Source organism: Crinia signifera, chromosome 19 (assembly GCF_055691185.1).
Source record: "Crinia signifera chromosome 19, ASM5569118v1, whole genome shotgun sequence".
NCBI classification, from domain to species: domain Eukaryota; kingdom Metazoa; phylum Chordata; class Amphibia; order Anura; family Myobatrachidae; genus Crinia; species Crinia signifera.
The window spans coordinates 26,867,183-26,939,271 of record NC_139226.1 but is presented as its reverse complement, the minus strand read 5'-3'; the positions used below and the strand labels follow the sequence as shown (position 1 = coordinate 26,939,271).

At 47.2% G+C, this 72,089-nt stretch overlaps 1 protein-coding gene across 1 annotated transcript; it reads right to left on the bottom strand.

Moving 5' to 3' along the window:
- Positions 1 to 13,639: 13,639 nt before the first annotated feature.
- ERF (ETS2 repressor factor) lies at positions 13,640 to 48,670 on the bottom strand. The gene is made up of 4 exons (XM_083162207.1): positions 48,488 to 48,670; positions 17,086 to 17,320; positions 16,134 to 16,240; positions 13,640 to 14,905 (listed from the first exon to the last, which is right to left on the bottom strand). The coding sequence occupies exons 1-4, from the start codon at positions 48,507 to 48,509 to the stop codon at positions 13,752 to 13,754; spliced, it is 1,518 nt and encodes a 505-aa protein (XP_083018333.1). The 5' UTR covers positions 48,510 to 48,670; the 3' UTR covers positions 13,640 to 13,751.
- Positions 48,671 to 72,089: the final 23,419 nt, after the last annotated feature.

The window sequence follows — 72,089 nt, the reverse complement described above, 5'->3', positions numbered from 1 at the left end:
CAGGTGTAAAGTGCTTGAAGAACCAGAAGTGTGTCATGTAGGATGTTCTCCACGTTGAGGGCACACCAAACAGATTCTTGGTCCACCTTGTCAAAGGCACATTTAAAGTCAACAAAAACTAGAACAGCGCTTAATGCAAGGTTGGCACAGCCATTTTCAATTAATAAATTCTACATGTTCCACAAAAGGTAAAAGACAAGGCAGCCATTTTGGGTGATCCACATAAGTTACCCTGTGTGGAATAGGCAACACCTAGAAATTGTACAGTGTGTACCCACCTTGAGACATATATGGGTGACTGAAAGGTGTAATATGCAATGCTAACATATACCCCTTTACACTGCCGAAAAAACCTGGACCATCGGCGCTGTAAATGGGTCACGCTGTGTCCCTTTACACAAGACTTCTAACATGGCTAGGACCTGGGTAGAGGGCGGTGTAAACGGGTATGCCGGGTCATCCGACCCGGCTCCCGTTTACATGAATGGGGGGTTGGACGGGGGGAAGGGGGTGTGGTATCTGTAATACACTGCAGACAGCATCAGCGGACGAGGTGAATGGATGCCTGTGTGCAGCATCCATTCACCTCCCGGACAAGGGCTGGAGGGTGCACGGGGACTGGGGGCAGCCCAGCAGATTACCTTAGTGCTGGGCTTGCCCCCAGCACATTGGTTGGGGTCACGGCGATCGGCGCTTGGAGATGATGTTATCTCCAAGCGGCAGCAGCTCAGGAACCGCCTGCACCGGGAGGGGGGCTCCGGTGTAAAAGGGACAAAACACTGGGTCCAAAAAGCCGGGTGCGATCCGGCATTTTGGTGTAAAAGGGGTATTATTTACTGTGGCGTTTTGTTCTCCTTTCATCTTTATTTTAATACAATAACGCATCAGCTTTAGAAGAACCATTGTTGTTTTTGCCAAGTGTAATCCTATGTGCCGCTGTGTATGTATGCGCCTTGCAGGGTACGATTAAAATGGCTGCTCCTCCTCTTTGACAGGAAGCCGGTGGCAGCTCTGTGACATTCACATACAATGCCCGACTCCTGTCTCGACGGAGTTTCTTGTGGCACCCCAGCATGTTCGGGGAAGGCCACATTCCCTCCCTGTGAGACTGCACCCCATAATGCAATAAACACAAACTTCCTGTCTCTGTCCTTATTGCTAGGCAACCCCATCCTCAGCCCTTTGTTACTACAAAATATAAGCATCATGGTTCCATCCAGCGGTTGCAGCATATTTGAAGAAAAAAAAAACTAGTACCAGCCCATGGGTGGAACTCCGTCAACTTTATTTGTCCACCGCGACCATCCATGAATGCCCAACTTGGACACCGAGGGGGGGGGGGCTAGGGCTCCAGTGCTATGAATATTTAATGAGCGCTCATTAAATATTCACTGCGCTGAATTTAGGATCCAGCTCATTGGCTGGGTCCTAAATACCGTTTCAGACCCTATTTTGATGCCAAAATACCGGGTCTGAAACGGGTAGGACCCTCCATTTTACAAAAAAACCGGTAAAGTGGTTCTGCACCTTTCAGACCGCACAGTTACCGTTTTAAAACGGTTAAAAATCGGCAAAATACTGGTTTTTAAGTGAGGTCTGAAAGGGGCATAAGCTTTAAAAGTGATAAAATGGAGAGTGATACACAGCCAGCCAATCAGCTCCTACCTGCCATGCCACAAACTGTGTTTGAAAAATGTCAGACAGGAGCTGATTGGCTGGCTGTTTATCACTCTCAATTGTATCACTTTTGAAGCTTAGAGAATCTGGCCCTGTGTTTGAAAAATGTCAGACAGGACCTGATTGGCTGGCTGTTTATGCCCGAAGCATGGCGAGCCATGTCTATCATGAGTCAGTCTATGTTATATACCGTAACTGTTTAATCCTCTAGCACAGTGGTTCCCAACCCTGGTCCTCAAGTACCCCCAACAGTGCACGTTTTCCAGCTCACCACACAGAATCAGTGAAATAATGAGCTCCACCTGTGGATCTTTTAAAATGTGCCTGAATAATCTGTGCACCTGCCCGGTGACCTTGAAAACGTGCACGTACTTGAGGACCAGGGTTGGGGACCACTGCTCTAGCATTTGCCAATTAATCTTTCCCCCATCTAACTACAAGAGCCACACACCAATAGAGCCATGTTCATTTAATTGCCAATGTAAGCTCAGATGTGTTGCAATTAAGAATCGCTGTATTTCAAATCTGTGTTTATTAATCCTTTGTGCACCAATGTTGCGACGAGCGATCCTCGAATACCTGCCAAAAATGCCATCATGGCTCATCATTGCGCGGCATGGTGGAGGAATCAAACGGTTTGGAAAAAGGAATAATTTTCATGTCAAGAAAGGAGCAGGGTAATTGTGCCAATAGGCTCTGCCCCCAAAATGGATAATTGCCATGAGTTGGCAACATTTGCCTATGGACAGGACTACAATGAATTGGCATATTATCGCATCATAATGCCCGTGAGGTGCTGTAATTACCTCTGCATCCTGCTCACCTCACTATTGCAGGAGGGCTCGCCCACTTTTCTAGGTTAGTGGGGACTATCCCCCCAAAAAACGGGCATCTCTCACCGATACAGAGAGTGGGCAAGTATGTGATACGCCTTTGACAGCCTCCAGCTGTTGTGAAACTACACCTCCCAGCATGCCTTGCCATAGTTTTAGCATTCCCTTATCGCAAAACTATGGCAAGGCATGATGGGACTTGTAGTTTCACAACAGCTGGAGGGCCATAGTTTGGACATGCCTGTCCTAATACATACAAGTACATAAATTGTATAAAATGTGTGGAAAATAGAAATGCAAGTTTAATACTTATGATTTGGACAACTACTGTCTGCTGGTGATCATCATGTGCACATGATGATGTGTCTGTTTTTATGTGTAGGCCTGGAGCTGCAGCTGCAGCTCCTTCCTCCCCTGTTCATCTGGCACCAACCCCCTCCTGCCCTCTCTCTCTCCCCCCCCCCGTGTTTTTTTCTTTCTTGTGGAGGGCTAGAAGGTAGGAGACAAGTCACTTGATGTTTAGTGTTAAAGGTCACATTATGGATTGCACTGGGACAATAGACTTTATGTGTGTTTTGCTTGAAGCAAAATACCCAAAATATTTTATACATGTCAAAACAGTTTATGTAACAATAATTGAATGGTTAATGAAAGTTAAGGGGCATACACACAGAGCAATTTTGTGCTATTTTCTAAGCAATCTGACTAGATTACTTAGAAAGTAAGCACGGATCTCTCCGTGTGTATGCCCCGAGAGATTATCTCCTGCTAACTAAAGGGGTGTACACACGGAGCAAATTTGTGCTATTTTCTAAGCAATCTGACTAGATTGCTTAGAAAGTAAGCACAGATCTCTCCGTGTGTATGCTCCGAGAGATTAAATATCTCTTGCTAACTTAAGGCCCATACAGACACTACGATGTGTCACATCTTAACTACCATCGTTCATTTTCACCCTTGAAGTGAAAATGAAAGACCTCAGCATTGCAGTGATCGCTGGTGCACAACAGATGCGAAACGATGCAGGTCCTTTTTCTATTGAAAAAACAAACATTGTTAACGACCATAGCCAAATTGACCTGCATGCATTGACGATGGCTATGGTCTTTAACGACCCACGGGTACGCGCATCGTTTGTAGTCGTCCATCATTCACAGCATAAACACTAGACGATGTTGAAAGATTCACCTCCTGAACGACCCTGAACGAAGTCGTTCTGAGTTGTTCAGGAGGTGATTTATAATGGGGTCGTTCATCATCATTAAGGAATCATCGTAGTGTCTGTATGGGCCTTAAGTCAGTGCATGCAGTCCCAATCTAGTTAGATTGCTTAGCAAATGACTGTAAATCTCTGTGTGTACAGAATGAGAGATACTGATCGCAATCTCTCATTCTCAACAACTACCCAGCCTTTTTTTGCTTAAGCAAAATTGCTAAGAAAAATTGTTTAGCACAAATCTCTGCGTGTGTATGTGCTCTGCATGGGAGATCTTGACACCAGCAAAATTGCTTAGCACAGATCTCTACGTGTGTATGCCCCTTAAATCAGTGCATGCAGTCAAAATCTAGTCTGATTGCTTAGCAAGTGACTGCAAATCGCTGTGTGTACGGAATGTGAGATACTGATTGCAATCTCTCATTTTGAACAACTACCCGGCCTTTTTTTTTTTTGCATAAGCAAATCGCTTAACACAAATCTGTGCATGTGTATGTGCTCCCCATGGGAGATCTGGACACTGGGAAATCGCTTACCCTAAATAGCTTATCACACATCTCTACGTGTGTATGCCCTTAGGCCAGTGGTAGCCAACTCTAGCCCTCGAGAGCTACCAACAGTTCACATTTTCCAGACAACCTAGCTGCTGCACAGCTGCACTCATTAATCACTGACACATTTTAAAAGATACACAGATGGAGCTAATTAGCTCACTTGTGATTCTGTGAGGAGACCTGCAAAACATGCACTGTTGGTAGCTCTCGAGGACTAGGGTTGGCTATCCCAGCCTTAGGCTGTGTAAGGGATGGCCATCGATGGCAATTCTGCAACTGGCCATCAATATTGGTAAACTATGCAATGGCTGACCATCGATATTTTTACATATCGATGGTCATCCATTGTGTTTGATTGATTGATTGGCCTGTGCGCCAATCCAAACTCGGGGGCAGAGCTATGCTCAGTGTCAAGGCACTTTGAAAAAAAAAAAGCAAAACATTGTTTTGCTGTTCCATCGATGGAGAGAAACCATCTGGTTCTCCCCAATCGATGGGAAAAGGGTACTCTTTACCTAGAAGGGCGCCAGCGATTGAAATCGCGGTCGTCGTGGGTAAAAATCGCGGTCATCGCGGGTAAATCGGGATGGCCGCGATTTTCCCATAGGGAACAATGTTAAAAAGGCTGATTGACCGCGATCTTACTGTTAAATGCCTCAATGGACCCGATTTGGCCCTAGGAATCAATGTTAAATGGGCCACAGAGCCCAAATAAGCACAATTGACCCTTAAATGTCCCCCCCAATTTTTAACGCCACCCCACGATCCACGCGAACCCGAAGAGTGGCGAGCGCAGCGGTACGCGTCCTCCGACCTTTTCATGCCCTACTATCCACTAGGGCGTGGAGTGAGAATATAATAGTGTGGCGAGCGCAGCGAGCCACCGAGCCCGAAGCGTGGCGAGCGCAGCGAGGGGACGCGGATACCTTCACAGGTAGACGCGTCCCCTCGCGGGCTTCACAGGTGTCGGCGTCGCCACGGACACCTGTGAAGCCCGCGAGGGGACGCGTATAACTGTGAAGGTATCCGCGTCCGCTCGCCACGCTTCGGGCTCGCCACACTATTATATTCTCACTCCACGCCCTAGTGGATAGTAGGGCATGAAAAGGTCGGAGGACGCGTACCGCCGCCGCTCGCCACGCTTCGGGTTCGCGTGGATCGTGGGGTGGCGTTAAAAATTGGGGGGGACATTTAAGGGTTAATGGGCGCTGTGGCCCATTTAACATTGATTCCTATGGGCAAATCGGGTCCATTGAGCCATTTAACAGTAAAATCGGGTCCATCGCGCCTTTTAACATTGATTCCTATGGGAAATCGGGAGCATCGCGTCGCGGGCACATTTATGGCCGGCCGCGACGCGACCGACACGATTTCCATGTTTAACATGGGTTTCAATGGGAAATCGCGGGCATCGCGTCGCGGCCACACATAAATGTACCCGCGATGCCCGCGACGGGCGCCCTTCTAGGTAAAGAGTACCGGGAAAAGTATTCGACATCTGCCATGAACCATCAATGATTTAGAATCATCGATGGTCAATGGCCATCCCTAGGCTGTGCACATACTGAAATATATATGTTATACGGGGATGCAGTCAATTTGCCGGCGGTCGGGATCCCGACCGCCAAAATCCCGAAACTTTCTCCCTCCGTGGGTGTCCACGACACCCATAGAGAGAGAATAAAATAGCGTAGCGAGGCACCAGGCCCGCTGCATGGCAAGCCCGCAAGGGGGGGCGCTCCACGTCCCCCCCATGTCGGGATTTCGGCGGTCGGGATTCCAGTGTCAGGATTCCGACCGCCGACATTACATATCGGATCTCCTATATGCATGTAATGCACTGAAATGTAAAATTGGCTACAAGATTACACAACAATGTAGCACAGCACATTGTGTAATGTGTATTGAACTGTGGTGCTCTTTATTTGTACTGTATTTGTTATTTATTCAATGTTATGCCAAGTTTTGTCTCCCTGTATTGTTCCTTTGTACGGCGCTGCGAAACACTTGTGGCGCCTTATAAATAAAATTATAATAATATAATAACAGCACAACACAGGTTTAAATGTATGTAAAATGCAAGTATTTCCTATGGTGTAATTTATTTTTTCTTTCCACATCAGTTTTCATGCAACATTTCGTGATTTCAGTTTCATCGTCCCTATAGAAAGCAAGTCGGTGGATGCAGTGTGACACAGTAGGAAATATTTTACAAGGAAACGTTGGGTAAATGGCATTCTCATGGATGTTATTTTGACCTTCGCTCCTTTGTTTCCGATCAAGTTCACCTCATCATCAGAACTGTATTCTGTGCTGGCAGTGCCTCTGTGAGCAGAATAGAGTACCCTGCCACACTGCAAACATTGCCCCACATCTCGAGCCAACCAAGCATCTGTGGGATGTGCTGGAGAACCAAGTCTGAGCCATGGAGCCCCACCTAGTCACTTACAGGTCCCAAAGGTTCTACTGCCAACGTCTTGGTACCATAAACCCCAGAACACCCTCAGAGGTCACGCGGGGAACACGCTGCAGCACTTTCTCCCCGAGCGCAGTAGTTCCAAAGTGGCATTTAGAATATCTTGGTTGAAATCCCAGATATGTGCAGCAGTAAAGAAATAGCTGCACAAGCCACACCTGTGGCTAATATTATTACTACGCTCCATTGGAAGCTGTCATGTATGAGAGAGAACACAGGATTGCAACAGCAGGCACTCGTCTGTACTTGTCGGAGTTATCTTCACCTTTTACCTCCATAGAGTTCATCCACAAGTGCTGGAATGCTGCAGGAGACTCAGATCATGCATGCATGCGTGGATGTATACATCATGTGTATCACCTTAAAGGTGTTAAAAGGCCTTTAGAGACATGAACTGACTAACTCAGGGATAGGGCACTTTTGGTCCTCCAGCTGTTGCTGAACTACACATCCCAGCATACACTGCAACATTTTTGCTATTTGGCCATGCTATAACTGTAGCAAAGCATTCTGGGATGTGTAGTTCAACAACAGCTGGAGGGCCGAAGAGGCTCCATCCCTATTGCAACTAATCCCTAGTTGCCTACTGTACCGCCATATTGTCTTATAGGCTACAGGATTAGGGTACAAACTCCAGAACCAGTCACCTCTTCTAATGTTCCTGTTAGATGTCTACTTAACATATAGCTGTATGACTAAGCAGCAGTGGACAGAAGTCCATTAATAAACGCTTACAGGGAGGCAGAAGGTAACATACTATCTATTCAGGACACAGAGAGATGTACTTGGCCCTCAAAAGTAATAAAATGGAGAGTGATAATCCACCAACCAATCAGCTCCTGCCTGTCATTTTTTTCAAACACAGTTTGTAACATGGAAGGTTGGTTGAATCATGAAGGTAGAAGCTGATTGGCTGGTGGTTTATCACTCTCCATTTGATCATCTAGCCCACCACTATAAGGAGCCGTTCAGCTAATTGCTAGCTTATAGCCATGTGGAAAACGGCAAGGAAACGCAATAAGCCTTTCCCCCCACATCTAAAAATCAGGAGTCAGTTACAAAAGCCACGGAATCAATGCGTTTCCTTACACACAAATGCCCGACTTCAGTTTCTCACAGACTTTATCGGCGTGATTTAGTCGGGCATGAGGCATTGCTTATAAGGGTGAATCTGATTGTATTTGCTCTGGTAAGTCCAATTCTAGCTCCTAAAGTAACCAGAGCTGGGTGTTTACAATGCAGCATCTGGCTCCCGTCACAGCCTGGGCCAGCATTTTCACATACCACTTGTAGACGACTACCAGAATTATTTGCAGACGGCGTTTTCTTTTTGGTCACAGAAAACACTTCTCCCTGTTTGGATCAGATAGAACGTCACGTAACCTGCATCGGGACCTGGTTACTTAGAGGACATTAGCGCCTGCAACACACTTCACCCTCTCTGCTTTACACGCACAGGTGGTATAGAATAAATAGGATTCGCTGCACCGGGCATTCTCAATCTCTGTGTAAATAATTGCAGTAGGTAAGATAGGCACTAGGAGAATACCCATCTCTTGGTTCTCTCTGCCCATGTCCAGTTGGAGTTACCAGGAAAACATGCTCACGGTAAATGTACTAAGGCCAAGCACGGCTGTACAGACAGCACAGCTCTACCACTTTGCCTCTATACTGGGACTAGCAGTGAAGTAACAGGCCAGATAACCCAATAGCTCCCTCTAGTGTTGATAGGTAATAAATACAATTACATGCAAGCAGCTTTTTATTGTGGTTATAGCATAATAAACCATAGACAGTGGCTTGTATAGCAATGCTTACAAGCATTACATACTAACGTATAATCGACCTAGCAATCTTATTCCTTAGACACCAGTCCCTATGAGCAGTAAGCGGGAGTAGCATTGTCCAGGTGGGTTGACGTCACAGTCCATTTGGCATTGTGTTTCCCAGTAAGTAACATTTAATAGATATGGCCAACATGACACATGTAAGTCTCATTCAGGAACCTGCATGAAGTGTGACAAGTGTAACCAACCCACCCTGGCCGGAACGCCAATTCAAGAGGTGGCACCTTTCACCCTCTGGCCAAATTACAACTGCCGCAACCATAGGATGCTGAATCAATGGGCGAGAGGTGAATCCTCTAATAAATATGGCAACATGCAAACCTTTCAATAAAAAAAAACACACAAACATTAAAAAACATAGGTCTCCTCCCAAGTCAGGCGATAAGATGTAAAATGTTTGCCAATTATTGATAAATATATAAATTATTAATATGGAACCAAAAGTAGCATCATGTACAATGTATGGAACAATACCTGCTACCCGGCGGCCCTTCAGCTGTTGTGAAACTACACATCCCAGCATGCCTTGCCACAGTTGTAGCATTCCTGAATAGCAAAACTGTGGAAAGGCATGATGGGACTTGTAGTTTCATAACAGCTGGGGAGCCGTCGTTATTACACAGGATTGTTTAGAACCCATCTGAGCAGTAACCCTATATAGCAGGCACTGAACAATAATACTCGCCATACAGGGGGATCAGATGCCACAGACGACCGTTCTGTAAAACACCAGTACACATTGATACGCAGGCTCAGCCCATGAACAGGTTAATGGGGACTGGCAGAGTCCTGCTGCCCCCTACCTCCTTTGTTGTGACAGTAAGTACTTAGTCTTGCCCCCAGGGCCCTGCTGATCGCAGTACATGCTGTAATTGTTGCATAAGCCCCGGGGGCTCATGGGAAAGTCAGCCGTGGGATTTGGAGCAGTCTCTGCGGGGAGAGGGCTGGGTTATGAGAGGTCGGTGTGGATCGAATCCATGCTGCAAATTCACAGTAAAGTGGATTCAGCCAGGGCTGGGCTTTTATGTAACGGAAGGTGACCTCCTCTCAGTGTATGGTGACCCACTTCCAGCCCAGCTCAGACAGTACACTGGAATCCAATCTGCTATATCCTCACCAGTGTCTGCAAAGGAAGCTTACCCTCAAGTAGCTAGAGGCCAGAGCAAAAAGAGCTTTTGTAGAACTAAAACCCCCAGCATGACATAACTCTCCCACAGCTAGTGAGAGGTGATCTGTGCTGCTGTGACTCACATCATGCTTTCAGATGACTTTCCAGAGCACTCAGTGCTGTACTCCTTAACCTTTATGTTCCATTATGGATTTTTACATTACAGATTTCCTTTGGGCTTTGTAAAGAAGAGACAGCAGTCCGTTAAGACAGGGCAGATAATGGCGCACAGCACATGTAAAAAAAAATAAAAAAAACTATATTCAAATGCATCAACTTAGGCGCAGGCTTGCGCAGACGCTCCACCGCAGTTAAGCTGCCCAGTACGTATGTCCGCACCCTGACTACGTTTTCCTATCGGCCAATCAAAAGCTATTTTCATTGCATTAACAAAAAAAAAAATCAGACTGTTGCCATGTTTTAATTTAATATAGGACTTTTTTTTTCCCCCCTTAAAAAAAAAAAAAAAAAAAAAAAATACCCATAAACTACACATTACTGATCTTTACCAATCATACTCTTTTCACATTGCACAAAATTACCAGGTTCATGCCGGTACGACCCGGTAATTCCTGCAATGAGAAAGGGGTTTCCGGTTATAGCTACCCAGTAGCAACACAGCAATTCGAACCAGGTAATGCTGTGTACACACGGGGGAGATATATTGCTCAGCCATATATGGCTGAGCTATATATGGCTGAGCAATATATTGCTCAGTTTCTACTTTACATCAGCGACCAGAGATGGTCGCTGATGAAAAAGAAACTGCCGGGGGTAATCAGCTGGTCGCAGGAGCATGTTCCTGCGACCAGCGATCACCACAGGGGCAAAAACGGGAGCACGCACCCAGCGATATATCGCCGGCGCACACTCCCATTGCGGGCAATATGGTTGCTCGGCGACCATATTTCCCGCGATTTTGCACTAAATCGCCCCCGTGTGTACGCACCTTAAGAAGAAGGGTTCTTACCAGTTCGTTGCCGTGCAGTGTGAACGGGTTAAACGACTCATTTCCCGTTCACGCTATAGAGGCAGCGCCAGCTCTAAGCGCTGCCTCATCCCCCGCTCCGACGTGCCCCCAAATGACAATATTGCCGGTTCGCTGATGCGATCTGGAAAACCCACACATGCAGGGTCGCACCGGAACGGAACAGTTTGATAGTCCCGGTGCGATTCTGCATTTGCTGTCTGAAAGCGGCATAATCTTGCGTTTGTAATAACATGGCATAATTATGTAGTACAAAAACAGCGCAAAGCCGTCGTCATTTATGGGCCAAGTACAAGTTTTCGTGGTACTTTATTAACTCAAGAATAGATTGTTGGGGTATCCAATCCCGGTGCTAACTACGCCGGCAGAAGGAGTGGCACTCGCCGCATCGGTTTCATGTGGCTATAATGAAACTTCAAAAACCACAACTCAAATGAAAATTTCCTAGCGGTACAAACACCCACTCAGACGGCAGTGGGTAAACGCTTAAGGATTCCGTATCGGCCAACAGTGTACTACAAACCTCCCCAGTCAATGTCTCCAATGTAACAATGCCACCTCCATGGTGACTACAGCGAAGTTCTTTCAATGAAAACAAAGTGCAGCTCTCAGACGAAATTTCAACTTTTTTATTCTTTTAAGATATACATTCTTAAGAGTGAACAGACTTCTGCTAAATATATTTACAATCTGTGTGTATACAGGGGAACCATTTTATTTAGATTTTTTTTTATTTTGTTTTCTTTAATATACATATTAAAGGTTAAACCTGGCAAGGCTACCCATCCTGGAGCAAGACCAACCCCACCCTGCTCGTGTGCCCACCCTCACTGCCGATTGGTTAAGAACTGCAACCTTTACCCCCCCCCCCCTCTGCCAGCCATTGGCCAGCTCAATGCCAAGGGGGGGGGTTTGCTATATACCAAGCTGGCAGTGAAAGTGTTAAAAGCCCCACCAAAAAATAAAATGAAAAAAGGCTTATGAAGGGGGCACAAAGTCCTGAGGTTTACCAGAGCTGGTGTAAGAGGCTCTTGGCAGGAATAGAGTTAATCAAGTCTAGAGCACAAATATCATGAAATGTTTCTTACATGTGAAGGGATTCCTGTAAGAGGTTTAATGTATTAATGGCAAACCAACTGAATGAGAGATTATACAGAGATAATTTAACTTTTAAAACCGAACATGAACAATGGACCGCATAGCGTTCTAAAAACGGGGGTCACAAAACAGCTGCAGCCCATAGGATGAGCAAACGTCACATGACTTATAGAAATGGTTTTTCTATTGGAGATACATTGCCTTAAACTGCACATTGCGTGTATTTTCTTTTGTCCGAACTGCATTTCATCCATAAAGTGGACAAGGTTACAGAGTCCTATAAAAACATTGACCTGTACCATTCAGACAGGCTCTATATCATGTACACTCCCAGAAATAGTGGGCAGAGTTACAAAAACTTCTAAAAAAAAAAAAAAAAAATTGCTGTCCATGACAAGTCATCAAATTGTAGCTATAAATTTATCTAGGTCATGGTAGAAAATACCAGCTAGAATTTGATTGGCTGTTCTGGAAAACATTTCCTTTTTTTTTTTGTACATTTACTCCCAGTTTTAGGATCAAAAGGGACATTGGTTAACCCCTTGCTGCCAGAAGCTTCATAACCTCCTCAGAAGGCCTACTTGACCGAAAGAGTTAAATTTACCATATATTGCCCCCACCAACTGATAAACCAACCACAACCCATGGTCAGTGGTGTAGTTTTTAATGTGTCTGCATAGGACGATGGTTTGGGGCAGATGTGTAATTAAGACTATTAGTGACGCAGCCCACATATTTCAATAAGGCACATTTGTGTAGGTCTGATTGTAACTACAAGGCGTACAAACACTACAAAAGCCAGGTTACTACACCTTTAAATGCCAGATTTCCTCACCCCCAAAAGATGGAGGAGAGAAAAGCCAAAACCATAAAAAACATACATTACACGTGGATGCAGCACACCAATCTTGCAGCAAAAGACGCCCTGGGTAGCGGGTTGTAATAGGCCGCATACAATTTATAAAGGCCAACATTCTGCAGAAAAAGTCACGGAAAAGACCGCTATATTAATTATATGTATACATATATTCTTTTTACTTGAAAAGGAGAAGATACAAAAAAACTAAAAATAAAAAAAGGGAACTGAACTAGGAGTCACCACCAAAATTCAGCCTAACGGGAGGGGAACACAAGCAAGAATTTGGGAAATCCAGGATGAAAAAAAAATAAAAATTATATTAATTATTTTTACAGTTCATCATATGAGCCCTGAAACTGGTAAGGCAGCAACAAATGGGAAATCTGTTTTCCGATGAGCAGTTTCACAACGGAACGGGACATTTCAAGGCAGCAAAGGTCCTACGTGAAACTGTTCAATTTAATCAAAAGTAGAAAGGTGCGAAAGCGGATAATCTGGTTAGCACATATGCCCAGGATAAGATGAGGGTTTTTTTGCTCCCCTAAACCTGAGATTGCACCAGTCTTAGGCTGGCAAGGGCAGAGCCTGGGCAAGAAAGTGGGGGGTGGGTGATAAAATGGTTTCCTTTGGACTCTCAGTTGATAAAATGAAAATAATAACTTTGATAGGATTAATGGCTTTTACAAATGTTCCAACTACATGCCAAGAGGGATTGGGGAGGGGGCAATATTTACATATGTACGAAACAGAGGAAGGTTAAAATGGCCGCCTAATAAACGAATCATTTAAAGCAATTTAATTCCGTTAAAGATCAAAGCCTTTCTACAGCAAATCCGGTAATTTCAGTTTTCTTTTTAAAGTCTCCCCAAAGAAATGATAAAATTAAGTAAAACATGGGATTTAGGAATCTAAAAATGATCTCATTTATTTTTTGGGTTGTGGAGGAATAAATTCCGCTGGAACGTGATCCCGCAAAGGGAATAGATCTGCATATTGTGGACTAGGCCGCATTTGTTGGGCCCAGTGAGTCTTCCATTAGGAATCCCTGCTTTCCAGTGAAAGTTCCTCTGTCGCCCTCTGCAGGTCGGTACTCACCCTTCTGCAGGGAGTACCACCGGGATGTGGGGGAAGCTTTGGCTCCTCCTGGTTACTCCGCACCTTTTTGTCAGCCTCTTCTCCTCCTCCTCCCTCTGCCTCTAAGCGTTGGTCCTCGCTCCAGCGGCGCTTGAAGCGCAACTTAAGGGGGATACAGCGGCCACTTTCGCTGCCCAAGTTGCCCGCTTCTTCTTCCCGGCTAGGCAACATGGGCGGTGGAGCTTTTTGCTCTGGTGCTGTGGGTGCTTTAAACACCTCCTCGTCTTCTTCCTCCTCTTCACTTATATCGGTCACCTCCACCATCAGATCCTCCTCATCCTCCTCCTCAGCATCAGATATGGGCTCCACTTTAATTTGCGGAACCCCAGAAGAGGAGGAGGTAGAAGAACTATGGGCCATGGGTCGGTCCCGCTGCTTTTTGCCAAGAGGTGGAGGCTGGAGTTTAAATTTGAAGGGAGGCTCGTCAGGAGGCAAATGAAGAGGCTTTTCCGGACGCTGAGGTTGAGGCACCACAATACTGGGGTAGTGCAGGAATGCCCGCGGGCTGAGGTGGTAATTATATACGCTCTGCGTGTGCGCCTGAAGGTATCGCTTCATGTCTTCAGGGTTGAATGAAAAATGACTACCTCCTGGGTACATGGGGCTCAAGGTGGGTGATGGGGTGTAGTTCATATGAGTGGGAGTCATGGGTAAGGCAGGAGAGAGCTGTGGAGGCAAGAGGCCAGTGTGGGCACCCATGGGCGACCCTGGGAACGGGCTAAGGGGTTCTGGCACCCGGGGACGCGGGTATACTCTAAAAATACCCTCGTGGGAGAGACGTGGGAGTGGTGGCCCCCTGAAGGCTGGGATGTCAGGCCCAGGGCCTCTTCTGTGCTGCTCCTCACCCAGGCTTTCCTCTATTTCAGAGTTAGCGGAAGTTCCATCGCTGCAGTCACTGACTGATCCACGTGCTAGACGTCGCGCCACAGATGAGAAAAGACTTGGTGAACGCAGTTCCTCAGTGGGAGACAAAACATCGGATGGGGTGCAGGGTGGAAAACGGAAGTGGGTACCACCTGACGGGACAGGTGGAGCACTCTGAGGTACAGGCCCCCCTAGTAAAGTGAAAAAAAGAAAAGAAAAAAAAAATTTGGTCAGAGACATAAAAAAAATACAATTCTAAAAATTGTACATTAAGAGCAAAACAATAGCAGCTACCGCCAGAATGCTTGTAAGTCATTACGAAAAATATGGTAATTACAAAACAACTAAACTGGCTATGTTGAAGACATGTATGTAAAGGACTAGCATTTTTATAGGACTGTATTCTAGTCACAAATAGAGGTTATAGAGTTCAGAGAGCAACAACCCAGAAAAACTAACTTCATTCTGCCACTTACAGCGCCCCCTAACGTCAAATCGTTAACAAAAAGCATGTGATATTAATCCTTTTTTATAGTAGGAATCCTTGCACTTGCTGGCCGCACATTGAACAAGACCTTATTGAAAAGTTAATATGTAATGCAGTGGTTCTTGATCTCAGTCCTCGGAGTCCCCCAACAGTGCATGTTTTCCAGGTCTCCTCACACAATCACAAGTGAAGTAATGAGCTCCACCTGTGGCTCTTTTAAAATAGGTCAGTGAATAGTGAGTGCACCTGTAGGGTGACCAGGAAAAACGTGAACTGTTGGGGTGCCCTGAGGTTCTCATAGGTTGAGAACCACTGGTGTAATGGGACCCACACACTGGGCAATTTCAGCCCATTTTCTAAGCAATCTGACTAGATCGCTTAGAAAATGACCCTATATCGCTTCGTGTGTAGGGGCCATAGTGATGCACTTACCTAAAGCTGGCCATCCACTAGTCCGATGGCCACTTTTCACCTGATGCGGATGGATCGGGCCGAGAATTTCAGAGTAAAGTGGCCAAAATCGGATGTGTACCACATCCGATCCAAATGTGCAGTCCCTGTTCCCTGCCTGGGGTGTCGTTGTCGTGTTTCTAGCACAGGTCTGGTTTGCATATCAGTGCTGATCTACAGACCACACTGTGCTAGAAGCGATACAGCAGACAGCAACACCCCAGGCAGGGAAGAGGAACTGCATGGGTTTTCAAAGATGGCAGATGCTAGAATGAACCCTAGAGGAGGTTACACATACGCAGTGGGTAAGCCCATCACTTTGACCAAGATAATGCAATAAAAATAAAAAACCTATTTGCTAAATTTATTGCAAAAATTATTATTCAGAGTGTTTGTGGCACTTTCATAAAAAAAAAAAAATGCCGGTCACGCCACTACAGATTACTCCACATTTACACAATAACACCGTTTACCTGACATACCCATATCGATGAAGGGATAGTTCACCAACACTAGCTTGTTGAAGTTGAACTTGTAGGTGAAGCGTTTGCCTTTGGTTTTGTGAAGAATCCTCTTGTTGTAGTAATACCTGAACGGGAGGATAGAGAATAAGAAATGTAAATGAACTCACGTTCTCTCAAATCCCCCTAAATGGGTTTTACTCAGTAGCACTCACACCTGGCCCTTCACCTGGACTTATTTATGGCACGTTATTGACCCCCTCCCCCCCCCCTCCTCCTACCAGCAGGAAAGCATTAATAACAGTTGTTAAACCATTTCCAAATCCTGGCTTTCTGGGGAGTAACGGATTTAAATTTCCATCCACCAAAAGTTTCCTCAGATTTCCAACCCTGTTATTTTGCTAACCCAGTAATTACCCCTCTGCTAAACAAGGTGTCTTTTCCAAGCACCCAGGTGCATTGCAGGCACCAGAATCGTATAATTAAACTGAGGTTCCGCCTCCTTTGGTGCTCCCACCACAGGTATGAGAAGCAGAGAGGTGGGGACGCCACTTGATTGAGGCCAATCACCAGATAAACTCCTTTTAAAGACAACAGCGTGAATCAGGTGGTAAGAAGGCATCTTACTGGGTATTTTCAGAAGAACAGCCATGTGGAAACAGTATATGGGAACGGATAACTTGCATTCACTAATAAGAACAGTTTGTCATACTTGAGACAGAATATTAATCTTTTGTGAGTTTCCAATTGGCAGCAATGCTTGTGAAGAATCAGAACGGGTGGCGTGCTGACACCTGGCGACCGAGATCGCCATTAAATGATCCCTTGTTCATATAATTATATAATAAAAGGTGCGCATGTAAGGCGGCGATGCTAGGGTAACGTCTTTTACCAAAATGTGCAGAGCGTCACAGATTACAAAAAGGTTTGATCGAGCTCGCAAAAATGGTTTCCGAACAGAACGCAGTCTCACCTGAGTGCCCTGCTCAGCTTGTCATAGTTCATTTGGGGCTTGCACTTCCTCACACCCCACAACCGTGCCACCTCATCTGGGTCCTTGATGACAAACTCTCCGTAGTCCCCCTGCCAGGCGATGACATCGTGATATTCCTCTTTTCTCAACAGCTCTAGAATGAAGTGCCAGAGTTGGATCTGTCTGGAGCCCGGACTGGATTCTGGCTTATAGGCCCAGTCAGGGAAGGCAAACCCTAAAATCAGAAAAGAGAAAAAAAAAAATGATTAATATAAAATTGAAAATTAACCCCCCCCCCCCCAAAAAAAAACAGTGACATCAAGAGGACGCTTAGCAGGTATTGCTCGAACAGACAATCTTATTCACCAACATCTTGGTCAGAGTGGGCATGAAACACTGGCCAGGTGATAACCGCAACGGTAACGGTGGTTATATGAACCTATAGCACCGGCGGTTGCAGATCACATATACGCAGCAATGCCTAAAAATACAATGAATCCTTGAAAATCCGATGGTTTTTTTTTTTTCAATGTACAAAATTCTTTAAAAAAAATATTGCACAAAATAAACGGCAGGCTGTGCGTACAACGCGTACGTTAAACAAGAAGTTTGTCCCCTCCCCAAGAACTCACTACATTATACAACTATCCAAACTACCGCAGTCCCCAAACATTCCGGATATGGGCGGCTGAACCTGCACACGAATTTGATGTTTATTAATGGACATGGCGTGTGGGTGGCAGCAAAGACACAGAGAGAACTTCCCACATAGGACGGGTTGCAGCCAGTCTTGTTACGCGGTGATGTGGAGCGCGGCGTGCCAGCTCCCTCCATCCTAAACACACAGCAAATAGCTCCCAACTGAGGTCACAGCATCCCACACAAAGGCCCTTTTCTTATAAGTGCAGGGAGAGCAGCCGTCTCCTGAACATTCCTTACAGGAGTACGAGGGGTGGGGTCACATTTCATCTTCCCTAAGGGGGACCGAAAAGCACCACTTCCTACTCCTGGTCCCAGGTTACAGAGCACATGTGGATTGGAAGCCTCACAAATAGATAACAATGGGTAAAATATCCTATACGGCAGAGTAACAATCGCAAAGAAAGTACAATAACCGTAAAAAGTTGCTTTTAGGGGGCAATTCAGTTGTATTAGGCGTCCAACAGAACATGCATTGGGTTGACCACTAAGGCCTGTCGACATCTGAAATAATCAGACATGGGTAAGATCAACAGGGTCGGAAGGTCGACAAGCATTGGTGACATGAGTTTAAGTTTTTTGGGCCGACAGGGCATAAAAATGACACCTATCATCCACTAGTGTGCCAATAGCAGAGAGGCACCGTGCCCGAAGCATGGCGTGGGATGCTGTATACTTAGATATGTACCTTTCCACTGGGATCCAAAAAAACATGAAAAATTCATGTCAACCCTTTGACGATCAAACTTCCCATTGTCACCCTAATGCTTGTGTCCACCTTCCCCATGTCTACTTATTTCAGGTGTCGACCTAATGCAGGGTACACACCAGGACGACCCACTCGCGATGCACATTGTGAGCGGGTCGTCAGTGTCTCGTCCAACCCGCTCACGATGACGCCGAGCGCACGACCAGCTCACGATGTGCACCGTGAGCGGTACCGATCTGATGGCGACTCGCACCCGGGTGAATGGTTGTTTCCAGATCCTACCTGCTGCAGGTAGGATCTGAATAACGACCGACCAACCCGCAGGGCCGCGCATCCGATCAGAACAGGACAGAAAAGGGCCCAAACCCCACACAATCTACATCCAATCGGTCAGAATTAGATCTAGATTGTTGGAATCGGGCCCTAGTCGTCCTGGTGTGTACCCAGCATAAGACTTGTAAATGTATGTCTACCTAAATTGGTTTGACACAATGGGGGCAGATGTAGTAAGCCCGGAGAAGAGATAAAGTGAAAGAAGATGAAGCACCAGCCAATGAGCTGTGTTTGAAAATGACAGTTGGGAGTTCATTGGCTGGTGCTTTATCTCCTTTCCGGGCTTCATACATCTGCCCCAATGACCCATAACCGCTGCCAGGATGCAAACATTTAGCATCCCAACAGTCAGCATCCCGGCAATAAGTCCTGGGGGTGGGCGAGATTCTGATTCGCAGGATGTCAAGGTCAGCATCATGTCTGTGCCAGACACCAGCTCTCCAGAGGTGGCAAGCAGAAAGGTTCTAGAAGGACATCTCTTGGGTGCCCAAATGGCATTTTCAGCTTGACGTCCAACAGTTTAGACCGGTTAGCCGCTTCACATATCTACACAGGGGAGTTTGGGTGCTACATGCGCTTAAGCTAATGGGCATCTTGCTACTCACACTCAATCTGAAAACAATTGAATAATTGCCCCCTCAATGTAGAAGCGAGGGTGGAGGGCACAAGTTCAACCGACCCCCCCCCCCCCCCCCCCTTACTTCGTGTACTGTTAAAGATGAAAAAAAAAAAATAAAGTAACCAAGGGATGGGAACGAACAAAAAGCATATATTTGGCCCAGTTGTTCCTACTACAAAGGTACGTGTGTGATCGCACCAAATCACACAACAGAAGTGTCCACGTGTTCCAACAGCCACAAGAATGTAGACCAGCCAATCACTAGAAACCAGTGACATCAGAGGCTTGAGGTACAACTTAACTTCGCGCCTCGATATCTGGTTGAAAGATCACCAGAGTTAAAGTAAACGCATTTAAAAGGACGACGGCGTCTGTATATTTTTCAACATTTTTAGGATAAAGCACAGAGGAAGGTTTTGAATGATGCTTTAAGATGGGGACGGATGACCTACGGCACATGGGATCATGTAAGGTCGACCGATTGATTGTCCATCTATTAATACAAACCCATCAGCATTCCTAAAGAGAATATGGAATAAGGATTCCATTATATGGCTGCGGTTTAACGAAACAACGTGGACATTACACACTTGCAGATCACCAGTCCCGATGGTACCAGTAAGAACTTCAGGGAACTGCTGGGATAAAGAGTCCACTTTAACGGCCTGTCACCTATACACAGGGACTGAACTCATGGAGGCAACAGTTTGTTTCCGTCAGGCTCCAGCACTGATGGGGGCACCTGGCTGCGCCATTAATCCCTGACTGCTGTAACAGAAGCATCACCCTCCCTCCGCGCTACACTGTGTTCACCAGCCGGCTGCTCCTCCACAGTTACAAGCAGAGCCCTGAGTTGAGAACACAGGGGGGGGGGGGGTGCCACTTATTGGGGAGAGCAGCGGTGGGCATTGGCAGCCTTAGAAAATAGTAGGTGACTCACCAAGAGTGTGTGTGTTTGGGAACTGGCTGACCCTGGTGGCTTTGAAGAAGGGGGACAGGGCTCACACTGGGGGTGGAACAGTGAAGCCTAGATTATACAAGGCAAAAAGACAGCTGATGTAAAGAGCCTAGGTCCCTAAAATGTACCTTTGCGCACTTTGCTAAACTTGCCACCAGGTCACTAAGGGGTGTAATCGATTTTAATATACAGGGGATCCAGTGACGTGGAGTAGGGGACAGAGGGCGCCAGAGACATAGCATAGGGTATAGAGAGGGGCCAGAGACATAGCGTAGGGCAAGGGTTGGGAATCTTTTTTATGCCAAGGGCTGTTTGCATGGGGAAAAAAAAATACTTCAGGGGCCATATGTAAAAATTTCTCTTACAATTTGTCCTGCTGCAGCCGTCCGGCGGCTGCCGCTGACTAGGACTGACAGTCTCTGGCTGCTGTTGACTAAGCGGAATCTCGCGAGAACTACCGACCTCTCGCGAGAATTTCCCTGTACTTGACTCCCGGCAAAGCCGCCGGGCGGGTGGGCCAGCCACTCAGAGGGGCCAGAGACCTAGCGTAGGGTATAGAGAGGGGCCAGAGACCTAGCGTAGGGTATAGAGAGGGGCCAGAGACCTAGGGTAGGGTATAGAGAGGGGCCAGAGACCTAGGGTAGGGTATAGAGAGGGGCCAGAGACCTAGGGTAGGGTATAGAGAGGGGCCAGAGACCTAGGGTAGGGTATAGAGAGGGGCCAGAGACCTAGGGTAGGGTATAGAGAGGGGCCAGAGACCTAGCGTAGGGTATAGAGAGGGGCCAGAGACCTAGCGTAGGGTATAGAGAGGGGCCAGAGACCTAGCGTAGGGTATAGAGAGGGGCCAGAGACCTAGCGTAGGGTATAGAGAGGGGCCAGAGACCTAGCGTAGGGTATAGAGAGGGGCCAGAGACCTAGCGTAGGGTATAGAGAGGGGCCAGAGACCTAGCGTAGGGTATAGAGAGGGGCCAGAGACCTAGCATAGGGTATAGAGAGGGGCCAGAGACCTAGCATAGGGTATAGAGAGGGGCCAGAGACCTAGGGTAGGGTATAGAGAGGGGCCAGAGACCTAGGGTAGGGTATAGAGAGGGGCCAGAGACATAGAGTAGGCTATAGAGGGACCAGTGATGTAGCGCAGAGTATAGATGAGGCCAGTTACAAGACGTAGAATATAGAGGAGTCTGCTAAAATCCTAATCATTTTTGAAGGGAGGGGGGCACAATCTTTATCTTGCCTCCAGGTAACTGGGATGAATTTACGCCACTGCATGCACGTGCGCGCACACACACAAACACACACACACACACACACACACACACTTAATAGAGGACACTGTAGAGTTAGTAGCAGTCTCTGAAGGATAATGAAGCATCTAGGGTAGCAGCAGCCTCGGTTCCCTCATCCTTCCTGTTTTTGGCTTTACTGAACGCGATAGATCTATTGACCCGCAGGAAGACGGCACAGAATATAAAAAAACACAAAACCAAAACCCCAGCATCCACCACTTGGCAGATCTCTATCTCGGAGGAAAATAAACAAAATCCTTCCTGACTCCAGTAAATCGCCTTTCACTTCCCTCCCAATCCAATCAATAGCTGCGCACAGAAGTAACGTCTGGAGCGCAGAAGAATCCATCTACAACAAACAAAATAAATAAATAAGTGTGAAAAACTCATTTTGACCGTCAACCTAATGCTTGTATCGACCTTCCGGCCATGTTAAGCTTAGCCATATTGACCCTATGACCCATAACTGAGGTACTCCAAAATTGGCATGAGGTATGCCAAGCTTTTTGCCTCACTAAACCTCGCTCCCAATTGAATCCCCCCCATAGATGCCGGATCCGCAGAACATAAACTCCTTGTTCCCTCACGAGAACATCTGCAGCTGTCTGAGAAATGCATCACAGCTGTGGAGGTGGCACTTTGACAACACAGTCTGAAGAATTAGGAGAGATTTAATGTAGGTGTCCTGGTCTGGGGGACTTTCCTGCTGCACATTTGTTCGCCTCGGCCAAAAACCAAGTGATTTTGGTAAAAAGTCACAATCTTACACCCTGAGTTGGGCTTGTACAAGCAGTTACCATGGAGAATGCAAGTTGCAGACCGATTGTGTGTACACACACACACTGCATTCTGTTTGCAAATGCAGGTGTTTTTTTTTTTGTGCAAACCCCCGAGCAGGAAAAAGTATAACTTTACAGTAATGTAAAAATAGCAGCACCCCTTAATATATAATTTAGCAATAAGAAGTTTTTAATTCACTTCGTTGGGACAATAATCACATATCATTTTGGTTAGAAAAAAAAAAAAAAATTAACCCTGAAATGACCACAGCTATTTTTTAATGCAATCACAATGTTAACATTTTTAAATGAAAAAAAAAAAAAAAAAAAAAAAACACTACTTTTTTTGGTGCACTTCTTCCAGGAGGCTTTTGCAGAAAATTTCGGCTAGACAAGCAGTGTGAATTTGCATTTCTAATTGGATCCTGCATTTGTGTGGCGTGCTGGTTTAAAAACGTAAAGTAGCGCAGCCAAATTACACTCAACTGTAAGGACGTTAGTCGCTCCCTTCCAGCTTCAGTACATAACAGTCTTATGGGGCAGCACGGATGGCGGAACGGTTAGCATTACTGCTTCACAACACTGAGGTCATGGGTTCGATTCCCACCATGTACCTAACTGTGCGGAGTTTGTATTATCCTCCCCGTGCTTGTGGGTTTCCTCCGGGTGCTCCGGCTTCTGCCCACAATCCAAAAATATACTGGTAGGTTATTTGGCTCCCAACAAAATTAACCCTAGAAGGTCTGCGTGTGAGTAGATGTGGTTGGGAATATAGAGTGTAAGCTCCACTGGGGCCGGGACTATGTGTGGAATACTATCTGTGGAATATGTGTGCACTATATAAGAAACGGTTAATAAATAAATCTACTATATAAAATGCATCACCACTGAAAGCAGTGACTGGACCACTTGGACAGACCATTTTAGGGGGATTGGAATTGCTTTTGGATCCCTTGTACCTGACTAATATGTTGGTACTATACAGAGGACCAAAAAGGTATTTGTACCAAACATTTTAGAGCTGTTTTGCAGCTTTGGGCATGAAACGATGGGTGCTCATAACCGTTTGCATAGCTCCCCATCTGAATTTGTAGATCCGACGTTGGTCCATGACATATAGGAAACATCCAGGTCATTCCCACCAGCCACTGTGTGACCACAAGTTCTCTGTGAATAGAGGAAATGCTACCGTGTGGTGAGGATCACTCTGTACCCATAGACCAGGTAAGGAACTATCGGAAGATCTGCAACTCCAGCATAGTGGTCATTAGCAGCATCTTCAGATCTTACGTGCAGCACATAAGATCACAGGATCGACCTCATGTCCCGCGGGATCACACATTGTACCTAAACCCCTTACGATGTTCAGTACCCTTTTACACCAAAAATCCTGAATTTGACCCGGCATTTGGAAGAAGGATCCAAGCCGGTTTGGAGTTCGGATCCAGGATTTACACCGCGGTGCCCACCCGCAGTGTAGACGGAGACGGCGCTTGGAGAGGACATCATCTCCAAGCGCCAGGACCGCGGTGATCCCCACCGGAAACACAGATCGCCGTGCTGAGGGCAGCCCAACACCAAGGTAGGCTGCTCCCAGCCCCCGTGCAACCCCCCCCCCAGCCGTCGTCCAGGAGGTGAATGGATGCTGCACACAGGCATCCGTTCACCTTCTCCGCTGCTGTCTGCAGAGTACAGCAGACAGCAGAGCAGGCTGTCTGTCCCCCCCCCCGTCCAACCTGCGCATGCTGATGACCCGGTGTACCCATTTACACCGCCCTCTACCCAGGTCCTAGCCGTGTTCACCCCGTCTCGTATAAAAGGGACACGGCGTGTCCCTTTTACACGGTCTCTGACCCACCAAAGACCGGGGGTTTTGCGGTGGTGTAAAAGGGGTATAAATGTTGAGTATTTTTAATAACATTAAAACGCCTCCAGCATGATTTTTAATGCTGTGTACACACGGGGCGATAATCGCTGGGAATTTGGTCGCAGGCGACCATATTGCCAGTGATGGAAGTGTGCCCGGGCGATAAATCGCCGGGTGCGCGCTCCCGTTTTCTGCCCCATAGTAATCACTGGTCGCAGGAGCTTGCTCCTGCGACCAGCTAATTACCTCTGCGGCACCGCCGGCAGAGGTTCCCTTTCATCAGCGACCATCTCTGGTCGCTGATGAAAAGGAAACACTGAGCAATATATCTCCACCGTGTGTACGGGGCTTAACACCTTGTAAAAAGTTTAAGAATTATTTATTTTTTTAAGTTTGAAAACAAAAGTTTGAAGCAACCTTGTAGTTCCCATCTGCAAGTTTAGAAACCACTTCCCCATCAATACAAAACCTTATTACAAAGTTTGACAAACTTCACCATTACAGTTCAAATTTTCAGGAAATCCATTGTCTAGCCCAGATGCTAAAATCAAAATGAATGGATGTAACCAAGTCACCGGTGCTCAAGAACGAATAGGGCGGCATTCAATCCTGGACACTATTCCGCCTGCCCATCCCATATTCAATGCTGCCATTTCAGACAGCATTGAAGACCAATTACGACAAAACAGATCCGACTATAGACCAAGTCGGATCTGTTTGGTCGGAAAAAGCCACGGATTTTTGAATTCACTGCCTTTTTTTTTTTTACAATCCGCAACCATTTTTCCGTCGAAACATACACTTTCCGACACTGGACAGACGGAACATTAAGTTCCGACTGTCGCGGTGTTCCGACAATCGGAATACCAGATTGAACACCACCATAGTCTTAAAACCGGGTTTGTAATGGTGGAGTTTGGAAACCTCAGTCTTTGCATTACATGCCCCCATCATTTAAACCATTTTTCTGCCTTTTAAAAAAAAAAAAATATATATAAGGCAAGATCTCCAGTTACATCGCCACAGCATATGATTATACAGCAGGGCTTTATATGCACAGATCACGTGTGCGCAGTCACACAACACAGCACGAGGTGTGCATTGATAGAACACACAAAGAGGCCTTTTCTTCTGAAACAGAACTTTTACTTGACGGCGTCTGACGAAGTTCAGCTGATGTATGCAGAAACAGACAGCACTAAGTAACAGTATCACTTGGGCAAAAGCTGCGCTACGTGTAATAAAATGTTACAGATGGAGGGGGGTAAAAGCAACAACAGCTGAAGGAGACGGACTGGAAAATTACATCCGTGACTGGAAATCCTAAAGTCCACTTGGACAAATGCAGACGAGAGGAACCACGCTCCAGTACTGCCCAGATTAAACATCAAACGGACCCTTCATTGCCCTCAGTATGAATGAAAAAAGCAAAGAAATGCATAGTCAGCTCCTGGGCTCAGGAGAGGTGACCGGACAATCTAGATAATTAACAAAAAATGTACCAGAATCATCAACCAGGGGTGGCCAGACAGGCAGAATAAGATACCAAAAACGTCGAAAGCATGTACTTAGCAATGGCAGGTTCCACCTGACTGCTCGGCCCATATGGTAATACGGACGTGGGATAACTGGAGCTGGTTTAAGGTTCCCGCAACGCAAAGTCGAGATTAGCCGATGGGCTGCAATGCTGCATTACGGGAGCGCACTCACCATTTACAACCGGTTTGTAGCACTACTTACAACAAGGAACGTGAAAAAACTCATTTTTGTTCTGCAGAAAACTGCCACATAAAATGCACCAAGTTTTACGAGCAGAACAGAACACGTTTTTTGGGAACGACGACACAATCTAACATGCCACGCTACACTAGCTGATATGGCATCATATAAAGATATCTTCTGACGCATAGTACGACCAACCAAGAGATACTAGTGGGCATTAGGTGTACACACTGTACAATCTGGCTCAGTAAATGTTCTAAAAGGAAAAAATGCCGCCAATAGCAAAATCAGATGCTAGTCACCACTTCTCTAAGACACTGCAGAAAAGGATAGCTAGGAGTTATGGTTGCTACAGGCAACGCCTCTTTTTAGACGCTTACAGATATCTACTCTCTTTGGTGGCAGAGAACCACTTCCTGCAATCCAGAAAACACTAGAGATGAAGGAGCTTACATGTGGCTACCCATCACAAGCAGGACACCCCATATTCGTCACACATCTAAAAAAAGGTGCCCACACACTATAACGATTTTTTTGCCGATTTCCGATATATCAGTCCGATGTGCGCTCCCGTGGATCTTTTGCTAAATCTTCTGATCTTACGTGCTGCATGAAAGATCAGAAGATTTATAGGAACGCACATGGGATCTTAAGAAAAATCGTTACTTTTTTACTTAGAAGGGCGCCCACGATTTTGATCGTGGGCATCGTTAGTAAAAAATCGCGGGCATCACATGCACTAAAAAAAATCGGGTGTGATGCGACCGACGCGATGCCCGCAATTTCCCATAGGGAACAATGTTAAATGTCTCAATTGACCCGATTTTCCTGTTCAATGCCTCAATTGACCCGATTTTTCCATAGGAAACAATGTTAAATGGCCCACAGAGGCCAAATAGGCACCCTGAAGTGTGAAATGGCCCCCACAATTGTTAACGCCACCCCACGATCAACGTCAACCCGAAGCGTGGCGAGCGGCGGCGGTACGCGTCCTACGACCTTTTCATACCTCCACTATCCACGTCGGCGTGGAGTTGAGAATAGAAAGTGTGGCGAGCGCAGCGAGTCACCGAGCCCGAAGCGTGGCGAGCCCCGCGAGGGGACGCGGACAGCTGTGAAGCCCGCGAGGGGACGCGTATACCTGTGAAGGTATCCGCGTGCGCTCGCCACACTTTCTATTCTCAACTCCACGCCGACGTGGCTAGTGGGGGTATGAAAAGGTCGTAGGACGCGTACCGCTGCGCTCGCCACGCTTCGGGTTGACGTTGATCGTGGGGTGGCGTTAACAATTGGGGTGGCCATTTCACACTTCAGGGTGCCTATTTGGCCTCTGTGGCCCATTTAACATTGTTTCCTATGGAAAAATCGGGTCAATTAAGGCATTGAACAGGAAAATCGGGTCAATTGAGACATTTAACATTGTTCCCTATGGGAAATCGCGGGCATCGCGTCGGTCGCATCGCGATGGGCGCCCTTCTAGGTAAAGAGTACCGAAAAATCTTCGGTAAAGATGTGCGCTTGCCTGAAATCTTTTGGCCAGGACGGACAAAAGATTTGAAGGCTAATTTATGCGCGCATCTTATGATCGCAGATCTTTCTAGTGTGTGGGCACCTTTATACAACCAAGAAAGTGAGTGAGTGTCCAAAAGAGCAAAAAAGTTGCATTAATTAAGTATTAAACACAAAGCTACGTCATAAGTCACCCGGCGCGCACATCCATGCGTCAGCCATTATAGATTTATATATACAGAGCACCTGTTTATATACACTGTGCGAACATTAGTGCGTCCGTCATATATACACAGAACAGGAAAGAGAGCACTAATTGAAGCACTTGACATGGAGAAGTGACTAAAATATGATCTCATATACAGCGAGGTCAGGGTAAATATGTAGAGACTGTGTCTACGCCAGTACAGCACTTGATCCGTTGGTCATGTGACCACATAGGAAAGACTTCTGTGGATGCATCCGCACTCCCAATATGCAGACACTAATCCTGCCTATGCATAATGTGGGGAGGTTGTCAGGTCATGCTGGAACTTGTAGTTCTGTAAGACGGAAGAGGCAAATACAACATACAATTATTAGAATTGGGCGACCAGGTTTTGTCGGCCAATATAAACAAGCATTTCCATGCACTAGCACAACGTCTGGCAACTAGCTTATTCATTCCCTGGAATACGTCACATATTCCACACATGGACTTCGTATAGCTTTGTGACACATTCAAGGTGCAGGCAAGATTTAGCCAATGGCCCCCCAGCTGTTGTGAAACTACAAGTCCCATCATGCCTTGCCACAGTTTTGCTACGAGGGAATGATAAAACTGTGGCAAGGCATACTGGGACTTGTAGTTTCACAACAGCTGGAGGTCCGCAGGTTGGACATGCCTGGCCTAGAACTTCCAGAGAGGCCCAGCTGTAGAGCAGCATACAGGCAACTCTGGTCATGTTATTTTATTATAAAATCGGGTAACTAGCATTGATCAAATCGGTGCCAACCACTAGATGACAGTTTTGTGAGGAGTTTTTTTTTTTCCATCTTTACTTCAAATTGTAGAAATCTTTATGAAGCGCTCCAAAGTGATACACAAAAAAAAAAAAAAAAGCACACACACACACACATATATATATGCTTGTATAAAAAGTTATCCCAAGCATTAAAAAAAAAAACGACATGTATCGATGTCACATTAGTGACCCATGTACAGCGCTGTCCGATCACGCCTATGCACTCAGTGACAGACTACTCACAACATGCCCAAACAGGATAACATCTATTGTTATCCAAAGCGTAGATCTGGTCTGTGAGAATACAGGTTTATCATAAGCAGGACATTTTAGAGGTCAGTACATGTCTGCGGTCGGTATTAAAATTAATTTGTCCACAGGATACACCCCCACCCCTCCCACCGATTTTAACCGTTAAGCATCTCCTGTCATTTCCTGAGACGCTTCCCATCTGTAAATATCATAGAGGTGGGGGTGGAGGAGCAGTTTCTGTGGTTCTGCCATTTCCCCAAACCCCAAACAAATCAGGAGGCATCAATAATTTAACGTCCCTGTAATGGACGCCAGGGAACAAGACAGGAGAGAAGCCAAGGACGCAAGGAAAGGCATTAAAAGGGTGAGGTCATTCACTGGCAAGGAGGGGGTGAGAGGCAGCTCTCCCTGTCACACCTCAAACCAGAAGGACAACCAGCCACACAAATGACATACAAAAACGTGGGAGAGAGAGAGAGAAGAAAGGGATACTAATGAGTATAAAATATGTGCATGTAATCGGTATTCGTTCTGACGACATTGCTTGTATTGCATCACATTGGTGTTCCTTTGGAGAGGAATTCAATTGCTGGTGATGCACGACCTGGAATTGGATTACAGTAGCCCGTACAGCACAAGGTTTGTTACGTACCTCTACGGAGTACCAGGCGATGTAGATGGCAAAGTTGTGTCCATCTCCTAGAACTGAAACCACCCTCCCCCCCCCCCCATTTACGTGGGAACAACTTGCAACTGTGATGTATACATATTAGAGGTCACAGTCTCCCTAACATGTATAAAAAGCCCTGTGCCCTTAATGGGGACCTGCCGAATGATTGGCAATATTATAAATCACTTTTCTGGGGTATTGTGTTCCCCTTATGGCCAGAAAAGTCATCGCCGCAATCCCATCAATTAGGACCAAATCGCATGTATACTGACCTGGAGCACTGATTGAGAACACTCGGCACTCCAGCTGTTGTTGAACTACACATTCCCAGCATGCCCTGCAACAGTTTTAGGATGGCCAAATAGCAAAGGTTCTCCAGTCACTAGTACCCTAATGTATGGGGATGCAGTTAGAATCTTGGCGGTCAAAATCCCGACACCGGAACCCCGAGACTTTCTCCCTCCGTGGCTATCCACGGCACCCATAGAGAGGGAGAATAAATTAGTGTGCCGAGTGCAGCGAGGCACCGGTCCCGCTGTGTGGCGAGGGGGGGGGGGGGGGGCGGCGATCCACGCGCCCCCCCCCTTGTCGGGATTTCGTACCAATCCCAATGTATGGACACTTTTAGTCCTAGCTTTGAGAAGAAAACATTATAAATCACATGTTTGCACCACTAGAGGGACCTATTCAAATTATTAATAAAATAAAAAATAAACCAAGCACACAAACCAACAAAACTGCTTTCCACCTCAATCTCCCAATGCTATTCAGGTGTGACAGGACAACGAAATAGGTACCTAAGAACAGAAGGGTTAAGAACATTGTGGGAAACCACCGCCCCCCCCCCCCCCATTTTTTTTTTATAATAATGGGGTTAGAAGGCCCGGTCTACTGCACAAAAGACGGCAGCGGTACAGGGCACATTAGGCAACATTTACAAGGCGGGACCAGACACCTCTGTCTCGTTACTCCAGTGCCACCTCCAGCAACTAAATGGTGCAAAATAAATGTAAATGGGAGGCGGCAGTCATCAGAACGGGGAGGAAAGAGAAACGAGTGCCGGTCTCCAAGCAACGGGAAATACAGAGAAAGAGAGTGAAAGCCAAAGCTAAAAATAAACTACTTCAAGAATAAGGAGCAGCAAAATACATCCAGATCTATAACTGAACAAATATACAGCACAGAACCACAAATTAACCCCTCGTAGCCCAGCTCCAGAAGACGGTAGCCTCATCTGCCCGCCTCATCTATCAGGCCGATCAGGTGGGAAGCAGTCAGTTTGCCAACAGTCAAAACACCAACCGCCACTGACGGACAGACAAAAAAGGTCGACAAGTTTTTCACGATTTTTTTTCTTGGAGACAGACCTGTTGATACTTTACCATCCCAGTGGATGTGGTGAGGGAATATGCTTGTGTGTCGAGTGCAGCGAGGGGACGCGGTACGCTTAAACGGTGTCTATGTCGACAAAAAAAACACCCCAGCCTTTTTGAACTGTCAACATTTTAAATACACCCCTTTGTGTTCTCATTTGAGGCAAGATTTACTAAGCTTGAAAAGTGATAGTGTAGAGCAGTGTTTTTCAACCAGTGTGCCGTGGCACACTAGTGTGCCTTGAGCTGTTCTCAAGTGTGCCCCCAGATCTAGAGATGCCCAAACCCATTTACAGCCACCACCAGTTCAAATGTTATTTACTGGTCTCTTCTTTTCATCTAAAGGGCCAATGTATTTTATTTTTGTTACCTGTGGGGATCAGTGTGATTGTTTTTAATGTGGGGGCCAATAGGTTTGTTTTTTCCTGTGGTGGCCAATGTGTTTTGGCCTGTGGGGATCTTAGGGTGTGCCTTGGCAATTTTAAATTCCTATTTAGTGTGCCGCAAGGTAAAAAGGTTGAAAATCACTGGTGTAGAGTGATAAACAGCCAGCCAATCAGCTCCTTCCGGTCATTTTTTCAAACACAGCCTGTGACACGGCAGGTAGGAGCTGATTGGCTGGCTGTTTATCACTCTCGATTTTATCACTTTTCAAGCTTAGTACATCTGGCCCTTACGCCAGTCATTAGGCACTCGCCAAAGTTGGTTGAAAACTATCCCAACCAGCCACCCCCCCCTGGCCCGCACAATGGTACAGGCGGTTCGTCCTATACCTAGCGTTGCTAGGATGCAGCGCTGCGTACCCATGCATGGCGGTGCTATTCAATGTAGTAAAACACTTCTCACACGATCGCGGTCTATAATATAATAGGGGAGCATCAGCAGAAACCAATGTCATGCTTTATTGAACACCCCTTTAGTCAGAAGCAAAGTTTTCCTTACACCTCGTATCTGTGTGTATAACGATTCCAGTCCCCTGCGACGTCCGTTCTAGGCACGAGACACACAGATTCAGCTCTCTGTACATTGTTCTCTGCTCTCGGCTTTTTCCATTCGGACTTGATAAATTGTAAACGCTTCAGCGGAACGCTCTCCCATCTTTTCCATTTTTATAGCATGTTCAACAGAATCCCTTTATGTTTATTAGGAGACTTTTCGGCTCGGCGGTGCCTCTGAACCCAGAAGGGTTAAGCTGCCGGGCGCCCTCTCGCATGTTTGGCTTGGTGCCCAGGTGAAAACTCTTAGTGTCTGACCTTTTCATCTCTTTCCTCTTTAGGTTTCCTGTACGCGCCGGGCCGGACAGGTGCCAAGACCTTGCTACGCCCCCATCCACTGCAGGACTTTATCCCTGACTGCCCTGTGGGCCAAAGTTCTGTTCCAGGCTCCACGTTATGTGCAGATTTTCTTCAAAAAAGCCAAAAACTAAAACAGCAGGGATTCTCCTTTACATTAACACTTCACTCTAATAAAAGCTGCTGAGTTTTAGGCCGGAATGGGGTTACTACTGTTTTGTCCAGCCCCCTCCCTCCCTTTTTACCATCCACAAACATCAGCATCTCATGGTGCCAATGCCGAGGTGAGAGTATACCATTTTACAGACTTCTTAACTGTTTGTGCACAGAATTAGACCTGCCCTGCGGGGTGTTGGCCCCGGGACTGGTCGCCCAAAACAAGTCAACAGCGCTCAGTCACTTTAGACAAGCGAACAACTGAACCGTCCCCTCACTCACACAGAACATCTAGAACTTTGAGGAAATCAGTCTACACATAGGTCGGCAATCTGAGTCTAGTGACTGGAGAGAGCACACAGCTAACGGGGAATACGGAGATGGTTAAGGAGGAAAAGGGAGGAGGCCAGGGTCACAAGGATACAATGGCACCATTGATAGAAGGGCTGGCTTGGACCACTCCACTGGGGCATTTAACTCCTGGACACCAGTACGCCTTCCCAGCAATTCTCCAAGTCTTTACACCGACACAGATTATACAGGAATAACGGAGGGACAAAGCAACAGTTCGCTGATGTCAGCCACATGTGCGGTGTCCCCTCTCGCACTTCTGATAAGCGACTGTGTTAATTGTAGGGCTGTGCCCCAGATGGTATAGATTGGGTTAAGTGCATGTGTGGGCCACGTGTTTTGTATCTGCCATTCCTGTGCGTGGCAGGCATCCAGAAATGAGCCCCCACATCTCTTGGTGAATCACTGCAATCCACAGCTCACGTCGTGCCCCCCCCACACCAACCAACCCCCCATATCCCACAATCAACCCGTCGCTCCCCCCCCCCCCTTAGTCTGACTCAGGCACAGAGTCCAGCCTGTTCTCTCTAATTATAGGGGAAAAGTTACCATCGTCTGACATCACAGTCTGAATGCATCCTAAGAGCCGACTTCAATGGGGGCTCTGTGTGCGAGGTGAAGCAGCAGCAGCACGGCACCCACGAGTGAGGGCTGGGCATGCTGCTACACAATGAACTAATTACTAACTGTGCAGGAATGGAAATAGAGGGGGAGGGGGCATCGCTACGCTGACCACACCTTATACCCTTCTCTGCCTCCAGGGATAAAGGCACATCAAACAGAACAACAAGTAACTGTAACAGATACTGGCAGTGCCAGGATGCTCAGGGGGGTGGCATGTTACACTCAATTGCTGGCAGTCACTGCCAAGCATCACATGAGCACTGACACACATTAGATAAGAGCCCAGACGCAGCGCTGCACAAACAAAAACAGGCCCAAAATGCCCCACAGCTGCTCGGAGGTAGTCTTCTGTGCAACGGGAAACGCTGTCCCCACTTTACTGGAAGTCACAGCCACAAATAAGGGTTCTAGGAAGGTATCTGCGCTGAATTACAGAAGAGTGGCGCTTTCTGCAAACTTAGATTTAGCCTTCAGGGCGCACGCGTACCAGGCTACAATTGATGCCACGGAAAATCATCGGGGCAGATGCTTTAAGCATGGTGAAGTGATAAAGTGGAAGGGGATAACTCCTCAGCCAATCCTGTCCATTTTCAAACAGAGCCTGTAACATGACAGTTAGCGCAACAACCAGGGCTATTTTTCAGCAGGCTCCAGCAGGAACTGAGGCCCTTATTCTAGTTCACTCTTTCTGACAAAATATTTCTTAGATGGACAAAACCATGTGCACTGCAGGTGAGGCAGGTGTTACTTGTGCGGTGATAATTAGATTTGGGTGGGGTTTTACACCTGCCTCACCTGCAGTGCACATGGTTTTGTCCATCTAAAGCAGCCCATACACGGTCCGTTTGGGACTTAAAATGCACAAATCGTGTCGGATCGCATCCCTAGTGCATGCAGTGTGCATGCACTGCGATCCGATACGATGTGTACCTAGTACAAAAAGTATGTGCAGCACATACTTTTTGTACCGTACTATGTGATGCGCGGGAGCGCGCATCGCATAGTACAGAACGGAGCCGTACACAACGGAGCGTGTATGGGCTCCTTAAGAAATATTTGGTCAGAAAGAGTGAACTAGAATAAGGGCCTCAGTTCCTGCTGGAGCCTGCTGAAAAATAGCCCTGGCAACAACCAATCAGCTTCCACTATCGCTTCTCCACGTTTAATGCACCTTCCCCATTACTCAATTTACTATGAACCAGTGGCATCGCCCAGACACAAACGGGGCGATTTAAATGTTTTTGGGCATAAATTTTTACGCATCTAAACGCCCAAACAGTCACAATGTGTTTGGGCGGCATGCATATCTCACACACAAACAAGTCACACCCAAACAGACCGGGTTTAGCTGTGTAGAGTCCAGCTCCTGGTGCCTAAAGTCCCATTTGGATGTCAGAAGAGTTAACTTGGAGCACATTTCTTCTCACACCTCAGGTGACTGAGGAGAAAGGTCACCACCCTGCGACTATAGGGTGTCTAAATGGACCTACAACTGAATTGCTTTATTTTGCTCCTCTAGTGCAGGCATGGCCAAACTACGTCCCTCCAGTTGTTCTGAAACTACATGTCCCATCATGCCTTGCCACAGTTTTCCTATTCGAAAATGCTAAAACTATGGCAAGGCATGCTGGGATGTGTAGATTCACAACAGCTGGATGGCCATAGTTTAGCCATGCCTGCCCTAGGGAAAAAACAAACAATTGAATTACCCCAATGTGTCTCAGTTATGAGGACAAAAAAGGCGCCCACACACTAGAATGATTTTTTTTTGCCGATTCCAATAAATCTTCCGATGCTTACCAATAATCAGCCGGTATCGGTCCAATGCGCTCCCCCGTGGATTTTTCGCTAAATCTTCTGATCTTACATGCTGCATGAAAGATCAGAAGATTTAGCAAAATATCCATAGGAACGCACATAGGATCTTAAGAGAAATCTTTGGTAAAGATGTGTGCTTGCCTGAAATCTTTATGCACACATCTTAAGATCACAGATCTTTCTAGTGTGTGGGCACTTAGCCTCATAAGTGCACTTCACACTGGGCCAACAGTGTTGGACATCAAGTTGACCTTTGTGGCTTTCATTGAGTAGTTAATATTGGTGCAAATGACAGGGTTTGTCACCTCTACTTGTTTACTTTCTGTTGTGCTCCATTCAGCTGTCATGGATATAATTATACACATCATTCTTGGGTGTATGGTTGTGTTCTGACATATGCACGCCTTGGGGTGCTCTGTGATCGATTTTATAAAATGATCCCTGTTTTGATGAAATATAGGTTGAAGGTACAGAAGACGAGGAAAAAAAAAAAAAGTTAAGGTCCATACACACTGGCCGATTATGCCCAGCGATGATCACGTTCATCGCTGGGGGAAGGGGGGGGCACTCAGTGCATACACAAAATATATCCAAGTTGTGACCTACCCATGGCACTGTTAGGTTTATACATCACTTGCAATTATCCCTTTTATACATCCCAGATCTATTTGCTACTACTCAGAATACTTTTGGAAAGTTAATTCCTTGTACATCTCTCCGTGACCGTTCTCCATAAGGCTGACTCTGGCTGCAAGCATAGCACAGTGATTACACGCCTGTAGAGGAGGAGATATTGGTTTTCCGCACCTCAAGGTCATAGCAAAAACCCTAAATTGGTGTAGCCCCCGGAGGAGAAGTGCAGACACACACAAACCACACTGCGCCACTGATACCTGGCACTGCCCTATAATCACCCACCACAAGGACAGGGGGATAGAGTTACCAATCAATACACAAAGTCTTTCTGAAAACGCGAAACCAAATGCGAGCACTATGACCTCACCAACCAGCGAGGAGGAGGAGATGGGGGGGGGGGGGGGGGGGGCGCGCGCGGCTGTGCGTCTGGAGGTAACAAGGCAGAGGAGAGGCGTTCAGGCTGGTTTCTCATCTAAGCACCCTCCTAAGAATCTAGACTTTCCTAATGCAAGAAATATTTCAGCAATAAAATCTCTCACATAAACAAGAGCATTACGGAAAAAAACAAATATGTCTGTAAGGACAAGTAGCGTGTGACCAAGCAAAATATTTTACCGGGAAGATTAAGCCAGACATTATTAGAAGGCATCAGAGCCATCTCTCAGACAGGTCTGGACAGTTAAAGTTACATGTCAGACGTGGCGGGTGGATAGGATCCCAAATCTCCCAGCTTCCCACCGAAGGATTAGGCATACATGTAACTACAGAGTCGTCATCCCCTGAAAAATGCCACCAATTCCTTGGGTGTGGGCCAAGCATGCCTTCAATGAACACAGATGTCCTGGCAATGGTCAAAGAACGCAAATTTGGAAACTTCAAAAGTATTCAGAAAAAAAATAAAAATTGTCAGATACCAAAAATAGCCCAAACATACAAAAAATATACTGGGTCCAGGCTCAGTCACTGAACACTTATTTCAAGCCAATGTTAGGCCGGACCTGCGCTGCTCGTCAGAACAGGCCCATAACCAGGACCAACACTGCTCAACTGCCCGGGTTGGATTCAGTTTGTGGTGACTAAAACCCAGGCACTGGTCATGGTTAACTGCATCTCTCGCCTTCAACACCAGGCGTAATGTGGACAATTGAATAGCTACGTGAACTCATCACTGGAAATTGCGTGCAATTGAATTACTCCAAAAGGTTGCGATGTACTAAGCCTTAAAGACAAAGTGGAAAGAGATGAACGTACCGGCCAATCAGATCCTAAGTGCCATGTGACAGACTGCTATAAAAATTGTTTACCGCTAATTGGTTGGTCATTTTTTATGGTTACTAAACACTAAATGCAACATAATATGCATCCATCAACGGGGCACAATACATCCCATTTGAATGCGATATGTACCGCCACTTGCCATAAGCATGGCTGCATTCATTAACAATGTATACATGAAGATTTAGATCAGGCATGTCCATACAATGCGATGGTATACTACTTTTTATTGTACAACCACCCTGATGGGTCCTTACAATGTTAAATGCCCACCCCCCCCCACACACACACTATCAACGCCAACCCGAAGCGTGGAGAGCCCGCGAGGGGCATCGGTACGCGTTCTCTGACCTTTTCATACCCCCACTATGCACGTCAGAGTGGAGCTGACTTTAGATAGTGTGGCGAGCGCAGTGAGCCCCACGGAATACACGTAAAGTAATACGCGTCCGCTCGCCACACTATCTAGAATCAACTCCATGCCAACGTGGATAGTGGGGGTATGAAAAGGTCTGAGGACGCGTACCGCTGCGCTCGCCACGCTTCGGGTTGGCGTTGATAGTGGGGGTGGCGTGGGGGTGCATTTAACATTGTAAGCACCCATTAGGGTGCTTATACAATTAAAAATCGTATTGCATCGCATGCGGCTATATGGCATGCGATGGCATAAGATGGAAATCTTGGGCGCCGTGCTAGGAAACAAGTACCGGTTTCCCTATTCCCTAATTGCAAAAATGGCAAGGCATGATGGGACTTGCAGTTTCACAACAGCTGTAGGGGCCGAGGATGGACATGCCCGAATTAGATGAAGTAACCTACTGGTGCTTGATACATATGGAAATGCGATCCCCACCTCCTAAAATGGCAGTTTCCGACCGCCCATTGTCACAAAACATGCGTGTGCGTGTGTACATGGCATACGCTTTTATAAACTGTTAGCTTCCCTTTAAAAAAAACTTTATAATGTCCCAATTTCTGGCAAACTTATTCGCAGAACAAGGGCAGCGCTCGGCTGACGGTCAAATCGTGTCCACTTTATTTTCCCAGCAAGTGTTACTTCTGGTCTGTGGTCGGATCCCTGAAATGAATGGGATCATGGAGAACAGCCCAGACAGAAAAACAGACTACATTACACCTCATGTCTAGGGAGAGAGAGAGGGGGGTGAGTTTGGAGGGGGCAGGGTGCATTGGGGCACACAGAAACTTTTCAGAAGTTAAATCCTACAGCGCAGTAGACTCCCAGAAAGTACATCAGCACCAGACCAGCGGAAAACACTTCTAACATATGATGTAACAAGCCTGAACGTGCGTGTTTGTGTGACACGCGTTGGATCCTTGGTCATTAGCCTTCAGATTGGCCTGTTTACAACCATGCCTTTACTAATTACCGGGCAGATGGGAGAGGCGTGCATGTTAGGATATGTGTTTAAAGGTTGTCATTCCTTGAAAACAGATGTCAACCACCTGCAAGTACGCCGACGGAAACAGCAGCCGCCACCGACTCACGACAGGGTTTAAATATACATGTCGCAAATACTTGTGGCATTAAAAAGATGGGTGATTAACTGACTTCAAAAACACACCCGGATAACATTAACCGACCATCGCAATTTTAAACTGAACAAAAATAAATCCCAAGCCACTAAAACGGCAACAAAACAACAACAAAAAAAAGTGTTCAATAATGCATCTTCAACACAGAAGACTTCCAGACATTCTCCACCCTTGTTCTGGACCCTAAACATATGCTGCTTTGTCAAGGACCACGTCACCTTAAAAGCTCCTCCACCAACCTCCACCCCCCCCCCCCCCCCAATCCTGGCCGTCTGCCCCAAAACCCACCCCAGGGTGTGACAATCCTTAAACAAAGCTCAGCTTGTCATCCCTAGTTAACTTTTTTTTTAGGGAGGCAGGAGCTGGCTGCCGGAGGCTTGTGTGTGGGTGTAATACCTGTAATGGGACATTAACCCTCCCTCTGCCGGCAAGGTAAGCTCATCGGCTTACGGGTTTCGCCCAGTGCGGCGTCATTTCGGGACAAAAACAACGTTAACAGCCAACAATCTCAACAGCACATCTATTTCAGTCAGGGATTCCCAGAAGGCTGCTCCTCCACTCCAGGGGGAAAACCCAAGGCAAGTGTGTGCAGGAGCTGTGGTTACAACAGGGCTGGCACACAACGGGTTAAGGTGCGTAGGCCTGACTGCTTGCATGCAAACTTGATCAAGAAAATGTTTGAGGAACATGTAAACATACCTGACTGAACCCGAGTGGGCAGAGATATGAAGTGATTAGGGAGCAGCATGGCAAGCACAGACAAGCATGGGCATTCGCGTATCGGCAGGAACAGACGGCGCAACAAAACACACAAAATAAATTATAAAGAAAAAGGTATAGAAGCCTCTTTTCTATGAAACTGTGTTTCATGCTTGTGCAAGAAGAAGAAAAACATTGATAATACAGATTCTGGCTACGAACGGTACAAGTCTAAGCCGAAGAGCTTGCAATCAGAGACAGGATTAGGCTTCTCTGGAGAGATTGCTAGCGGTGGATGGTCCACAGCACCAAAATAATTCCCTGCTCTTACGACGGGTTCCAGTGGGAGTGGTAGGATGTGAAGTCGCCCCCATTTATCTCATGCTAAGGAGGCGTGATGCGAAGTCGCCCCATTTACCTCATGCTGGGAAGGCGTATTAAGAACAGCATGCAACACTATAAACAGGAAAACAAATCAGCAGAGTAATAATCCTCCCAGGAGTACACCATCATATACTGCAGAGGCTCCGTTCCCATACGGAAAGAGCTGTTTTCCACACTGCCGCGGCAAGAACGGTGTGCCGCCCTGTAAACTGCATTTTAGAAGCACACGTCAAGTTTGAGGTGGAAGATAAAATGTACCGTGTACACATTGTGAGGCAGCCATTTTATTGTAAACTGAAACAATAATCCAATAATTTCTACCAAAACACAACAGCAACAAGGCCTAGATACAGGTCAATCATGACAACACAGCCTATCTGTTTGGCTGTCAAAATGGCTGCCTCACCAGATAAACTTCTCGGGACCAAAGATGACCAGTAAAGGCCTCAGCCATTGAAGTTCTCCCTAAAAAGTTCATCTTTTGTCATCACTGTTAAACTGTCTCCTACAAAACTATAATAGAACAGAGGCAACTATCCTGTTGAACTACAGAAAACTCACCTGGAAACTTTCTCGCCCTTAACGGACAAAAGGTGTCCATTTAAAATCAACGGGTTTTAGATATTTCAAACTCAGTGTATGAAAACTGGTGCTCCAGACAATGAGTTTTAAATAGCTAAAACTCACTTAGAAATGGGCCACTGAGAAAATGCCATGGGCCTGGATTACTTAATACCAGCTGAAGCACAATATCCACCATTCGAAATACTTCCTATTCAAGTACCGGTAATTTACGATTTTAGGGAACACCTACATGATAAAGAAAGGAGGAAGCACGTGAACAACAAGGCATATCGATTATGACCCAAAGAAAACAGATCCAGCTATCAGATTAGAACAAAATAATCAGATGCAGATGTGAATCACAAAAAAAAAAAAAAAAAAAAAAAAAAGGAGAAGGATTGGGATCCACATTGGTTCAAATTGTAAATTGACTAGGTGCGGTATCAACATATTTTAAACTGAACCATGGCAGAGACAGCCATTTTGAACACAAACAACAAAGATGCAAAGGTACTTGTTTAATAGCACGGCGCCCATCGATGGTATGCGATGTTATAAAATTTTAAATCGCATACCATCGAATTGTATGCCATATACAATGGTATATGCTTTAAAATTGTATAAGCACCCTAATGGGTGTTTTCAATGTTAAATGTGCCCCCTATAAGATAAATAATTGGATAAGCACCGTAATGGGTGCTTACAATGTAAAAAGCACCCCCACGCCACCCGTGCCAATGCCAACCCGAAGCGTGGCGAGTGCAGCAAGCCAGCGAGGGGTGGCGTGACGTGTCCTACGACCTTTTCATACCCCCACTATCCACGTCGGCGTGGAGTTGATTTTATATAGTGTGGGGAGCGCAGCGAGCCAGAAGTGTGGCGAGCGCACGCGGAATACATGTAAAGTAATACGCGTGCGCTCGCCACACTATATAAAATCAACTCCCCGCCGACCTGGATAGTGGGGCTATGAAAAGGTCGGAGGATGCGTACCGCTGCGCTCGCCACGCTTCGGGTTGGCATTGATAGTGGGGGTGCATTGAACATTGTAAGCATCTATTTAACCATCTGGATTTACTTAAAAACGTGGACTGCTTGGGAGTCTCGAGGACTCTTTTTGGAACCAATGCTTTAACATTTTGTCCGTTTATAAGGATGTAGGCTGAGCGGGCAGGGAGTGAACCGGCCCTGACACATTTCTTTAACACCAACAATTATAGACAAGGCCTGTTATATTCCATGTGGGGTAAAAACACTCCGAGCCTGCTGCCTGAATTTGATTTAATTACCATTGTATAAATAGGATTTCAGCAACCGTAATTAGCTACATGTTCCACGAGGCAACACAAGAATTTCCAACTATAAACTTGGACTAGCCAAGACTGAGAACGCAGCACAAATCAGAGGAGCCTGACTGGTGGGTTCCGGGAACCAGTTTTCGGGACCCTGTCAGCAACACATTGTTCTAAACCGCCTCTTCTGGTGTTCCAAAACAATAGTACACTGACAAGGGGTCAAGGGACAATGGCACGCTGACAAGGGGGTCACAGGACAATGGCACACTGCTGGTAAATAAAAAGTTAATCACTACAGTACAACACACTGACCAACATCCATTAACATGTTTCCCACTGAAATTTGCATTGACGGAATTATATAGGTCAATGTTTCGGGCAAAAGGTCAGGCGGTTGCCAGTACAGCACGATTGTTTTATGAAGTTTAATAGGTGATAAAGAGTCAGCAACACAAAGATGTCGATTGTTCTGATACAGGTAAATAAAAGTTCAGAGTCTTAGGAATAAATCTCATTCACCCTAAAGGAATGTTTACCAATTCCATGAAAGCTAGTTATGTCCCGAACAAGGCCTTCTCTCCTCATGTACTTTTCTTAGAATATATCTCTGCCACCCTAGATTCATGGTTTCAGTGTCCTGTTGCAACTGTATTTACCATGTACTTGTCCTAAATTGCCTTGTAATTCATTATTTAATTGTTTTTGGCTCATTTATGTATTGTTAGGTGCAGCAGAACCCTTGCAGCGTTAAATAAATAAAATGATAATCATGCAACAACCCGAAATTTTAAATAACTAAGAAAAAAAAAGAAAAAATTCTCACTGGATCGTCACAATCATATCTTGCCTAGGGGGCAGACTCAAAAGTGATAAAATGGAGAGAGTGATAAACAGCCAGCCAATCCGCTCCTGCCTGCCATGTCAGACTGTGTTTGAAAAATGGCAGGCAGGAGATTATTGGCTGGCTGTTTCACTCTCCATTTTATCACTTTTTGAATCTTAGTGCATCTGGCCCTAGATTTGATGGGACAAAATTGTTGATCTACAACTGTGCATGGCTCTGAGAATCTGAGAAGCATTTTTACAGTCAGACCGCTGTGCATTCAATCATATATATATATTTTTTAAAACGGTACTTGTGTATTTGCAGGGCGTCCAATTTACATAGGTACGTAGCAAAAATCACATCACATGTAATTTTGCTGTGCAATGCAATGTGATTCTCCTTAGTTAATTTTTAGTGCACCCCTGCCCGCGGATCGAATTGCATAGCATCGCATGCCATTTGCCGTGCGATTTTTCATTGTATAAGCACCCATGCACACGCCACTATTACCCGAAGCGTGACGAGGGGACGCAGTTATGCGTCCTCCCGACCTTTTCATACCCCCAATATCCACGTCGAGTTGATTTTATATTGTGTGGCGAGCGCAGCGAGTCCCGCTAGGGGATGTGGTATATATGTAAAGTTATCCGCATCCGCTCGCCACACTTTATAAAATCAACTCCACGCCGACGTGGATAGTGGGGGTATGGAAAGGTCGGGATGACGCGTTTGCTCGCCACACTTCGGGGTGATGTGGATAGTGGGGGTGTGCTAAATCCCATTGCATCACAGAGACATGTACACTGGGGGTGTTGTGCTAAATCGCATCACACGCAAAATCGCATACGATTTTACGTGTGATGCGATGGGCGGTCAGGGTGCAGTGATTAAATTAACTAGGGAGATCACTTCGCAAAAATGTGCCATGTGATACGATTTCACCATGAAGTAAGTAATTCTTCCTCACATTTCCCCTGAATCGTCCTCCCTCTAGTGTCAGTGCATGTCCTCGTGTTCTGCTGCTCCTCTTCCTGTGAAGAATGTCTCCCACCTGTACCTTGTTAAAACCCTTGATATATTTGAAAGTTTCTATCATGTCCCCCCTTTCCCGTCTCTGCTCTAAAGTATACATATTAAGATCTTTTAGTCTTTCCTGGTACGTTTTGTGATGTAGGCCATGCACCATTTTAGTTGCCCTTCTTTGTACAGTCTCTAATGTATTTATATCCTTCTGGAGATGTGGTCTCCAGAACTGAACACAGGCATGTCCAAACTGTGGCCCTCCAGCTGTTGTGAAACTACACATCCCAGCATGCCTTGCCATAGTTTTACCATTCCCTAATAGCAAAACTGTAGCAAGGCATGATGGGACTTGTAGTTTCACAACAGCTGGAGGGCCATAGTTTGGACATGCCTGCTCTAGATGAAGTCGTACCAATGACCTATACAGTGACAATATTACTTCTTTCTTTCTACTGCTGATACCTCTCCCTATGCAACCAAGCATCTGACTTGCCTTCTTCATTACTTTGTTGCATTGCCTACCTGACTTTAAGTCACCTGAAATAGTGACACCTAGATCTTTAGCCTTTGGATTTTTGAGACCCAAGTGCACGATTTGGCATTAAACTGTAGTTGCCATGCTCTTGACCATTCCTCTAATCTACCTAGATCACCCATCATTTGTTTCACCCCTCCTGGTGTGTCTACTCTGTTGCATAACTTTGTGTCATCTGCAAAAAGGCACATTTTACCCTCAATTCCATTTGCAATATCACCAATAAAGATATTAAAAAGCACCGGTCCAAGTACAGATCCCTGGGGTACCCCACTTGTAACCTTTCCCTCCGGTGACTGTACTCCGTTTACTACAACTCTGCTTTCTGTCCTGCAAACCATCTTAGAATACAATCTAAAGCTTTCAAGTTTATTGAACAGTCTACAATGTGGGACAGTGTCAAAAGCCTTACTAAAGTCTAAATAAGCTGCGAACCCCCCCCCCCCCCCCCCCCCCCCGATTGATTGAACTGTGCACAACATAACAGAATAGGAAGAAATAATACTTCATCACAGAATATATGACAACACTACATACTGCGGAGGATGAAGCTGGAGGTGTGCATACATTACACCATCCATATCACAAGCATTCAATAGCCAGTTAGCACCATCTAATAACCAGCATGAACCATACAACAGACAGATTGGAATACAAGAACATACTGTAGGCATTGGCAGCCAATGGATTTAAGTTGCATTGGCTACTTGCAAAAGGGTTAACAAAAGGAATGACTACACTGTAGAACTGAATATAAAAAGCTGATGACTCGCTTATTTACCAAGATGGGGTTCTATTTTAGATGGAATGTTGCTATTGGCAACCAGATACTATTACCCTCTAGATCAGTGGTTCTTTCCTGGTCCTCAGGACCCCCCCACACAAAAAAATGTGACAGTTGGTGATAGAGGGCAGCCGCTGGTGGCCTGGAAAACGTGCAGTGTGGACCGAGGTTGAGAACTACTGAGCTAGATGAATCTGCATGGTTTCCCATAGCAACATCCCATCTGAAACAGAACTCCCATCTCATGTAATTTAACCCCAAAGAGGTCTCCTAAGCCAAATTTAAGTCCCTTATAGAACGGCTCCACATCAAGTTGTGCATTGGAAAGAGTGTTTGGGATTTACGGAATTGTACCCAGTGACAACGAACACTTCCGTGTACATGTAGAAAACATGCTGCAGAGAATAACACGTCCTTCGTGCCCCTCTCCTAGTGATGATCCAACACGTGGACTTCAGCATCCTCCGAGCAGGATTCTACGCTCCCACACAAGATCACCCACTCCACATCACAGCCTGAGCTGTGGGGGCACACAATATGGATCCCACGCGGCTCTCCTCCACACAGAGCGTGACTGCTACCGCATGCCCGTGCCACAAACTCCAAACACAACTGTCACCGGGGCAGATTTAACCCTTACCTCAACAACGCCACGCTCAGCACTAAACCTCACTAGATGCCCCTATAACTTTCCTGTATTTCATCTAGAAGAAGTGAGGCATCCTTGAGCCAATATTAGACGATCTGTACTGCGCACAGCACTTCTCAGTGGCTTATCTTGCCCAGAGACGGCCTCAGTCCACACATCACACAGACAGGCAAAGTCACGCAACTGATAAGCCACAACCAGGACTTCCAAGACAATCATCAACTTCCACTTTCTGACCGAAAGGGATTTCTGCAAAACTTATTCTGAAGCGATTTCAAAGTCCACGGGCTGCGGAAACGCCATCAGCCGGCTATTAATACTGTATTGTACATTTTCTAACTGTGCTTTCAATTTACTGGAACTGGTGCTTTGTAGTGCTTGGGACCAAATAGGGGCCTTGGATTTACGTTTTGGAGATCTCTTCTGTAGAAATGCAAATCCCTGTTTACACTCCAATCCATACAATTGTCCCACATGTTCAAAGGATAGTGTTCCTCAATACTAATATGTCCCATCATGGAATGGATAAAAGGACACCCAAGAGTAGAAAATAATCACCAGCCGCTGACATTTAATGGTTTCACTTTTGTACACGTCCTGCACTTATATGCGGTAGAGTAGACTTCAGTGTACAAATACTACAGGTTGGGTATCTAAGGGCTAGTTAATAGTGTTATCACAAGCACACCTTTTATGTTTATACACAGGGTGGAGGATAGAAATGCTAGTTATAAAAAAAAAAAAAAAAAAAAAAATTACAATTTTAAAAGCCCTCTTCACCTTCCGTACAATCTGCATATCTAAAGCACACAAACAGGCCCTGAATCCATACACGGCCTTTTGTCTCTTGCAGTCTGACAGGCACCACACCACACATCACCCCCCCCCCCCCCCCATCCCCTTTAACATTGTCTCTTATATTCCACAACAACTCTTGAACCCAGACTGTCCGAACAAGGAAGGAAAGTGCTGATTAGAACAAGAAAAAAAAAAAATCAAAACAGAAGTTAGCAGTGTTCCTGCTCGCAGCATTAGTGCTGCTATCTCTTTAAATGCACCAATCCCCCCTCCCTCTTCCCCATCCCAAACCACACCACCCTTTCTCTAATCCCTTGAGCCAAAAGCTAAAAGGCTGGAATTCAATCTCTGTTTCAAAAAACCAACATTACATCACTCCCGATTCCAGGACAGCATTAAAGACACAGACTGCAAGAACAGCACACTCACATTTATACAGTGGAAAGTTTACAAGGAATTTCCATCTGTCTGGGCCTGTGAGTTAACACAAGGTCTTAACTCTTTCAGCACCAGGGAAGAGAGCAAAAAATTTTTGAGAAACAGTTACAAAATTATAAAGTTTTATTTGCAAAAAAATAAAAGTTTTGAATAAAAAAAAAAAAAAATACAAATTAATACCAGTTATTTATATAGCGCATATATCTTCTGCAGTAATTTACAAAGAATATATGAACATTCACATCAGTTCCTGCACCAGTGGAGCTTACAATCTATATTCCCTACCACATGTACACGCACACACATTCATTCTAAGGTTAATCTTATTGGGAGCCAATTAACCTACCAGTATATTTTTGGAATGTGGGAGGAAACCGGAGTACCCGGAGGAAACCCACGCAAGCACGGGGAGACTATACAAACGCCACACAGTTAGAGCCATGGTTGGAATCTAACCCATGACCTCAGTGCTGTGAGGAAGGAATGCTAGCCATTACACCGTCCATGCTATATAAAATACATACAGCAATTGTTTTTGTGTAGGACATGGTATGCACAACACGAAGAACACAATATTAATGCTACTCAGGAGACCAAAGTGTTAAAAATGATTTTAGACTAGTTTTAAAGAGTCTGGGAGTTCTGTTATTGTATTAATAATATGGCCTTGGCTCTGGTTTAAACAGACCTACAAATCAAAAAGATGTGAACTGTTTGGTAGCCTCAATTAGGGACAAGTCTTAACAGAAGCAGAATAGAGTTTAGGAAGAGGAGTGGGGAGGGTGAAGAAGAGGAGGGGGGAAGCTTCAAATTCCAAAAGACAGACAATCAGACTACCCAGGGAGGTGGGGTGGGTTTAAGGTGGCGCCAAATAAAAGGGAGAAGGGGGGGTGGAAGATACAAAACAATATTACAAAGAAAAGGAGGGAGACTGGACACCAGAATGACAGCTTGTGCCCCAAGGAGGTAGGCACCTGGATAGTTTGTTTAGATGGAAGCTAAAAGTGACATGGAGACCAGTCATAGTGAATGGATGAGCAATGGGAATGGAAAAATTAATAGTGGGCTAAAATAATAAATGCAAAAGTAAAAGGGTAATGAGCAATCATATGTAATAACGCTCATAGATGTATATCACACACACACACGGGTATCACTCCAGGCATAATGTCCTATTTTCAAAAAGTTCCAGATGAGCAGACAACCAATGTCTTCCAGCACACAAGGAGCCCTGTACTTGCCAGAGGGGCCAATTAAGGTGACCAGAAGCCACCCCACCACCCAGACAGCACATGGGCCTTCAGTACACTAGAAAGCATCTGAATGACCACAGCAGGGACACACACACACAATCACATCCAAACAACAACAACACAAATGACATCCCCCCCCCCCCCCCCCAAGCTCCCTGGCACAGGGGGTGACCCCAGCAGGCAGCATGGAAAGTAGAAGGGGTGACCCATTATTCCCCAGCTCCCGGCCAGAAGTAGAGCACAAGTAACCTCTTCCCTCCCGGAGCGGCCGGGGCCACCTTAACAAACACGTTCTGAGTCGGAAACAAAAAAAAAGTTAAAGTTCCATTTGGAACGTGGAACTCGGAGACAATATACCCGCCCAGGAGAGGAGGGGGGGGCTACAAACCGGCACAAAGTTCCGGGGTTCAGGATCACCCTGGTTCTATAACCAGGACACCCCCAAAATAGGGATAATAGGGTCACCAGTTTCAATTGACTACACCCCTTCCCCGGGCACGGACACCACCACCCCGGGGTAATTCATGCAGCACACAGAGGGGGTGCAGCGAGCGCCGGCACAGTAAGTTTGCACCCCGCGGACGGGACACGCTGCCGCACAATCACGGCCACACACAGAAGCAGCAACAAGTGCAGGCGCCATGTGGCCGGAGTTGCAGGACTCTTACCTGGCTCGGCCGGGGTCTTCATGGCTGTGTCCCGCTGGCGGCTGCTGCAGCTGCTGTGCTCTCCGCTCGGTGCCTGGCTCCGGTGTGAGGATCGTCTCCACCTCCCGCTCGGGGCCCCGGGCTCTCCTCCTCCCTCTCCTCCCCCTGCTCACATTACACCCGCGGGACGCCCACGCCGCGGGGAGCCGCCCCCTCATGACGTCACCCAGCACACGGAGTCGCCATGGAGACTCCCCCCCACGCGCGACGCGGCGACGACGTCACGGGAGATATCCGGGGACAGCGTGGTCTTCTCTGCTCTGCTGTGTGTGTGTGACTGTGACTGATACAGGACTGGTAGTGTAATGTGAGGGTAATAGTGAGGAGAGGGGCAGAATGGTGTGTGTGTGAGGGTAATAGTGAGGAGAGGGGCAGTATGGTGTGTGAGGGGGAATAATGAGGAGAGGGGGGCAGTATAGTGGGGGGGTAATAGTGAGGAGAGGGGCAGTATGATGTGTGTGGGGTAATAGTGAGGAGAGGGGCAGTATGGTGTATGTGTGAGGGTAATAGTGAGGAGAGGGGCAGTATGGTGTGTGAGGGTAATAGTGAGGAGAGGGGCAGTATGATGTATGTGTGAGGGTAATAGTGAGGAGAGGGGCAGTATGGTGTGTGTGTGTGTGTGTGTGTGTGTGTGTGTGTGTGTGTGTGTGTGTGTGTGGGGGTTATAGTGAGGAGAGGGGCAGTATGGTGTATGTGTGAGGGTAATAGTGAGGAGAGGGGCAGTATGGTGTGTGTGTGAGGGTAATAGTGAGGAGAGGGGCAGAATTGTGTTTGTGGGGTAATAGTGAGGAGAGGGGCAATATGGTGTGTGAGGGGGAATAATGAGGAGAGGAGGGGCAGTATGGTGTGTGTGGGGTAATAGCGAGGAGAGGGGCAGTATGATGTGTGAGGGTAATAGTGAGAAGAGGGGCAGTATGATGTGTGAGGGTAATAGTGAGGAGAGGGGCAGTATGGTGTATGTGTGAGGGTAATAGTGAGGAGAGGGGCAGTATGGTGTGTGTGTGTGTGTGTGGGGGGGTTATAGTGAGGAGAGGGGCAGTATGGTGTATGTGTGAGGGTAATAGTGAGGAGAGGGGCAGTATGGTGTGTGTGTGAGGGTAATAGTGAGGAGAGGGGCAGAATTGTGTTTGTGGGGTAATAGTGAGGAGAGGGGCAATATGGTGTGTGAGGGGGAATAATGAGGAGAGGAGGGGCAGTATGGTGTGTGTGGGGTAATAGCGAGGAGAGGGGCAGTATGATGTGTGAAGGGTAATAGTGAGGAGAAGGGGGCAGTAATGGTGTGTGAGAGGTAATAGCGAGGAGAGGTGCAGTATGATGTGTGAAGGGTAATAGTGAGGAGAAGGGGGCAGTAATGATGTGTGAGAGGTAATAGTGAGGAGAGGGGCAGTATGGTGTGTACATTGGTAATAGTGAGGAGAGAGGCAGTATGGTGTTTGTGTGTGTGGGGTGGGGGGGGTAATAGTTAGGAGAGGGGTAAATAGTGAGGAGAGGGGGGCAGTAATGGTGTGTGAGAGGTAATAGTGAGGAGAGGGGCTGTATGGTGTGAGGGGTAATAGTGAGGAGAGGGGCAGTATGGTGTGAGGGGTAATAGTGAGGAGAGGGGCAGTGTGGTGTGTGAGGGTTAAAAGTGAGGAGAGGGGCAGTATGGTGTGTATGTGGGGTAATAGTGAGGAGAGGGGCAGTATGGTGTGTATGTGGGGTAATAGTGAGGAGAGAGGCAGTATGGTGTGTATGTGGGGTAATAGTGAGGAGAGAGGCAGTATGGTGTGTGGGGTAATAGTGAGGAGAGGGGCAGTATGGTGTGTGGGGGGTAATAGTGAGGAGAGGGGCAGTATGGTGTGTGAGGGTTAAAAGTGAGGAGAGGGGCAGTATGGTGTGTACATTGGTAATAGTGAGGAGAGGGGCAGTATGGTGTGTATGTGGGGTAATAGTGAGGAGAGAGGCAATATGGTGTGTGTGTGGGGTAAAAGTGAGGAGAGGGGCAGTATGGTGTGTGAGAGGTAATTGTGAGGAGAGGGGCAGTATGGTGTGTGTGTGTGTGTGTGTGGGGGGGGTAATAGTGAGGAGAGGGGCAATACGGTGTGTGTGGGGTAATAGTGAGGAGAGGGGGGCAGTAATGGTGTGTGAGAGGTAATAGTGAGGAGAGGGACTGTATGGTGTGAGGGGTAATAGTGAGGAGAGGGGCAGTGTGGATTGGTAATAGTGAGGAGAGGGGCAGTATGGTGTGTGTGGGGTAATATTGAGGAGAGGGGCAGTATGGTGTGTGTGAGAGGTAATAGTGAGGAGAGGGGCAGTATGGTGTGTGTGTGGGGGGGGGTAATAGTGAGGAGAGCGGCAATATGGTGTGTCTGGGGTAATAGTGAGGGGGGCAGTAATGGTGTGTGAGAGGTAATAGTGAGGAGAGGGGCTGTATGGTGTGTGTGAGGTAATAGTGAGGAGAGGGGCAGTATGGTGTGTGTGGGGTAATAGTGAGGAGAGGGGGGCAGTAATGGTGTGTGAGAGGAAATAGTGAGGAGAGGGGCTGTATGGTGTGAGGGGTAATAGTGAGGAGAGGCGCAGTATGGTGTGTGTGGGGTAATAGGAGAAGGGGCAGTATGGTGTGTGGGGTAATAGTAAGGAGAGGAGCAGTACTGTGTGTGTGGTAATATTGAGAAGAGGGGGGGCAGTATGGTGTGTGTGGGTTAATAGTAAGGAGAGGGGCAGTACGGTGTGTGTGTGTGGGTTAATAGTAAGGAGAGAGGCAGTACGGTGTGTGTGTGAGGGGTAATAGTGAGGAGGGGGCAATATGGTGTGGCACATACTTTTTGTACTAGATCTCATCGCAAAACCGAGATGCGATATTGTATATTATAATTGTAACGTGTATGGGCACCTTATGTTCCCACATTTGATAATACATGTCAGAGCACAAACCAAGCATGAAGTCAATGGAAATGTCTGTAGACCTTCGACTGGATTGTCCCGAGGCACAAATCTTTAAGGCATGGCTTCGTGGGACAGCGGACTATGCACACCTTAATGCCCATTACACATTATACCACAAACCGTAATGCCCATTACACAATATGGCACACATTGTAATGCCTGTTACACAATATGCCACACACCACAGTGGCGGAACTCCCGGAGGCAATGGAGTCATCTGCCGCCGGGCGCCAGGCTTAAGGCCCCCATACACTAGCCAATTTTGGTCAGATTTCGGCCAGATCAGTCGGATCTGGCCGAAATCGGACCAAAATCGGCTAGTTTTGATGTCCCCTCAGATCCGATGCGCGGTCCCGTGCGCATCGGATTTGCGTCGGGTGGTCGGACATGCTGCACGTCCGACCACCCGACTTGGGACCTAGTGGGGCGGCGCGGCGGTGGAGGGAGCAGGGGGGGCTGGGGACGCTGCGGGGGACACAGGCGGCATAGAGCCGGGCAGGGGGAGCCGGGAGCTGTCAGTACTGAATAAAAAAAAAAAAAGCCCATACAATGAATGGGCGGCCTGTGATTGGCTGAGCGCTCTCTCAGCCAGTCAGCAATTGGCTGAGAGAGCGCTCAGCCAATCACAGGCTGCCCATTCATTGTATAGGCTTTTTTTTCTAGCACTGACAGCTCCCAGCTCCCTCTGCCCGGCTCTATGCCGCCTGTGTCCCCCGCAGCGTCCCCAGCCCCCCCTCTGCTCCCACCAGCAGCCCTGCTCTGTAGCCCCCCCCCCCCCCCCCCCTGCTCCCCGGGTTTTTTACATGTGATAAATCGAGACGATTTATCACATGTAAAAAATGGCACATCAAGTGCCAATCTAATCAAGCTCCCCCGGGGAGCAGCCGGGGAAGCTCAGGGGGAAGTCGGGGGGCGACTTGTCCTAAGGACAAGTCGCCCTAGTGTATGGGGGCCTTTACAGGGGGGCACTGGCTCCATTGCCTCCGTTGTTCCGCTTAGTGCCGCTGCCGCACTTATCTTACTCATAGCGGTGTGGCTGTTATGTAGCAGTGCGGGTCTGCGGGCGGGCAGGCGCTCCCGTATTCTTATTAGTAGTCGTGCGCCGTGCAGGCGTGCGGTCGCCCCCCCCCCCCCCCCCTCGCCTGTGTTTGGGTTTCTCCCCCCCCTCCCCCGTAGCCATGTGCGCAGCCCGCCCGTGTCGCTGCTCCTCTGTCACCTAGCGATGAAGAGCCAGGAGTCGGGCGGCAGACAGTACACTCCACACAGCCAGTGTGCGAGTGTGACTGTCGGTCACTGAAGCAGGCAGGCGGCAGGGAGATGCGGCAGCGTTTGAGTTTAGTCTATGAATCTCTCTCTCTCTCTCTTTTTTTCTATGAAGGGGGGGGGGGGCACTTTTATCTTGCCTCCGGGCGAATTGAAAGAACTTACGCCACTGACACACCATAATCTCCATTACATATTATGCTACATAAGTGTTGCTTACCTACATGCTCATTGCTAGGGTTTTCTTGCGCTTTGTTAGGGGTTACATGCACAGTGCCAGAGGGAAGTTACTGTGTGCCCTGCACTGTGCAATAAAGGAGACAGCCGAGCAGGGCGGTGGGAAACCTGGCTGTCTCAGAGCAGGTCTATCCGTCCATGGCGTGGCTATTTCAGTGATGCGCCGGCTCGCAACATGTGCATCTGTGGCTCCTGATTGGCTGCCGGGTCCCAAGCTCCGAACGAGTCGCGAGCAGGCGCATCATTTTAAATAGCGACGGATGGATGGACCTGCTCTGAGATAGCCAGGTTTCCCACCGCTCTGTCCGGCAAAGTGAGTGGACGGAACCCAGTTCCACACCGTTCCGGCTCACCTTAACCCCTGGTGGAAAGTGGTGCCAATAATATATACATTGCTGACTTGTGCCAGCAACATATATATTACTGGCTAATAAATTATCATCGGTACCAATAATATATACATTGCTGGCCTGTGCCAGCAATGTATACTTTAGCATGGGTCCTCAAACTGCGGCCCTCCAGATGTTGTGAAACTACAAATCCCAGCATGCCTTGCCACAGTTTTAACACTTCCTTATAGCAAAACCATGGCAAGGCATGCTGGGATTTGTAGTTTCACAACATCTGGAGGGCCGCAGTTTGAGGACCCATTTACTGGCTTAAATATAAAACATTGGTGGTTAGTGTATCTATGGTCCGTGTTGAGCAGGTGGGGAGGGGTGGAGCGAACAGGCCATACACACAAAGCGATGATGCGGGAGCACACATCGTTGCTAGTTGGCCGTCGGCGGGGCATACACCCTAGCCGACTTTCAGACAATCGCCTAGTGTGTATGGGCATTAAGTGTGCGTTTGAACATGGGCAGATTAGATGGTCCAAGTGGTTCTTATCTCCCTTAAGTACTATGGGCCAAATGTAATCGGATCTGATAATCAAAAAGTGAGAGATTTTGGGAGAGTTTTCAGTTTTTTTTTTTTTAAAGCAGCAATCATTTACATGGCAAAATCAACCTGGTTTTGCAGTGTAAATGATTGCCGCTTTAAAAAAAAAAAACGGGAAAACTCTCCCAAAATCTCTCACTTTTTGATTCTCTCACCGTATTACATTTGACCCTATGATTTTATTTACGTGGAGGTACAGCAGATAAGGGCCACTCTGCATGGCTGTTGCTTACTATGCTCACGGTGGTAATCCGCAAACTCCACAAATCCCCTCCCCTGTTCGAATGTAAGCTCTAACGAGCAGGGCCCTCTTCCCTCTTGTGTTTTGCTTATCTTACTTAAACCATCTTTAATGGCGCCAAATTCTGTGGTTTTCTGCCACGCTGATACTTATTCCAGTGTCCCCTGCTGATGCAGCCATGTTTATGTACCCTGGACTTGTTCTGTATTGTATTCAGCTGTAAGTCACTGTTTTGCGCATTTGTTTATGTACTCTGTAATTTGGCGCTGCGGATCCCTTGTGGCACCATATAAATAAAGCTTAATAATCAGACATTTTATGCACGCGGGAAGAAGCTCACGTGGGGCCTAGTGAAGATCCTCTGTACACGCTGTGTAATATGTCAGCACTATATAAATGGCGAGGAGTAATATTTAGTATTTCTCTTTGCTTTGCCAGAACGCTTCATTCCTGTTTTGCGTTGGAAGACGCTTTAGGGAATCATTAGAGACAGGGGGCATCGGTGCATTGGCCGGACTGTGTGGCCAGTGTGTGGGGTCAGAGGTCATGCACCAGGATATGACCAGGCTCCAAAAACATTATCCAACAATAATACCACATTCCTGCACATTCCCTTCATGAGCAGAGGTGGGGGCAGGGGGGTTATGCTAGGAAGGAATACTATACCAACAACTTAGTACCCATCAGCACATTATTATCCCGTCAGGGGCACAGGAGTATATGTTAACTATAATCTTCAACCTGGAGGTCTGTAGACGTGGGGCCTGCTGTGCAGTTACAAGCTTCCTAGCGTATGCAATCGCCAGTGAGGGACACATAAGAAAGTTAGTGCAAATATACAGGCTTTTATTGCATTCCAGCGTCTTACATACATGTATATTGACAAATGGACCCTTAAGGAAGACCGCCACAAAGTAGAAGAATTCTCTGAAAGGAAGAAGGGGTGTTTAATGTGAAAAGAAAAAAATACATCTAGAGAATATTAAGTTTATATCAGCAATTGTAGTTCAGTCTGGGTTACAGTCCTTGGCGGCACGGCGTTCGATTTTTTTTCATGTGTCAGCTTTTGTCACCATTGACATAATGCTTGTTGATAGTTTGACTGTCTACCTAGACATTGTGAGTCGTTCTGATCACACCATCAAAGATTTCTGACGCCAAAGGTAAGTATACTTACCGTCCCTGTGCCACCCCATTCCCTAGCCTTCCCTGCAGCTTAACCATCGCCACTAGCACCTATCTCCTGTACCCCGCAGCCTAAACCTAACCCCCGCCCCACAAATTAAGACCCCCTTCTAAGTGCCTAACCCTAACTTTCCCCTGCGCCAATATCCTCATTGATGCCTGGATTCCGGTGCTGGCGTTAGTTAGATCATCTGCAATCATAGAAGTGTTTTCTTTACTACACTGTTGCGTGTCCATACGGTTACATACAATCATTGTTAATCACCAGTGTGCTTCACCTTACTAGATGGCGGTCTAATGTTGCATTCTGGGAGATTACCACAGACACATGCAAGTGAGAGTGGTCAGCGTAATTCATTATTCATAAAGCAGCTATATATTAGTCAGCGCCGTAATGGCATGTGTTCTGCTGTTGAGACCTAATTGTAAACAATGTATTGTTACTACGTATAGAGGAATTTGCCTAATAGGTTGCAGTCTAATAAAACAGCTGATGTGCGAGACATCAGGGTCATTGAAAGTTATTTATTCTTTTGCCCAGATAAATAAGTAATTTTGGGTGCAAATTACTGAATTAAAAATGACCTTTGCTCCCAGCCAGTACTAGATTTTTATTCCATCCAACCAACTAGTTGGATGAAAGTTGGTCTAGTGTATGGTCAACACAAGTCCCTCTTCCAATAATTTCAACTGTTCTTGGAAGAATTTCCATAAAATTTTGGAATGTTTCTTTGGGAAGTTGTGTAGAGCATTTATGAGGTTAGGCACTGATGTTGGAGGAGAAGGCCTGGGGCTCGCAATCTCCATTTTAGTTCATGCCAAAGGTGCTTGATGGGGTTGAGGTCAGGGCTCTAAGTGTTCACTCTAGGATTTTTTAATGGGAAGGGTGCTGACCACCAGGGCACTTTTTTCAATCGGAAGGGCACATTTTATTTTAGAAATTGACATTAGAAACAAAAACATACATAAAAAATTGCACACTGCACTAGGATAACACCCATTAAACATTGTCATACTCTGCTGTGCCCATTACATATTCTGTCGTAATGACAATTACACATTATGGCACACACTGTAATGCCTCTTACACATTATACCACACAGCATAATTCCCATTACACATGATGGCATAACCCATTACACATAATGGCACACACCAAAAGTCCTCAGAGACCTTTCAGAGCGTGGGTGGCAGCATAAGGGCGCACAGTGCCACACACAAAGAGGGCAGGGTGCATTTTGAGGTTTTACAAATGGGCAGGGTGCGACACCCTGCAAAAGAAGCTTAGAGGGAACACAACCTCTGCGGGCCAGTCAAGTTCTTCCACCATGTCAAACCATGTCTTTATAGTCCTTGCTCTGTGCATTGGGGCACGGTCATGTTGGAATACAAAAGGGCCTTCCCTAAACTGTTGCCAGGAATTTGGAAGCATACCGTTCAGAATGTCTTGGTATGCAAAAGCAAACAAAATTGCCCTTCATTGGAGATATGGGACCAAGCTAAAACCCTCAAAACCGCCCCATACTATTATCCTTCCTCAACCAAACTTCACAGTTGTCGTCATGCAGTCAGGCAGATAATGTTCTCCTGGCATCTGCTAAACCCAAACTCGCCCATCGGACTGCCAAACAGAGATTGTGATTCGTCACTCCACAGAACACGTTTCCACTGCTCCATGGTCCTGTATCGGTGTGCTTTATGCCCCTCCATCTGATGCTTGGCATTGGACATGGTGACGCAACGCTTGCCTGCAGCTGCTCACCATTATGGTCCCGCTGCCCAGTTTTTGTGCTTGCATTAATGCCAGTGCTCCTTAGCAGTCATTGACCCCGCTCTGTAATTTTATGTGGTCTTCTGCTTCGTGGCTGAGTTGCTGCTGTTCCTACATGCTTCCAGTTTTGAGCCATCTCATTGCAAAGGTGGCATCCTGTCACAGTACCATGTGAAGGGGGCATCCTATCACAGTACCACGTGAAGGTGGCATCCTATCACAGTACCATGTGAAGGTGGCATCCTATCACAGTACCACCTGAAGGTGGCATCCTATCACAGTACCATGTGAAGGTGGCATCCTATCACAGTACCACGTGAAGGTGGCATCCTATCACAGTACCACGTGAAGGTGGCATCCTATCACAGTACCACGTGAAGGTGGCATCCTATCACAGTACCACGTGAAGGTGGCATCCTATCACAGTACCACGTGAAGGTGGCATCCTGTCACAGTACCACGTGAAGGTGGCATCCTGTCACAGTCCCACGTGAAGGTGGCATCCTATCACAGTACCACGTGAAGGTGGCATTCTATCACAGTACCACGTGAAGGTGGCATCCTATCACAGTACCACGTGAAGGTGGCATCCTATCACAGTACCATGCCTGAAGTCACTGAGTTCTTCAGTACAACCCATTTTGTATCTCAAATGATTAAAAATGGAGTCTGCATGGCCAGGGCCTTGATTTTATACACATGTGGCAACGGATCGGATTTAAACCCCCCAACTTCAATAATTAACAGGTGTGGCCAGATACTTTTTTCCATATATTTTATATCTATTTTAATCTGCGTGTGCTTCAGATCCAGATGACTTCAGTTATTATATTATTACAAAAAATGTTTTCCTGTAGGAGGAAAAACATGTCAAATGGGATGCATTATATTTATATGCATACAATTTATTATTATTATTATTATTATTATTATTATTATTAAGGGAACTGGAAGCTCATAATGACCAGGGCCAAAACCGGTTCTTCCAAGGCACTCCTGAGTGATATAGTTAAACCTAGGGATGGCAAAAGTGCAACTGACCATCCATGGTCCATAACTATGCAATGGAAGACCATCAATGTTTTTACATATCGATGGTCATCCATTTTCTCTGACTGATTGGCCTGTAGGCCAATCAAAATATGGGGGCGGGGCTGCACGGGTGTCCTGGGCGGAGCTATGCTCTGTGTATCAGGAAAAAGGAAAATGAAACCTTGGCATCAATGGTGGGAAACCATCTGGTTCTCCCCTATCGATGTCGAAAATATTCGACACCGCCCATCAACCATTTCTGTGAGAAATGTGCAAAATATGACTGTTTTGGCGCAATATTTAATTAAGCTTCAGTTAATTGACTTCAGATAATTTGCCGCCAATAACTAAAGTGATTCATATTGCTCGACTACGGCCCAGGCATTTTTAGCGGATATTTTGCACATCTCTTACAGCAAGTTGGCACTGAAAAATCTAGTGTGTATGCTCAATATCGTTAATACACCCTCACCACCCACCCATCATCTGTGCAGCATGGTCAGTGTTGACTATGGGGGGGGGGGGGGTATTCAATCTCTATTTCAATGTGGCTTTTCCGCTGATAAGTCAATTTGCATCCCTGGAAAATTGTCAAAAGTGCCTGGGGATCCCGACTACGTGTGTAGGGCCTTCTAGTACATAGAATCTTGAATCTTGCTAATACAAGGTAATCTCTATTTACAGCTTAATGCAAATCGGCAGTTTTGGTGTCTTGGCTATCTGAGGACCACTCATTCTTTGAATTCCTGTCAATCATTTGCTTAAAACAGTTTTCAACAAACCACTCCATTTCTCATCTCTGTTATTGAACTATGTTTCTGCAGAATGACTTGAATCTGTAGGCTACAACCGGATCCATCTGACCGCAAGGCAAATTGTGTTACTTCCATTCTACAGCATTTTTTTTCTTTCTTTTTCTTTAAGAGGAGCATATTCTGGAGAGCCCCTGGCTACAACATGATGATATTGTCACATTTACCGCAAACCCAAGAGCTTTACATCCCTCGGCAGTAGAATGCAGTGCAGGCCGAGGGCCTGTTATTGAATATACTAGCCCAACCAGTTAGAGGTGTCTGGGTAGATCAGCTTGTGGAAGCAAAGGCTAACCTAGCTGTGTTCACACGTCACCCATGACTTGTTGTCACCAGATGTTGTAAGCGTGCAATTTTAGCATATATGTTGGAGTTTGTAATATCTCATTGTTCAACAAATTGCCAGGTCCCCTCTCGGGGAGATGCGTCCTGTATCTCTGCGATGTTAGCAGCATGTAGCTTGCGAGCAGGGCCCTCGTACCTTTGAATGTCTGTAAATACCCAGTTTGTTGTATCACTGTCTCCTTTGTAAAGTGCAATGGAATATGCTGCGCTATTTAAGAAGCTGTTGATAAATAAATAAATGTAGGGCTTAACTATGTCTTGCAGTATAATGTCCTGCTTTAAGCAGATTGATAACGCGGGTTGAGTTAGGTGATATGGTATGGAGTATGACTGCGCTGCTCATAAAATTATGGTCAATTACGTTCTACCTACAACTCTCTTATGTTCTATCTCCACCTGCAGCGCCACCTCATAACCTCAGTAGTGGCGCACCTCCAACTGGTGTAACTGTTCTTTGGTCTCTTGGTTGAAACTGTAGATCCAGCATCCATTGCCACTGATGATCTCATAGACCGAAGTTGAGCGGCAGCCAGTAAGCCTGGCCATGAATGATGTGGAACCAAGTCACCCAAGACTTCTCATGTTCGCGAGTCAGCTGATGGGGCACTCAGCATGCAGAAACCTTGCTCAGGCAAAACTATTTGTGGAGCATCAAGCGGAAGGATAATTATTGCCTCCTATAATTGGGACACGATAGACTCAAATATGGTCCGTGTGATGGCAGACACAGGTTGACTTCTCATCTTCGAGGGACCATCTCCTTTGGTGAAATTCTGTAAACCACTCAATGGTTCAGGACATTGCTTTGTCCCCCAAAGCAGCTCACAATTGGTCAAAACTCTCTTGTTGTTGCAGACCACTCTTGTAGATGCAGAAGACCATAGTTGTCCAGTGGCCTCTGTTGAGCTCCATAATGAGATTGTGAAGAACATGCTGACTTCTTCAGTGTGCCATGCTGCTTATATAGAGTTCTGTACCCTGACCTTTTACAAGAACTTGAGTCCGAGATTACAGTAGATTGTGTCTACTCTAACTACGCGCTGCACATCTGGAATCGTATTGCACACCCTTCGTAATGACAGATCTCCACTTTCCACAGACAAACAATCACAGCGAGGAGAAGGCACAGAAGAACCTGATCCGTCATGTGGGCTATAGTTTTGGTTTTCACAATATCCCAAAGTTCTCACCCAACCTGCTTCTTCATAAGCAATATGGTTGCATACCTCCCAACTTCTGTCCGTATGAAGCGTCCGAAAAGGGGGCGGGGCGTATGCAAATGAGGGTGCGGCTTATGCTAATTAGCCGCGATCTCATTTTCATACGAGAATAGACGCTGTGCGCATGCGCACAGCGTCTATTCTACTAGATTGGGGGGTCTCCCAACTGCCACCCCCCGCAGCGGGACAATGCCTGCCGCGGGTGGGACAGCGGGACAGGACCCGAAAATCGGGACTGTCCCTCTAAAATCGTGACAGTTGGGAGGTATGTGGTTGTTCTATGTACCTGGGTAGCAAAAGAAAACAAAAAGAAGGTATTATGAGGTCAGTGGTATTAGGGGCAATGCCTGAGGGCGTTAAGGTCATGTGACGTACAGGCTTCATCCCGCTTGTGTTTGCATGGGAACTCCCAGGGTGAAATGTAATAGAGTGAGAGAATCACAAAGTGAGAGATTTGGTAAGAAATCTCCACTGTTTTTAAAGCGCCAATCATTTACGCTGCAAAACCACTTTGATTTTACAGTGCAAATGATTGCCGCTTTAAAAAAAAAAACTGAACATTTCTTACCAAAGCTCTCACTTCAAGTTTCTCTCACCCTATTGCATTTCACCCCCAGTGTTTTCCTGGGCGAACCCACCATTTTTTGGACACACCCAGGAAACGCTAGGGGTTCCCATGTGACAGCCCTCTGCCGCCCCCCCCCCCCCCTACGAATGCCCCATTGAGTGTGATAGTTTAGCTGATACTCCATTTAGTTTTATTCCCAATTCAGATGATGATGTCATCGCGCTCCCCCAATCATTCATCACTAGAATTCCACCATATTTGGAAAAAAAAACAGTGCGCCCTTGTACTTCCAATGTACAACAGGGAAGTGTATCTGGAGTCAGGCAAAGATGTGAAGTGCTGGGAAAGGAACATACCAGTGAGGACAGATGAGACAAGCCCAGAAGAGTCCGTCCAAGGGGGGGAAATTGTCTTGGAATGAGGTAGGAATTATCGGTTTGGGATTTCTTTGTGCATTATTCATTATTAATAGGGAGAAAACATTGCGTGCTCTGCTGTTTGGTCATTGGACATCATCTATACATGCGCTGCATCCAGCTTGCTGTCCTGCTTCATACCTGAAGTTCCCCAGTGCAGCCGGAACCTTTCGGAAGTCCACCAAGTTGAATGTTGTTGCATAAAAGAAATGTGAGTGCTGCATTATTCCGGGAACAGAGCCAGGGCATAGCATCCCCAGCAGAGGAATGTGTCTCCAATTATCTCCCTAATAACTCTTGAAAGGGGATATAGAGGCCATTCTCTCACAGTGATTGCTGTTACTGGAACGTTGTGTGTGGCAGCAGCTGGGGGAATCTGCAGAGAAACAGATGTGTGTGATCCCACTGCAGTCTCAGCATCCAGGACACACAGCAAGCCGAGCGCACATCGCAATGTTCCACTTCTATGTCCCATAACGTGCTATCATTTTCCCGCAGTCAACGTGTACGTAGGAACAGTGGTAGAACAGCCAAGTAGGAGATCTGAGGACTATTTAGATTGAAGTTACTGGGAAGGAATGAGTGAAAACCAGAACTGGATCCCAGAACGCCAGACAGGCTCTAGTTATCAAACTGTAGTGTCTGGTCCAGGGAGAGTCCATTCTGGTGGGGGTGCCTGTGAGAACTGTCACCAGGGATACGGGGAGGGAGAGATCTGACTCTATGTATGGTCCAGCGCTGTAGTAAAAACCAGAAGGGTCCGGGCCATACGTGGAGGCTGTAATCTCTCCATTATCTCTAAGGTGCACCCCCAGAATGGACACTGCAAGCTCTGGAATGGCACAGTTTGATGACTGGAGCCTGTCCTGTCCGGCGTTCCGGGTCTGGTCCGGTTGTCCAAACTGTGGCCCTCCAGCTGTTTCTGAGTACCCAGAACCCCCTCCCAGGAATCTAAGGGACCTAGGCTGAAAGCTGAGGGTCCCCTCTTTCCAGGGGTACAAGAATTTCAAAAATCGGCCCTTGGGAACCGGAGATATCTGACTTCAAATCAGTGGTCCCCATCCAAGCCTGTTAATTGCTTGTCCCAGTCAGATATTTCAGGTTCTCTCTGAGTTTTTCTGAGGGTATAATCCAAAGGCTGGGACTCTCCCCCTTTGATGGACACTAGTAGCTTGTCTCTACTGTTCCCAGAACCAGAGATATCAGCCTTCCAGCAGCTGGTTACTGCTCCAGCTCCACACACCTGGTATGTAGTTTTATATCCTCGTTGGCAGATTGCTCTGCCTCCTGAATTCTGATCACCTAGTCCCCAATAACATTTGGTATAATTCCATTAAAACCTAAGAAATCTATTTCTGGAAACTGGAGATATCTGCAGACAAGCAAGCTATCCTCCCACCAGAAAATTATGACTAATAAGCCCACTCCACTATACACCCCTCCTCTGCATATTAAACATCCTCTACCACCCTGGAAGTTATGTATCAGGGCCCCTTCATTCAGCCCAATGCCCCCTTCTCCCACCCCATCTCCCTCCATCTGTGCAGTAAAGGGGTAATTAGTGGAAATTACTGATCCAGGCCCTACATGCTGAGCAGCTGATAGAATACCCCCTACCACCCGCGGGACATCAAAGCTTCCCCCAGCCCTACCACTGGAGGATCGTTAGGGGCCATAATACATTGCTATGCCACACGGCTGTTGATGCCCCTGTATGTATATATATATGTATATATGTATATATATATATATATTTTATTATTATTTATATACATTTGGTCTATCTATAATACTTTAACTGACCCGGCATATACTGGGTCCATCTCCGTGCTTTGCTCCGCCCAGCATGCCTTGTCATAGCATTTCTTATAGCAAAATTGTGGCAAGGCATGATGGGATTTGTAGTATCACAACAACTGGGGGGCCACAGTAACGGGACTGTAGCAGCAACATCTGGCACCGGCGGCAGGGCTTACACGGACAAATTAGTGGTGATCTCGCATCGAGCTTTAGGTACAAATGGTTCTGATTTGATGGACACATTACATCGGACACATGTGGTGTGAATGTAACGTGGATGTGTATCTCCAGGAGAACCCCAAACTGGCCTCAGACAGAACAGGACTTGGTGGGGAGGTGCTGGCTCCCGTTCCGTGTTTGTGCAGACATTACATCACACAGCAGTATGTGTCCTACAGCTGCATTACATTGCACTGGAAAACCACTGTACACCGAGCCTCCAGCGGCAGCACAGACCTGAGCCCGTGTCTGTTTATTTGTATAATCGCCACCAGGTGACTTCTGAATCATGGAGCTTATGAGCGCAAGAAGTTTAAACAATGTTGGTTTTGTGTGTGAGAGAACGCATTGGCGATTACCAGCTGCGCAGCTGCTTGGAAGCGACCGATGGGGGTTGTAGTGGTTATACTATTGCAGAGTAACTGTATCATGTCCATTTGCCCTGGACGATCGCTGTAGGCTTTCCTGATGTTCATGCACTTGAGCGATTATCCCTGGTCTGTGCATGTGCCACAAGCGGCTGTTTTTATTACAGTGTATGTATAAGACACCAATTGTGCTCTGATTGGTGGACGGCTCCATTCATTGATCAATCAGCATGCTGACTGGCATTCACTGACTGGCTGCAGGCTAAGAAGCAGGCAGGGAATGTTGCACTCTTAGGGCGGGAGGTATTAATATACATCGCCGCCCTTCGCCTGCCAGCAGCCGCGATGCTACTGCATATGTACTAACATATGCGGCTAGCATCGGGTTGCGGTGACGGAGACCCCCGCGATACCTGTAATGTGGTGTGCGGGGGTCTCCGTCACATCCCGACGGCTGTCAGTGTCCCCCTGCGTCTCCTCCTCCCCCCTGCAGCCGGATGTCCTCCCGGCTGTGACACCTGCTGGGGGAGGAGGAGATCGATGGAGGACGGGAGGGGGGTCGCGCGGGCGGCGATAGAAGCCCACAGGCTTCTATAGGGTGTGGCGATACCCTGCCAGGCAGAGATGGGGTGGACAGCTAATGGTACATAGGAAAATGCGGTAAAACCCCTGTTTTACCGCATTTTCCCTTTAGTACATCGCACCCTTATTGGTGGATAGCTGCTCCAACCATCCACCAATCAATGTGCCATTTACATTCCAGCTGCAGGCTGTGAGGCAGGTAGAGAATGATGCACTCTGATTGAAGAATAGCTCAAACTGTACACCAATCAGCTTGCTGACATTCATCACCTGACTGGGGGCTGAGAGACAGGCAGTGAACATTGGGTAATTTACAATCAGAGCTGCCAGGCTGCTATCTCTTTCTACCTTCCAAGAAGAGACGCCAGCTTCAGGGGCAGATGCCTCCCCAGCTCAGCCAGCACGGGCTCTGCTGTCAAAAATCTATGGGGTACATTTACTAAGATGGGACTTCTAGTGAAGATGGGATGTTGACCATTGCAACCAATCAGATTCTGTCTATTATCTTCTATAATGTGCTAAATAAACAAGTAGTAGAACTGGTTGCTATGGGAAACATCCCATTTTTCAACAGAACTCCCTTAGTAACTGTACCCCCTATGTTTCTAAAGTAAGAGTCGTTCTTTCCACGTTATATTGTTTATTAAACAAAGCGTTGTACAAAGTGCGAGTGATCTGTACATCATGTGTACATCATGGTGTATGTTTGTGTATACTGGAGCTGTGTCAGAGGAGATAGAATGTTAGGACCACTGCCAGGTTGTGCGTAATCTCATTAGGAAGTTCTTAATTAGAAGGCATTGTCACAGTAACAAGCTGCAAATTACTGTGTAGTCCGGGGGGCAGCAGAGGCATGTGAGGATGAAGAAGAGGAATTTGTCTTTGTGGCGGAGGGAGATGGAAGGTGGAACGTGTAAAAATAGTGCATTTACAAATAGAAATGCTGCATTTACATGGTGACTTTGGCTGTGCATCCTAGTATCTGGTACTGGTGGTTCAGACGGGAGGCGGGCAGCCCGCTAAGCAGCGAGGGATCTGTGCTGTATGTCCAATAGTACATTTCCGCGGCTACATCGTACAGCGGAACGTGCAATGTACACAGCGGTGATGCATTCTTAAGGTGCCCACACACTAGAAAGATCTGTGATCAGAAGATTTAGCCTAAGATTTCCCTAGGACTCCCCTTCATTCCTGGACAAAAGATTTTGTACAATGAGAACATTTTGACAAAGATTTATTGTATGATTTTGGAAAAATTTGAACCCCTTCTGTGGTATTTTCCCAGCTGAGCTGCTCTGCAGGAGATTTCCATACACGCCATTGACATGTAGATGTGCATTATCGTTGCTAACCCCTTCGGCTGCACTCCACCCCCCTCACCCGAGCGACCCCGAGTACTGCGGCAATCCCCCCCTGCACCGCCGCCGGCCACATCCCTATAGGTTTCGCATCCCTGGGTTATCGCCATTCTGAGATGGCGATAGCCCATTGTAGCCTATGGCTACGGGATCGCACTGCCTGGGTGGCAGTGGGGTCGACGGGGGTCAGCGCATAATCGCGCATGAGCAGAGTCCCCGGCTTCCGGGTCAACACTTCGCAGGGACAGGCTCCTTTCAGAGCCCTGTCCCTGCACTGTCAGGGATGATACATACCGACAAAGTGATCACATTTTACAATGCGATCCTGGGCAGTAATATTCTCCCCAGATCGCATTGTAACTGCGATCAATGATAAATGGGCCCCTTAGTGTGCCCCAACTCCCAAATACCTGACCACCGAGTGTGCCTGAGCGCCTGAATCAGTGGCGTGACTACTGTAAGGCAGCCCCAAAAGCAGCTTGGGGGAGCAAGCAGCAGCAGGGTCTGTGTGGGCGCCAGCACCCGCTCGACGCACTGACATGCTGCTGCCTGTCGCTGCCCATTGACTCACCAGAGGCGAGTCAGCCGCAGCGCAGGTGGGGTCATGACAGAGATGTCAAATTTCCCCACTGATTCAATTGACTGTACACAGAGCCGGCTATTGGCTACTGTGTACAGGATGGGATGGCAGATGGGCGTGCTGGGGCGGCCTGGGATGTGTTGGAGCCAAGGGAAGCAGCAGTGTATTCAGCTTCAGCTTCTCCCTTATGCGTGTGACGTCATCATGTCACACGCTGGGGAAACATGCTGGAGAGGAGCCTGGAGGGGGGGGGGGGGCCACAAACTTTTTGGCAGGGGGGAGCAAAATTTATAGTTGCGCCACTGGCCTGAATAGTTCTTCCATCCCGGACTTGAGCATTTTTTAATCTTGGGATTGGCCTTCCACTGGCTGACACTACACATTACTGAGGTGTCTCCAGTTTGGGGAGGATAACCGCTGCCTCCACCAGCAGGCTCCTTCAGCAGCAACACCTGGAGCTGCTCACGCATCTTGGGCGGTATGTTGCAGCTGAGGATGCACACCTTTGTGCCTTGCACTGGCGCAGTCCTTCCTGGCCGCTCTCTATGTATCAGGAATACTGGCAGAGCACTGATTCAGGAATGCTGGGCTCAACGCAGGACAGCTGGGGGTGGATTAATGTGTGAGCTTTAATCTCTTGATCACAGGAACACAGCAGAGCAGGGACAGGTGTCATTACCGGATGGAGCAGAGGCTAATAGTAATTGATGTTATTAGTCCAATTAGCTTTTATAGGAGCCGTTCCAAGTGCATACACACATGACTAGCTGAACTAGCCCCCTTAGCTGACAGTGACTGACCTCTTATCCATCTGTGAAGGTCAGCTTGTATATTGTACATTAACTAGCCTCTGTCCACATTAAGTGAGAGAGTTCAGCTTGGTAAATGTGGGCCCTGGGTGGGAGCAGGGCCGGCGCCACCACTAGGCAAATCTAGGCATTTGCCTAGGGCGCCAGCCACTGGAGGGCGGCACTTCGCCCCTCGCCTCTCGCATGGAGGCTGCAGGGGTGTCCGTGCCGGGTACCTGCGGCACTGTGTGATCTGGCGGTGGGGTCCCTGCAGTGATGCGTGCTATCTGGCAGCCAGGCGGCAGCGCGGGAAGCGCTGCTGGGTTTGAAAACATTCCGTATGCTGATTGGCTGAGATTCAGCCAATCAGCGTGCGGCGAGTTTTCAAACCCATCAGCGCTTCCCTTGCCGCCGCCTAGCTGCCGGATAGTGCGCATCACTGCAGGGACCCCGCCGCCAGATCACACAGCGCCGCAGGTACACCCCCCCCCCCCCCGTAGGCACCGGGGCTCCCACCCCTCCCTCGCCTGGGGCGCTCCGGTGCCTTGCACCGGCCCTGGGTGCGAGATCTCCGCTGTGAAGCTCAGCTTCCTGGAACACTCAAAAAGCACATGACAAATTTAATGACAAAGACAATGAAAAGCATCACCTGGCCAGTGGCCTGTCAGTGTTTTCATGCAGGGCTGTGCCGCCCCATATGCCCGGTCGCACACAGGATTTGCACACAGGTCCGTCCCAGGAGCGACACGGCATATGCATAGCTCCCAACATGACCCTCTCCAGGAGGGACACAATGCTCTGTTTCTGGGCTTCCCTGTTACTTTATGATTGCCATCACCTGTTTTAAACAGGCTAATTGATAAGAAAAGTGTTTCACTACAGGTGATGGTGATCATACATTAACAGGGGAGTCCAGGAATAGAGCATTGTGTCCCTCCTGGAGAGGGACATTGGGAGGTATGCATATGCGAGGTGTAACCTCCTCGTCAATAAGCCAGGTCGCTGACGTGACACGGGAGCGGGGTGGAGCGGCGGTGCATCATCGGGTGGATATGCAGCACTTAGAGCTGACGCCACCTACTCCTTTTAGTAAAAACAAACCCGTTTACACTGCCCAGCAACCTGGGTCCGAAGCGGGTACAACCCTACTTTTAACCCGGGTCGGAATACCGAGTTATTCCCAGATCACTGGACCCGGGTTATTTTCCAGGGATCCTTTTTCACTGGGCCGTGAGTCGGTTTGATACGTCAATAACTTGGGTTATCGCAACAGTGGAAAAGGGGTACATGTGAGCTTCAAACATTAATCTTGCTTATATGCTTAATAGCATAGGCGTCCGAGGTACCGCTCCCTATACACCTGCGTCCGAGGTACCGCTCCCTATACACCTGCGTCCGAGGTACCGCTCCCTATACACCTGCGTCTGAGGTACCGCTCCCTACATGCCTGCATCCAAGGTACCCCGCTCCCTACACGCCTGCGTTTGAGGTACCGCTCCCTACACGCCTGCGTTTGAAGTACCGCTCCCTACACACCTGCGTCCGAGGTACCGATCCCTACACTCCTGCGTCCGAGGTACCGCTCCCTACACGCTTGCGTCCGAGGTACCGCTCCCTACATGCCTGCGTCCGAGGTACCGCTCCCTACACGCCTGCGTCCGAGGTACCGCTCCCTACACGTCTGCGTCTGAGGTAGCGCTCCCTACACGCCTGCGTCCGAGGTACCGCTCCCTACACGCTTGCGTCCGAGGTACCGCTCCCTACACGCCTGCGTCCGAGGTACCGCTCCCTACATGCCTGCGTCCGAGGTACCGCTCCCTACACGTCTGCGTCCGAGGTACCGCTCCCTACACGTCTGCGTCTGAGGTACCGCTCCCTACACGCCTGCGTCTGAGGTACCGCTCCCTACATGCCTGCGTCTGAGGTACCGCTCTCTACACGCCTGCGTCTGAGGTACCGCTCCCTACACGCCTGCGTCTGAGGTACCGCTCCCTACACGCCTGCGTCTGAGGTAGCGCTCCCTACACGCCTGCGTCTGAGGTAGCGCTCCCTACACGCCTGCGTCTTAGGTACCTCTCCCTACACGCCTGCGTCTAAGGTACCGCTCCCTACACTCCTGCGTCTGAGGTACCGCTCCCTACACTCCTGCGTCTGAGGTACCGCTCCCTACACGCCTGCGTCTGAGGTACCGCTCCCTACACGCCTGCGTCTGGGGTACCGCTCCCTACACGCCTGCGTCTGAGGTACCGCTCCCTACACGCCTGCGTCTGAGGTACCCCTCCCTACACGCTTGCGTCTGAGGTACCTCTCCCCTATTACATCCTACAAAAGAAGAAATCTTCGCTGCCACTGCTGTTGGAAGACCATACCAACAGCTGCGTTGGGCTCAGACACATGCCCACTGTCAGAGAATCGTTCCGCTGGGTACTACATCGCCATTGCTTCTGAATCAGCCCTTACATTTATATGTGTAGCTGGTTTACCATACAAACATTTGCTCTTGTATGTCTGTTAGATTATAACGAGCAGGGCCCTCGTCACCTCCTGTGTACATGCTGTGCTCTGATGCTGGATAGATCCTGGATACAATAACACTAGGTGCAGCTTTGAGTGCGCTTATTCCCTATAGGGGGGAAGACGTGACCCCTGAACCCGTGTACTGGGACATCCCTAAGTCTGAAAGTGACCAGCCCTCCATAACAGTGAGATGCAAACCCTGTCCCGATGTCCCATATGTTCTCCCTGGGATACCTCTATGACCACATTGTATTGTTCCTCCTGCAGAAGACCGTTCCCACTGCCTGCGCCCCCTTCATCCCTTGAACTTGCTCCCATCTATGTACCCCCCCTTAATTGCCCCATCTCCCCATGGTTGGTTCACTCTCTGTGTTTATTTGAGGATAATATCCCCTGGGGTCGTCCTTGTCCCTTTGTGAGTGGATCTGGGCCCTGTCACACGCCTGTCACACCATCACGCGCCTGTTCAGTCTATGATCTCCGTGAAATCCCAGACACAATTGCTGGTGTCAGTGTGTGAAGGAGAGAAGTCACGGGTCAGCTCAGTCACACTCAGAGAATAAGCCCAATATCAGTGGGCGCGAACTGTGCAAAGGGGAAATTATTGAGATGTGTGCAGTACACCTTGACTACCGACTGGCCGTGTGATAAATAACCGGTAATGCGCAATTCTAACCATAGTGTTGAAGGGGAGAAACCAATGCAAATACTTGAAATGTTGACGTTTTTGCTAAATGTAAACTTTGTATATCCTTCCCTCCTAGGCTCAAGGACTGTACTGCTACACTGCACCACCCTATCAGTCTCCTTCTACCTAGTAACCCCTTCTGGTTCATACTAGGATGGACGGTGTAGTGGTTAGCATTACTGCCTCACAGCACTGAGGTCATGGGTTCCATTCCCACCATGACCCTAAATGTACGGAGATTGTATATTCTCCCTGTACTTGCGTGGGTTTCCTCAGGGTACTCCGGTTTCCTCACACAATCCAAAAATTTACTGGAAGGTTAATTGGCTCCCAACAAATTAACCCTAGAATGTCGGTGTGCGCATGTACATGTGGTAGGGAATATAGATTGTAAGCTCCACTGGGACAGGGACTGATGTGAATGTTCAAATATTCTCTGTAAAGCGCTGCGGAATATGTATGCGCTATATAGATAACTGGTAATAAATAAATAACATAATACCAAAGCCCCCTTTCCATTTCTACTGTTCTAGCTTCCAAAAAGCTAGATTACCCATAAATCAAATGTTATATCTGGTTTATTATGTATATAATTCTTTGCATAAACTGTACTATGTTGTATTACTTTGATGCTACTGTTCTAGACAGTTCTGTTCTCTCAATAAAAGAGATTGAATAAATAAAAGATGTTATTTAGCATTAACATAACAGTTGTAAAACAGTGTGTGGACGGTCGGCGTAACCCCGGCTCAGGGCTGTGAGTGGCATCCGGATGACAGATCGGTTGTTTACATACTTCCCAGATCTCCATCCCGAGGTCCGGCGCTTTCACTATGGACCAGATTCTAATTTCTCGCTGGGCGGCAAATATTCGGAGCCCAGCAAGCAGGGAAATCCTGTCCATGCGAATGGCTGCGACATTCATTTGCAGCCGCGCAGACAGGGGGAAGTGCATTCGGAATGGATTCCCCTCTGTTTGCAAGCGTGCAGGTCTGAATCGTCTCTAAACCCAGGGTCGCCCATTATACAAGGAGCAATCCGGGTTCACGCCGCACCTGGACCCGGGTCAATATATCACCAACCTGGCAATAAGCCCAGTCTGAGCTGCGGTGTGTACGGGTATAAGTGAACCATGACAGCCCCGATCCCTCCTTCCCGCCATCGTTCATTATGTGCCGCCATCGCCACGCCAATGCCGGGTCCACGCTGCCACCTAAACCAGGGGCTGGCTGGCAACTTTTACCCTGGGGGGCAAGTCCAGAGCACTGGCCCATAAGTAACAGCACATCGTTAAATTGAGGTTTTTCGTTTAAAAAATATGTATTAATAAAAAAAAAAATTAGGCCTGGAGTTGATTATACCATAGGCACTTTATTATTATAACTTTGACAGGCTGCTCCCCCTGCATAATAATACCAGGACACCACAGGCCGCTCCCCCTGCATAATAATACCAGGACACCACAGGCCGCTCCCCCTATATAATAATACCAGGACACCACAGGCCGCTCCCCCATGCATAATAATACCAGGACACCACAGGCTGCTCCACCTGCATAATAATACCAGGACACCACAGGCCGCTCCCCCTGCATAATAATACCAGGACACCACAGGCCGCTCCCCCTGCATAATAATACCAGGACACCACAGGCCGCTTCCCCTGTATAATTATTACCAGGACACATACAGCCTGTGGTGTCCTG

Excerpts from the sequence above, each read along its gene's own strand:
- ERF (XM_083162207.1), bottom strand. The coding sequence starts at position 48,509 with ATGAAGACCCCGGCCGAGCCAG. Across the intron at positions 16,241-17,085 it reads AAGCTGAGCAGGGCACTCAG|GTATTACTACAACAAGAGGA; the intron begins GTGAGACTGCGT and ends CCTCCCGTTCAG. Across the intron at positions 14,906-16,133 it reads CTATCCCTTCATCGATATGG|GGGGGCCTGTACCTCAGAGT; the intron begins GTATGTCAGGTA and ends TCACTTTACTAG.